The sequence below is a fragment of the Marmota monax genome, unplaced genomic scaffold (assembly GCF_021218885.2).
Source record: "Marmota monax isolate L192 unplaced genomic scaffold, Marmota_monax_Labrador192_F-V1.1 WCK01_AAM20220418_F8-fsc00139, whole genome shotgun sequence".
NCBI classification, from domain to species: domain Eukaryota; kingdom Metazoa; phylum Chordata; class Mammalia; order Rodentia; family Sciuridae; genus Marmota; species Marmota monax.
This window is the reverse complement of record NW_026695226.1, coordinates 5,246,190-5,318,278: the sequence shown is the minus strand read 5'-3', so window position 1 is coordinate 5,318,278 and position 72,089 is coordinate 5,246,190. Positions and strand designations below refer to the sequence as shown.

The following is a 72,089-nucleotide window of genomic DNA, read 5'->3' as shown; positions in this document are numbered from 1 at the left end:
TTAAAATATATGGTAAAACAATCCAATTAATCATTGCAGGAAGGAATGATCATTTAAGCTAAACCATATTGTTTTGCCTTTAATTTCATTTAAGAGAAATTAATATTTGAGTCATAAAACTTTACAGTTTCAACACACATACAGAATTCAAAGTTTTTATGCCTTCAAAAAAGAGCTTCATTTAATTCAATGTATCATGAACAATTTTTAGTTTGATGAAAACTGACAAAATTGCTTCCTTTAATAAAGCAGCCATCACCTTTAAATATTTTACAGATGGAACTGTGTTCAGTATTGATCCAAGGTGGCATCAAAGCCATTACCATAAACTAATCATAAAGGTTCTATATTCTGTAATGTTCCACCAATTATTCTAAATTTATAATACCCTGTCTTTAACTTGGTGTATACCTTCTTTTGGGAAAAAATTACTAGTTTTTTTGAGATGAGATATAATAAGAACAAACACATTCTCAAGGTTCTATCTTTGAAATAGAAAAACAGGACGATGTTGCACATAGCAGCTAGTTTGATATTCTTGAGGGCACATTCCCTATGTTTTCTCTATGTGCTTGTATCTATTCCCATTCAGGTGATTTTTTTAGGAGCATTTAGGGTTTGCCTTTGTGTTCATTGCAGTATAACTTATTAAGAAACCTAACATGACAATTCCTTCATTGTCCTTTTGTTCAATGTCCTCGGTGCCCAACATTTAAGCATAAGCACATTTCCACCCAAGTTTTCTTATTAAACTATACATTATCACTTGTTCCTGTTTTGTTGAACGAGAGTGTTCCTTTGGTGTTTGGGGATATTTTCCTTGTCATTGTTCCCAAACCACTCTTCCTTCTGGGTAGCTGTTTCTTCCATTGTACTACAAGAAGTTGCCCAGGCTATGAGAAGAATGTCAATTGTGAGGTCACTATTGTCCAGTTGCCTCACCAACATCTCTTTATATCTTTCCACATAACAAGAGACAAAAGAAAAGGAAGACAGCTGGGAGACAGACAGCTAATATTCAGAATTAGAAATGAAAAAAGAATTAGAAATGAAAGGGCCCAAGCCTTTAATTTCTCAGGTGGGCAAACTAGGGCCCAAAGAAATTTTTATTTGCTCAAATTTTATAGCCATCATGCAAAGTTAGGACTAGACTATAGCCTATGAATTCTTAGTGTTATTATCATTTTACTATAGTCAATAGCCTCACATATCCTAAGACAACTGTTCAAAGAACAAACTCTTTGCCCCAGTGATTTTTGAAGTTAGAAATATATTGCATAAAAAGTTATGATAAGAAGAGTGTAGTAGGAGGGATGCTCAGAGGGGTCACATCCCCTCTAATCACACCCACCAGAAATGTACCAGCAATAGCTGTTCCCGTCATGAGAGTTGTTAGGATGCCTGGGATGTTTTAACACTGACCTATAATGTGATTATGTCCATGTGGCTTCTAAAATTGCTAAAAATCACTTCTTAACAAAACTAATTCAGTGGAAGAAAAACTATTTCAGCCAGTTTGGGGCACTGTGTAAAACAATAGCAGTGTAAGAGGCAGCAACTTAAGAAGATAAAATAAATGGAATAAAATTTCATCAGAGTACTGTCAGGAAATCTCAGAAAGCCCTTGACATTTTCATCCATAGCAAGAACTCAGAGAAAATTTCTAGTTCAGTAAGAAAATGAGAGCCTGTACATTTGCCAAGCCAAATTATTTTTTGTGACTTGTAAAATTGGTTGTGTGATTTGAAAATGGTATGTATGATTTGATAACAGCACATAGACTTGAAAAATAAAACTATTGTCTTAAAAAAAAGACTACATGTAGCCAGCCAATACTTTAAATATGTTCAGTGGGAGTTAATTTGTGATTTCAAATACCAGGAGCTGTGATAAAGTTTCCAAGACTAAGGGTCAAAAAGGAGTCATGATGCAATCCAGGCAGGACAGTGAAGATCCAAAAAGATGGACAAAATGATTTATCTACTTCTTCATTTTGTTAAAATGATAAATTTTTTTAAATGAATATCATTTATATTTGGGAATGATGGTGCATGCCTATAATCCTAGCTACTCAGGAGCTGAGGCAGAAGAAACAAAGTTTGAAGCCAACCATAGTGATTTACAGAGACCCTGTCTCAAAAAATAAAAAGGGCTGGGAATGTAGCTCTACTTCTGAGCTACATTAATATCATAAAATATTTTTTAAATGATCATTTATTATTGAGCATAATATATGTACATTGGGTAAGCAGAAAGGGAAAAGGGCATAATAAGAGCAAACAGATAGAAATGAACATTTTGGGGGGATGGGTACCAGGGATTGAACTCAGGGGCACTCGACCACTGAGCCACATCCCCAGCCCTTTTTGTATTTTATTTACAGACAGGGTCTCACTGAGATGCTTAGTGTCTTGCTTTTTGCTGAGGCTAGTTTTGAATTCACAATCCTTCTGTTTCAGCCTCCTTAGCAGCTGGGATTGCAGGCATGTGCCACTGGGCCTGGCTAAGAAATGAATATTTTTAAGAGTCATTGTATTAGATCCCCAGTGATTCCTGAAACAGCTATACAACAGATAACAAGTGACTTTTGCCACACCCTATCAACAGCTCAATAAGAGTTGTTCCACAAATACAAATTTTAGGTTTGACCATGTTCTGCATGGTACCTGTGAATTTTAAGAAAAAGAATATACAGTACAAATGTTTTTGAGTGCAAAATGGGTAAACAAATTCAGCAACTTAAAATGACAGAGTTGCAATACAATTTTCAATTGACTTGTACATGTATCTAAACTAAATAAAAAGACCTATGCTTTTTAGATTCATTTATTTCACACCCTCTTTTATGTCAGATACCATGTACCTTATTTTGCTATAAGAAGACAGTTTCCAAATATTCCAAGTTTATAACTACCTACTGTAGTTTATCAAAGGCCACAAACTTATCAGATTTCCTCCAAATTAATGAGCAGGGGTACTGAAGGGCTTCTTTTTTCATGAGAAACAAAGTAAATGTATCTTACCTAATTCCATATAAACTACATCTCCCTAGTCCCCATGCTCTAGAGTAGCATGATTCACACATAGAAGGAACTCAGTAAACACCAGTTATTAATCAGGCTTTCTCTGTTGATTCCTGGCCCCACCATACACACATAACTCCTACCCATGTTTCCACCAGCAATCACTGACAGCAATCAGCTCTGAAGCCTGCCCATCACTGACCCTGGGGAAATAGTCAAAGCCTGATGACCTAAGCAGAAGAATGTCTTTTGCTGAAGAAAGCCATCACCTACTTCCCTTCTGCTCAGGTAATTGAATGAATCTCTCAGGCTTTCACAGGAATCTGCACAGGCATGTGGCGTCAAACTTTCATCGACAGTGAACCTATTCTACACCAAACTCCTCTAGTAAGATAAGTTGTATATACAAAGCCGAATTCCTGGTTTCTGTTGATTCTCCTGCATGCTAGCCAACCACCCTAACCACATTAAAGCTGGAGCACCCTACCAGAAAATAAGGCTGAGACCTAACCATCCCTTTCTAGCTGCTGTCCTAAAGCTTGCCTAGGAGTTGCTCGTATCCCTGGTTGGTTTTAATGATCAGATAATCCATTGCCCTTTCTCAGCCCTTGACCCAGTGCACCCCAGGAAAGTGAGGAGCTCCACGTGTTAGCTGATGCCCTTGGAAAATCATTTCTCTAATTCTTCTCCAAGTCCAGTTGGTCGAGTCGCTTTATGATCATGTTGTTGATTTTCTTTAGGTCATCTATGTCTCTTCCATCAGCTATTAGTCTTCTTGACACATCATCCATCTTGTTTCCAGTTTGAACTTGAAAAATGGAAAACAGACTGTGTTATACTGGTTTCCAGTATGTTCCACCAGAGCTCATCTGAGTGCTGAAAGGCACTCTTGGCAAACCCCCTGTTCCATTATCCATGGATTCCAGAAACCCAGGAGAGAAACTGGAGAAAAGTGAAGGTGCACGTTAAATGAATTATTTTTACAACCTCTTAGTGCCAATCTAGACCACCCCTGGCAGCTCCACCCAGGTTTTGGCTAAGAAAGATATGTCTATGAGAAATCAAATTAAACTGCCAATGTGCCTGATTATTTCTCCAGAAGCGATTGTTATATTGTTGTATTTCCAGGCCCATTCTCAGGAAAGGGCTTTTGCTCATCATTTGGAAAATGACATTCTCTGGGTTCCAACCTATTTTGACATGTCTGCTGATTCTAAATTACCAACTCATAATGAATGTTTAATCATTCCCCTCAGATCACTCCTGAGAATAGAGCACAATATTTTCCAAATAAACAGAACCCCTGCAGTATAGTAAGCTGGGAATGTAAACCTTTGAGGTCTGTTAATTGGAGCTAATATTTCTAAGAAATGCTGCACAGAATCAATGCTTTATCTTTGAACTCCTTAACATTTCCATTTCAGGCATTTTTTTTTCCTCAAAACTATCTCTGGGACCTAATAGTGTTGATAACATGCTGCTGGGCTTGGCTGATAAACTAAGCAGAGGAGGTAAACTAGCTGTTAGAGGTTCACCTCCCAGCCTTGGGGCAAATTGGCTGCCCTGTGCTTACTTCTTGCTCATGTCTGAAAAATTACATTGGATAAAACATGGTCCTACCTCTGTTCCACAGTGCACCAGTCCTGAAATAAATTCCATAAAAAGAGAAAGGGTTCCATGTATAAAAGAGTCAGAGCAAAAATATATGCCCACCTGCCCCTTGGAGATGCACAGGAAGCAAAGAAACACCCTGAACATTACCTAAGCCAACAGTTCCCAAACTCATTTGACCACGAAGACACCCCCCCCCCTTTTATTTTATTTTTTCCCAAAGGCAACACTTATCCCATGGAACTAGCATTGATTTCTGGATGATATGCAAATGAGAGAAATTGAGATGGGGTTTGAACCCTGAGTGTGACTACATGTTATAGATCTGATTTTAATGGTAGCCAACTGATCCTGCTGCCCGATGGAGTCACCTACAATTTGGCAGCTAGGTTTCCCAAGGGAGAAACTTAAATGTTATATTAATATTTAGCATACATGTCTGTGACCTTCAAGCACTGTGCCCTTGTGCAATAGGCTTGTGCCCCAGGGACCATATCCCTGAGCAAAGGGATTCACTCGAGGTGTTCATTCCCCTTGTGTTTTCCAGGGGAAACTTTGACTTCCAGAAAGCACTGACTCATCCCAAGGGCAAAGTTGAACAACTGGCTAGGAAAACCAGCTATGCATCATGTGCACTTAGTAATGAAAACCCTGCTGGTGGTACTTACTTATTAGAAATATCACGAAGAAAACCAGTGCCAAGCTGACGATCAGTGCAATTAGCAGCCCCATAAAGAACAGACTCCGCCTCCCATTTCCTGAGCGTGTGCCAAAGTCTGGGATTTTCTCTTCAAGAGCTAATAGGAAACAAACAAAAACAGTGCAGACAAAAACTCCTCAGCACACAACTTGTCAGCAGAAAGGAACAGCAACTCATTGTTAGAGACATGAGTAATGAATACACCCATTTTCCTTCTGACAGTCCTGGAAAGTGATTTATATGTTAGGAATGTCTTTGGATGGGTACATTTTTTGGAATTGTTTACCTTCCTCTCTTTTGGTATTCAAAGAATGAGCAAGGGTAAGCTACATGGTCAGGCCTCTTTGGAAAGTTTTTTTAAGACTGTGTTAGTAGCAGGACATGGATTGTTCTTTGGGGGAGGGAATAAAGAAGTGAAAGATTAAGAGTGACAGAGGCTCTATAGTCCTCCCACAGTAACCCAGGAGCAAAACAGAGCTGGGTGTGGGCCACCTGCCTTGGATGGAAATTGAATACTCTGGGCTGTCTCCCAGGAAATCCCTGTTATTATAGGAATAATCAAGCATGCCTACACCCATTTAAACAAAAGTGGTCCTGATATATTTTGGTTTCTTAAAACTGTTTTTAAGATGGATATCCTCTGAAATCAGGGTTCTTTCCAATATTTTGAGTTGAACTGAGAATCCAACCTGCTCATAAAATAGCTTGGTTCACCCAAACCTTGAATTGTCTGCATCCAGTAACCTTTTTAAGGCCTAGGTCCCTAATAGCTCTGAGATTAAACTGAGTAAGAAATATGAAAACTGGGGTAGTGGAGATCATTGAATTATTTCTTTGTATGCTCTCCTACTTTGAATTGGTCCAACACATTGTGGTCCTGGATTGTGGATAAATGGATGGCTTAAGTCCCATGCCCTATAAGTATATCCTATATCATCCCCCTTATTGACACACACACACACACCCGCTTTTATTGAGATTGACTGCAATAAAAATGATGAAGATCTGAACCCATTAAAATGATGAGAAAAGCAAAAACCGAGAAATGATTTAGAAGGGGAATGATAGATATAAAACTGGGATAGTAAGTTGGGAGTACACAAAAAACAAACGGCAAGTGAGCAATTCACATTAGGGTTCAAACATCAGCATTTAAGATAGAAAAGAAGGAGCTCAGAGGGTCTGGTAGAACTCATTTATAATATTTAGTGAGCAGCATACACATTTAGTATTCAGCAGATTTTGTCCACCCCGCATATTTTTCTAACTATTTAATTGGGCAATTTGTAATTCAGAAGGAGAAAATGAAGTTGATTCTTTTGCCCAAGAGAATTTTAATGATATTTTTATAACTGGTGAATGTGTTGAGCATTTTCTCAGCAATACGCTATGAAACAAAACCCCTGGGGGAAGGTGGGCAGTATCGAGGATCTAGCTGTGGTCCCTAAGAAGCATTACAACAGATAACAGAGGCATGAGCAAGCCTTGAGAGTCCAGCTCAGCAGCCTTCACCCTTCTTAGGGACAGAAACACCACAAGATTTTTCCAGGATTTTTAAAGAGTTCAAATCTTCCTTAGGAGCCAAGAAAGCTCATAATGGCATGGGTATTCAAAGAACAAAAGCAAAACCTGCCTAATGATAAATAGCATTTCCAATGCCAAGCTATACCTACCACCCCAACCCCTACCCAACACCCACAGGTCCACTTTTGCCTTTGCCATTTTTAGGCAGCCTGGATGCCAGGAAGGGCCACTAAGCCACCAGGGGCACACATACGGAACAGATGCTGTGATCCAGCAGGATAGAGGTTTAGTTTGTTTAAGTCATTAATGGAATCCACGACATAAAGCTTTCCATCTTCGTGAATGTCACGAGATCCAGTGTCCTGGAAAGAATGATTCATTGCCCCTGGAAAAAAAACGTGACATTAAAAACAAGGGGCTGGGCTGTGGAACTCCACAAGAATCAGAGGCATCAGGAAACTAGACAGGCAAAGACCCACCCACAAATGCTGTTTTCAAGTAAGGGTCTGGCTTTGCTTATCCAGAGGAAAATATACCTTTTGATGGACAACTTTCTAATTCTTTTTGCTTTCTTGCCAGGAAGCTCATGGTCAAATGTATGTACCAGTTTCTAAAATTATACAACTATTTATGCCCTGCTTATCTGCCTATACTCTTTTCTCTTCCTTAGATTGCTCAGTTCTACCTATTTCCCCCTAGATCTTGTTTTTTTATTTTGTAATTGATTCAAAATTTTTCCTCTTTTATGACACTGTTCATGCTCCAGTGAGATGCCTTAAATCCTTTGTGCAGGAAGACTAGCTAATAAATATAAAGAATGGCTGTGGCCAAAATCATTCTGAAAGAAGAAAACATTACTATGAGACCTTTCTAGTTGCAGGAGGCTTTAATACAACATTGTTACTTTATATTCTCCCTCAATATGGCATGAGTTCTGACCCTCAAATCTATCCTTTAGCCACTAGCTGACTGTGGGTTTCTAAGACACAATCTTAGTAAACTTAGATGATGTAGAGAAAACGCTGCTAGATTCTAGTTCAATGACTTGAAAAGCTTTCTCTTCTTTCATGGTAATATAGGTTTTTTGGTCTGGGAAGGATTTTGGACCTGCTTTAAGTCCAGCCCTTATCCTTTCCACAAATGAGGACATTGGAGCTCAGCCAGGTAAATGCCCCAAATCATGTATTTAGCTAATAGCAGAACTAGAATCAGACTGCTGTTCAAAATCACTGGGTCTTCCCTCCTGCTAACTTTCTATTCAACACCCTCCCTAATCCTTTTTCAAGCTGCCTTTGGTGATGCATACACGCCTACGATCCAAATGACTCAGGAGGCGGAAGCAGGAGAATTGCAAGTTTCAGGCCAGCCTCAGCAACTCAATGAGAACCTGTCTCAAAATAAAAAATGAAAAGGGCTGGGGATGTGGCTCAGTGGTAGAGCAACTGGGTTCAATCCCCAGTACTATAAAAAACAACAACAACAAAAGACTCAGCACAAACCATCTCCTATGAGAGAACTGAACTTTTTGTGTGCCCTGACTGGCTGCTGAGCATTCTTATGCTATCAGAACATCTACAACACCTCATTGCATTTGTTGGCTGACATCTTTGATTTCCCCAACAGACTGAAAATTCCTTAGGGTAGGGAACAATCCTATTCAGTGCCACATTTATAAGCCCTTGACTTCTGTTAGTTAAGCTGGAACACCTAAAATATTTATTTAGGGTGTAACCTATCTGAAAAGACTTTTGAGGCAGTTAGTAAGTAAGTACACTAACAGAATTAAGGCTAAGGGAAAAATGCTCATGTGATATCTATTTAGACTCCAGTAAGGTCAGTGCAATAAATATTGTGGCTGCCTATAGGTGGCAGCACACTGTTTACTTCCTGATAATATTTAATTTTTTTTCCTTTATTACCCAGCTACAGAATGAAAATTATAATTAGAGTTAGGAGAAAACCAAATCCAGTGGGAGGGGCAGTATAAATCTTTAGAATATCTGGAAAAAATTGTCAGCCATTTACTAAACACCTTAAATTACACTATAAAATATCAAAACCCAGCCATTCCCTAGTAATACCTACAACCTATCTGTACTTGTGGAAAATACGCTCTCAGGACCCTAGATAAGAAATCCAGTAAGCTGAAAAAGTCATGGACTAATCTTTAACATTTTTTCCTTAAGGTTTTTCAGAGTTAAAACTAAAAAGTGTTTTCATTCCTGAAAATTTAATTAACAAGAACACATAATTTCTTGGGGCTGGCCTGGAGCTCAATGGTGGGTTCTATCCTCAGCACCACATAAAAAATAAAAAATAAACATATTGTGGCCATCTACAACCAAAAAAATTTTTAAAAGAACACATAATTTCTTGAATATTTTAAACAAAATGCTACTGAACCACATTAGATACCGAATTCCAAATACATTTCTGTAACATTCCTAAGGGAAAGACATGACATGATAATCAAATGGAAAAAAAAAAAACACAAAAACAAAAACCCAACAGCAGCAGCAGCAGCAGCAAATAGAGTAAAAGGACGTTAGAGATAAATTTTAACTTTGCAGTAAAATCAAGGATCAAAAGTATTAACTGCAAGGTCACAGATTTTTCTAAACCCTCCTAAACGTGTTTAATATCTTATCATCTCTATTATTTATTATCCTAAATACTAATATTTGACCAGGAAAAATGTTTGTGTCATGTCATAGGATCATCACTCCAAACAAACATAGCTTCTATTTTAGGCTTGGTGACTGACGCATGCTTCTTTGGATCTCTGACTTAATATCCTTGAGCCTTAGCTTTCCCTTCAGGAACGTGACTGCTCTTGCTTAAATCGAATACAGAAGCATAATCCGTGTTGTACAAAGCAGAGGATTAGCTAGGAAATCAGAGCTAAAAAACTGACTCATGAGGAACAGTCCAGCTAATGAAATCTCCAAATTACTGACCTTGCCACCTAGTTAGAAGGTGATTCCAAAACATCTACAACAGCCTATGCTAAGTAGTGCTCTGAAAGAAAATTTCTTCAGAGTGAAGACACAATGCAAGTAGATGCTATTTCAATATATTTTTTAATGAAAAACAACAACACGCAAATAGAAACAAAGAACTGGCAGAGAACCCTGAGTTGGGTGTGGCCTGTGGCCACCAGGAGCCTGCAAAATGGCTTGCAAATGATTCAGTTAGTAAATGGATATGAGATCACATGGCTTGAAAAGCAGGAATCACAGCTGTTTGACACCCAGTGGTTTCTATCTTTGGCATCTCCAAATGAGGGCATCTGGGAACAACCAACGCTGGAGAACCAGTGTGGCCAGCAATTCTGATCATACTAACTCAATCCTCCTTCCGGACTCCAGGGTGCAAATTTGCTTATTCACCAAGATTGACCAAAGTGGCATCCTTTTAAAAGAACACTGATACCTTTGACTGAAACATGTAAGTAATTTGTTTCTTCTAGTTTAGATCATTGCTAACAGCCGAGTTTGGGGAAATGTAAGAATTTTTTCACTACCTACAAATAAATATCCTCACAAATAAAGATAGCTGTCTATGAAAAACTGCTTTGTGCTTTATTTTTTCCCTGCAGGTGCTTGGTATCATACCACAAAAATAACTCACACTGATATTGCTTGCCAGAAAATCAGAATTGTTACAACAGGACTTAAAGCTAATAAGCAGCTTTGAATCATGGTAATTTGTTCTTTAATTCCATTTCAGTCAATGCCTCTTCAGATTCAGGAAGTAATTTTTAAAATCCAGTTTAAATCATTTCTATTGAAAGTTAAAAGCACAGGGCACATGCAACAAAAATTTCCCAAACTCAAGAATCATAATTTAGTCTCAGAGTAATAGCATGCAAAATTACTTACAAAAATCTGAACTTTGCTTGGTTACCAGGAAAAAACAACTAATTACTCAGGAGCAACTACAACACAAAATGTTTTACAAATTCTGTAGGTCTTTCTTTGCCTTCCTGCGGAGCCCAACTGTTTCCGTGAGGCCCATAAACTCTAGCACAAAACTGGTGACCTGTTTAGTGTTTATTTATCCAAGCAATGTAAGATTCCAAATACTAACTTTCCCCCTAATATCTAAGGTTTTCAATTAATATATAACTGAAACTATGCTCTAAATCAACAACAAAACACCACTCCCCAATTGAGTTGGTGATTGGTGAGATTCTTGTTAGACTGAAATTAATGTCCTTATTTGGCTGATGCAACTGTAAGCTGATACCACATTTCCAGCACTTCTGTCATGGCTACTCCTGTATATAAATATCTTGCAGCAGGCAGGAGCTGCTACTGTGATGACTAACTTGCAACCATTCCTGACCAAACAGAGAACTGCAATAAGTAGGGAGAGAGTATTACTGTGTCATCCTAACTAGGATGATGGCAGGAATGTTAAGTCAGTTTTCTATTACTACAACAAAATACCTGAGATAAAGAAACTTTTAAAGAGGAAAGGTTTATTTTGGCTCGGTTTTAGAGATTTCAGTCCATGGTCACTTGGCCCCACTGCCTTCAGAACTGTGGCAAGGAAGAACATTGTGGTAAAGATCACATGGCAGAGGAAGCTGCTCGTCTATTGGAGGCCAGGAAGTTAAGAAGACAAGAAAGCGCCAGGATACCAATATCCCCTTCCAGTGCACACCCGAACAACCCAACTTCCTTCTACCACCTCCCAATCCTACCATAAGCTAGAGATCAAGCCTTTAACACATGGGCTGATGGGAGACACTCAAGATCCAAACTATAGCAGCAGATGACTCTAGGACTTCTAAGTAGCTACAAAATTGAGTGGAAAGACTACATTGCAATAGACCCACTGCAGGTGAAGGAAATGTCTCAACCTCATCTCCTTTTCAAAGGCTTTCTTCTGAGTTTTGTATATTCTCCTTTCTCAAGAATGTCAGTCTTTCACTTGTATGGTGACTTCACAAGCATGCCAAGGAGCTTTTGCCCTTTGGCATACATAAAAGATATTACAGTAAGGTTTGAGGGCACAGGTATGAACTATTCCAGTCTATTAAAGGTTTCACTGTAAACAGATCTGTAGTCCTTTATAGTCCTACTTGCCAACTAGACGGACATATCTTTGGAACTTTTTGCACATCATTTAGAAAATGTGTGCTCTCCAAAGCTCCCTTTACACCTAATTTCCATAGGGACCTCATTCTGCTGTCGGGGAAAGATCATTTTCTCAGGCCTCATCTCTACCCAAGAACAAACTTATTGACGAAGAGTATGGAATTAGTAACAGTTTTCTCCAAAATCCAATTACACATTTAAAAACTGATAAATTCCTCTAATAAAAATGCTATTATTTTGCCATGCCTAGATTTATAAAGCCTACCAACTACTAATGTCATAAGTCACCTATCTTTTGAAGAAACAGAAGTATCTGCCTTGTTTTTCCTCTCTCTTATAACCTTATAATCTCAAGTATTAGTCCCTGTCAGAAACAAGGAATATGGATATTAAAAACCTTTTTTTTTTTTTTTTGGTACTGGAGAATGAATTCAGACTTGCATATGCTAGGCAAGGCCTCTACCACTGAACCAAGCCTTTTTTAAAATTTTTGAGATAGGATTTTCAAACTAAGTTGCCCAGGCTGACCCCTCACACTTTAGATCCTCCTGCCTCAGCTTCCTGAGTAGCTGGGATTATAGGTGTGCACCACTGCACCCAATTCAAGACTAAGAAATTTAATAGTCAAATGATATATGCATTGTTAAATGGCAGAGATAAAATATGAATCCAAACATCACATTAATGTCTGAATTCAACTGTACATCAATGAGGGTGAGGAGACTGGCTTTAGACTAGATTACCAGAAACCAATTGAGGAACAAAGCAAGAGATGCTATATCTTAAGAATCTGTTATGTACCTGAATAATTCTCATATGTCATTTAATCTGGGGATATTTTCAAGTACTTCTTGCTTACTCTTTCAAATACTATTCTCAGAGTATCTAGATTAAATTCCCAGGAAATTAAGTAAATGCCATCAGACTTGAGTCATAGATGTTGATTCAAAATTAATTCTTGAGCCTCAAAATAGGGCAGGAACCATATCAAATTCCTTTCAAACCAGCAAGATTAACCAAATCTCAAGCAATGAATGACTGGCATATCACAACAGCATTTTATTACTTTCAAGAAATTTATGCATTCTATAAGAGTTCCCAGTAATCCTTGCCTTGCAAATTACCCATCAGATTCATTAAAAAGTCCACCCATCTATGTAAATTCAACATTTCAGGCTAACTCATCTTTCTTCCTCCCAAAGCCCCAGAAGTAAGGCAGAATATTAAGAAAAATAACACAACCACAAATGGAAAATAGGAGGCAACAATACTGAAGGGATTCAACAAATGTTCTGAACATAAAAAGAAGAGTGGAACCTGACTTAGAACTATCATTGATTAGTGAGCTGAATGACCCTCAGAATTCAGGCAGGCTTATAACCTGGAGGCAAGAATGCAGCATGGTGCAAAATTCCAGCAAGTAATGATAACCAAAATAAAATGTAAGAAGATTGGAAAATTGTGGTTAATGAAATGTTCCAAAAAAAAAAAAAATCAGAATAAGATTAAGAGTCATCTCAGGAGCTCATGGAACACAGAAAATAGGAAGGGAAGGGAGAGAGGAAAAATAATTATCTTCCAGATTGTCAAGCCCACCAAAGCACTTTTTAGAACCCCACAAAGCAATTTTAAAAGCAAAAGACAAAACAAAAATCACAGCAAATCTGAAAATTTTGCTAACTAGAAAACAATCCTTTTAAAATTCTTGAGTACAATTATTTGTCAATCAATCTTTTTTAAATTCTGAACTTGATTTTTGATGTATAATTTCATACACTGAGCATATTATTTCATAAACATTAAGCCACAAAATAATTAATCCCATATGTATTCCTTTCCAAGACACTCATTAAGGAAGTACTCTACTGTAACAAGTTAACTAAAATGAAGACATGAAGTCCAGAAAATATGGGATCCAACTTGAGAAAAACAAATCCCCAGGATAGTGAAGTTTCAGGAAAACAATTATGCATTAAGATGAAAGAAAATAAGTCTCCACTGAATGAAGTAAAAAATGAAGGACTTTAACAAATTTATTTAGATCTGGAAAGAACTGATGATGTACATAAAGTAAAATAACAGTATTAATCCAGGACAAAATGGTGTATTAGAATGAAAATGTAAGCACAGTAAATTAGTTCATATAATCACAGTAATGCAAACAGTGACATTTGAAGAGTAAGAAGACAAAAGAATTATCTTCCCTGTCACAATAGGAAGTTGACAAATGTCTAAAATAATAGTTATAGAAGCATGTTACTTAGAAACATGAAACCAAAGTGCTAAAAAATTAAAAAATAAAAAACACACAAAAAACCCTGAAAGCTAAACTGCTAAATCTCTTCTGGGATGAGAAAAGATGGAATGGGGGGTGGAGTGAGGCTGGGAGAGAGTGTCCTTATAAGCCTTTAGGTATTATCAAACCATGTGTGTAAATAAAAATCCAATAATATTTAAAAATATTATATAAACATGAAACAGAAAATGTAGGGAAAAACCCCTATTATTTGAAGTCTCTTCCATGATTCTAGCCTACTTGGAATATAAAGAAGTAACAATAAACAGACCTAAGTTTTAGATTCCAATCTGCTTCCTACTGTGCTGTATCAGAGGGATGGAATTCCATAAGTGACACCATAGCCAGCCAATGATTTTCAATTAGTAGGTACATCACACCTTCCAGGAGTTGTTGGGTGCCGCAGTCTGGCTGGGCACAATTCAGGAGCCACTTGTCAAAAGAAACGAACTTTATTTTTAGAACACACACACCACACCACATAGCTCCTCAGGAAAAACCCTGAGAGCCCAATGGCCACCACCAGCTTCCCACAAGCCACTCAACCTCCCCCACTCCTCCTGCTCTTGAGGCCAATTGGCTGGGTCGCGTGGGTGGAGCCAAAAAAGTCCCCCAATGAGCAGCTCCGTGGTCTGAAAGGGCAGGGAAACAGCCCAAAGAGCATCACCGAAGAGGAGCCAATCAGCTAGATGTTGCTGGGGCCGCTGTGAGCCAATCATCAGCTGGCAGCTGGAAGTTTGCTGGGGCCCCTTTGGCTGTGGCTCTCAACAGTTGGGGATGTGGGAGGGAAAAACACTATTTTGGAAAAAAAATCTGAAATGATTTTGACATTTCTTTCTACAATGTACACAATTCCCATCCCTCACTGTTTCTACAGCAAGAAAAATCAAAGGAACGGGTATATGGATTCTAAACTGCATCTGTTGCTTAAGCTATATGATTTTAACAATTAAATTTTAATGCATTGTCAATAGTATTCAAGTTTTCATAAAATAAAACATCTCATCATAACGACAACCTAATAATAATATTCTCAGTAGTTTTAATCCCAATTAACAATGCTGCAGGTTTTTTACATAGTAATATTTTCAAATACAGAAATAAAACTTTGTCTCACTCCCTTCCTACCTGGCTTGAGTAACTTGAACTCTGTGCCTCAAAGCTGTAAGTAATGTTTCTGTTAGTAAAAAAGAAGCGCTTTCAGTGAGCAAACATCTTTATTTATTTCAAAATAAAAATAACAAGGTTTCATACAGCAAAATAGTGTTACTGCTCTCAGAGGTTATTTCTGACATAGGCTAATTAATACACCATGAATCCCAAACAGCTGAAATGAATGGCCTGTAAGTGCAGCATTTGTAAAGTCTCATGGTATAATACCTTTAGTTGATCCCAGTGACAAAATGAAAATTAAAAAGCTACAATTCATTTAAAATTCAAACCACAGCAGCTTTTCCAGAGGAACTAGCTCCCAAAAATTGTATCAGAAACTTATATTTAAGAGATTAAGTTAAGAACTTGTAGGTACACACCATTATAATCAGTCAGTATTTTTGACAACAGTATGACATTAAATCTTGTCTAACTTTTTGTATCTTGAAATGAAGTGAAATACCATCCTTTTGCTCTTTTCATGAATAGAATGTGACCAAACATTATGAACACTTTATTCATGTTTACTGATGATATTTACAGAGAATATTCAATAACCAGAAATCATCATTTACAATACTATACATTAAATTATGAGGAATATAACCCACCCTTACTATAAAAACTTTCTAAGTTGACCCAAGATAAAAATGGTCTCTAAAGTTCATGTACATTAGAAATAGCTAAAAATTAAAAAAAAAAAAGAAAAAATTAGAAAATATTTGGCAAGCGCTAGAAATCTAGAAGAATTCTCCAACATCTGTTCTCTTATCTCGACATTTGCTTCGTGCTTTTGTTCGAGCTTTGAAAGCTGCAGAATTGTATAAATGCTGAAATGAAGAACAGGAAAATACATGTGAATCAATAAAACTTAATAAAATATTCTTAAAGATGGGGGGAAAGGGCAAATCATAAAGGAAAGAAATGAACTAATCTGACCCTATTAATATTTTAAATGTTTACAAACAAGAAGAGTAAATGAAAAAATTAACAATTCATGGCTACTCCATATTTAGAAAATTATTAACCAACTTTGTAAACTACCAAGTAAATTCCAATCAAAAAAGAAAACAATGGCATCAATTAGTCTGATCAAGAAAAAGATGAATCATGTCTAATGTGAAGAAGTCCTACCCACTTGTCAATTAATAAGGAAAGAAAGTGTCATTTTAATACCTATTAAATTAACAAATTTTTAAAATTATAAAACCCAAAGCTGTCAAATCTGTGTGGTATAGCTGCATGCCTTCATTCACTACTGAAGAAATTTAAAATGACAGGATATCTTTGGAAAATAATTTGGCAAAACACATCAAAAAGTCACAATCTGACCTTTTATTTCCATGTAGGAAATTTACTTGAAGAAATTAATTATTTATTTTAAAGTATGTGTAATGTTTAATATTTACTAGAAAGTTTTAAACTATCCAATAATCACATCTCAATTAAATATAAAAGTTCAATAAAATATTGAACGCTTCACGTACCCACTAAGATAAACAGATTAAATATAAAAGTTCAATAAAAATATCAAAGATGTACCCAACTAAGATGGCTATAATAAAAATTTTAAACAAACAATAACAAGTGTTGATGAGGAATGGAGAAAATGGAATATTTAAACTCTACTGGCACAAATGTAAAAATGATGCAGCAACTACAGAAAATAGTCTAGTGGTTTCTGAAACAATTCAATATACAATGACCATATGACCCAGCAATTCCACTCTTATTTATATAACCCTCCAACATCAAAAAGAAAACAAAAAGCTCTATGTGAATATTTATAACAGCTCTATTCACAAAGACTGAAAGGGGTTAAAAACCTAAATAAACTGATAAATGGAAAAGCAAACCAAGGCATATCCATATAATAGAATATTATTCAACCAAAAAAAGGGAGTGAAATTTTTTTTTTGGTACTAGCATTGAACCCAGGGGTGCTTAACTACTGAGCCACATCCCCAAGACTTTTTTTACATTTCATTTAGAGGCAGGGTCTTGCTAAGTGTCTTAGGGCCTCACTAAATTGCTGAGGGTGGCTTTGAACTGATGATCCTCCTGCCTCAGCCTCCCAAGCTATTGAGATTATAGGTGTGCCACCACCACGCCAGGCATAAAATTCTGATACATGCCACAATATGGATGAACTTTGACAACATTATGTCAAGTGAAAACAGTCAGACACAAAACATCATGTTGTATCCTTCCATGAATATGAAAAATCCAGATCAGGTAATTGCAGAGACAGGACAGATTAGAGCTTGCCAGTGTCTAAGGGAAAAGCCAGATATGGAATGGCTGGCTGCCTACAGGTAAAAGGTTTTCTTTTGAGGTCTTGGAAATGTTTAAATGTGACTGAATTGCACACTTAAAACAATCTACATTGATTTAAACAAACAAACAAACAACAACAAAAAGAACAAATACAATTAAAAGATTTTTGAAATGTTAAAAGTGAGTGAGTGGGAGGTGTGGTGGGGATGCCTATAAACCCGGCAACTCGGGAGGCTGAAGCAAGAGGATCCAAAGTTCCAGGACAGCATCAGCACCTTCGCAGGGCCTATGCAACTTAGTGAGACCCTGTCTCAAAATAAAAAATAAAAACGGCTGAGGATGTAGCTCAATGGTAAACTGTCCCTGTGTTTAAAAAAAAAAAAAAAAGTGAAAATAACACGAGTCACTATTTGATGGTACAAACTCCCAAGCAGTTTTCTTCTTTTGTAAAATGAATCTAGTACCAAGTAAGCTATTACTTTATACAAAGGAAATATGTGTAAATACTCATTTCTATGTTATGGTAGTAGGATTATGGGTAAAAAAATTTTATTCAAAACCCCCTACACTCTAAATGCAATAAAGCTTCCACACTTTTAGTACAGTTATTATGTGTAGAACATTATGAAAAACTAAAATTTCCATTTAGCAGTAGACACAGTTCTACTGTCATCAGGCAGAATCAAATCTTTAGATTCAGTTTTCTTTGGTGTATTTAATTCTATTAAAAACAAAAACAAAACATACCCTTTCAAAACGAGAAATCTTCATTGTTTTAAGTGTTGCAGCATCAAGCAGCACTGGGGGTCCAAGTTCAAATACATTGCGAAGGAATTCATTTGACTTGTATAAGAAAAAGAGATAAGGCTCAATATTAAATATCACAACTCTTTCACTACTAAACAAATCTGATTAATAGAAGTTATGTGGGACCTATACTTTTTTTGTTTCTCAATAAAAAGGTAAATTATTTTCCAATGCCTTGAATCCAAGAGATCTAAGTGAAGCTATTTGCTTTCATAAAAAGTTATCAATAACATTCTGGATTTATACAAAAATTGTTTCAGATGTATTCCATTTTACTTTCAAAAGTAAATTTACTTTTTTCTAACACGTGAAAGCTTTCTGGATACTCAATTAACTTCAAAGTGATCTACATTCAAAGCAGCTCCCTAATTTATAAGTAAATATGTAGAAAGGTATCACTCACCTGTAAGTGGTATTGCATTCCTGATCCAAGAACCTCCTTAAAGGTGTCATAGGTGTGTTTCTTGACCCAGCTATCAATATACATGCGTTCAGGACCAAATTTAACAGTTTCTGTTGGAAAATCCCGTTCCTAGCCAAAAGAAGAGGCAAATCATCACCAGCACTAAAAATGGCCCAAAGACATTATATAAACACAATTTCTAAACAGACAAGATACATGCTGAGATACTTGAGCAATATTTTAAACTGATACTTTCATATCTGAGATGTGGACAGACAAGAATTACTATCCTGGGTTAGGGTACAGAATTTGTCTAACTATGTAGATTTAAAGATACAACTGAGTTAGAATAAATATGAATGACAAAACTGTACTGTGGAGAACACTTAAAATAATTTTGAAAGAACTCAATAAACTAGGAAAAAAGCCCTAGACAACTCAGTAAGACCATGTCTCTAAATAAAATATAAAAAAGGGCTGGGGATGTGGCTAAGTGGTTAAGTGCCCTTGGGTTCAATTCCTGGTACTGAAAAAGAAAAAAGGAAAAAAAAAAAAAAAAAGAAAGAAACTAGAAAAGAGATCAAATGTTTGTAATGGGTCCAAGAGAAGGGAAGAAGGCTGTTGAGTAATCTGAAAGACAAAAATGGCACAAGGCAAGTGGTGAACTGATGAGCAGAAGGGATCTAGGGAAAGAAGAAAAGATTAGGGTGGAAAGACCAAGCAAAAGGAGATCGAACAACCAGGAGGCTCCAATAGGTCTCAAACTAAGTTTATTAAGAAAACCAAAGGTAGCACCTGAGTGAGGTTAAGATTTCAGAAATGGAACTATTTTGCCAGGAGACCATTTCTGAGAGCCATGATGATATGGACCAAGAGAAATGGAAACAAAGTCAATGGAACAAATATAAGATAGGGCTTTCCTGATGGATAATGTCACCCAGAAAGGCAACAGAACTTGGTAGAAGAAAACTGGCTACTTAATTTTTTAAAGAGCTGTGAATATTTAAGAATAACCAGAAATAGATCATCTGACTATCACAGGGAAAGGAAAGAGAAGGTGATGAAACCTGAGATCAACTACCCACCCTACAGCTACCCAGGCCCTCCCTCCTCTCTCAGTAGACACAGAATACAATGTAGTAGAAAATAATGTGACTACTACACATGGACATACCATTCACTACCTTGCAATTTCTGATTTAACCTCCTCGAGTCTGCTCCTTTGCCCGCAAAAAGAGGCTACCTATACCTATACCATGTGAGAGTTGCTAGAGGGACAAGAGAAAACATGTCTGTAAGGCACATACAAGACTCTGGTTTAGCAATAACTGAAAAAAAAAAAAAAAAAAAGTCACCTTCTATTTCAGAAAACACTGAGACACCAGCGAAGAACTCTTATTTCCCATCCACCCAACCTCTATAAATTCAGCTGCATCCTTATCTATTCCTCTCTCCATCCTAAATGTAACAGACCCCACACCTTTGCTCCTTAATTCAAGGTGAATCCCAATCTTTCTCTTATATTTTCAAATTTTCTCTATAACAAACTCTACAATCCAGCACTATAGCTATCAACTCTCTTCCTTTTTCTACTGCTTATGCATTTTAAAAGAACAGCTGGGATAGATATATTGTCTCCACTTATTCACTCCCCATTTACTTTTTTTTTTTAAATCCCCAGAACTGGGGATTAAACCCAGGAGTGCTTTACCACTGAGCTGCTACATCCCAGTCCTTTTCATTTAATTACTTATTAAATTTTAAGACAGGGCCTTGTTAACTTGCTGAGGCTGGCCTCAAACTTGCAATCCTCTCACCTCAGTCTCCCAAATTACTGCGATTACAGGCATGCACTACTGCACCCAGCTCTCCATTCACTTCTAATTCACTTCAATCTGGCTTTTCTTCCACCACTCTACTGAAGCTGCACTTATAAAAGGTCATCAATGGCCAATTGACAGATCTATTTGAAACATTCACTCTCTCACTTGACATTTGGCCCTGCTGAAAAAGCAAAGCACAGTGTGTTTAAATTTTGGCTTTGCTACTTATGGTTCTTAATTCCCTTTTCCCTAAAAAGGAGATAGCTGTATTGCTTAAGAGTGAAACTAATAATGAAACTAAAATAATAAAACCATATGACAAAGTACCTAATATGCTTACAGATTTAAGGAATACATGAGCTTCAAGAAAGGTTTTTGGATAAAAAGAAATGGTGTGGCGGCCACTATTGCAAGATGCTTAATTCTCCTCTATGGCAGTTCAGCAGCCTTTATTTGAAAGATCCATCAAGGAAGCAGGATCCTTTAGAAAAAACTAGATTCCAATGGAGGGGCAGGTGAGGATGGGGACGTAACACTTAGCAAGGAGGTTTGACAGGTAGATTGAAGGTACACTGAATGATAGCTACACTTGAAGCAGAAGCTAGAATAACAGGAAGCTCAATGCAAGAACAAAGGGGCTCAAATTCTTAGATGAAGAAGAAAGGTTAGGTAAGGCCTAGAAGGGTAGATAGACTAGAGGATGAGAATGGCTTCAAATTTTAGCAGAGCTGAGGAGTAGAGACAAGAGACTTGATAATGCTAGTGTATAAACTGAGATTTCAGAATAACAGGTGCTGAGTGCTATAGTGGCCTAAGCTGATCAATAAGATGCCTGGCTGTCAACCCCTTACAATTGATTACTTAGAGGGCATGCATCAAGACAGAAAATATGAAATCAAGTCTAATCCAGAAAATCTAGGACACATCTTCATCTTATCTTTGAAGGTTACAGTATCACACACCCAAAAAAATCTAAATATAGAAGTAGTTTATAGTTATTTCTAAAATGATTTGTATAATTTAAGGCCACTGCCACACTATAATAAAATCAATTTCAATTCTTAGCACTGATGTCTGCTCTATTTAGGATTTTATTTTTGTCTTTAGATTATAAAATCCAGAGTAAATATAACTACTAGGATGCAGTTACAGTCACCATAACAGAAGTATTTAGATCCCAGAGGATCTAATTTATATCCTAGGTTATACTTTATAAAAGGTGGATCAAAACGAAGTAGGATACATAGGAGAATCACAGTAACACATCAAAACTAGATCTGGTACATTTATTCTCCAAAAAAACCCTGCCCTAACCATATAACAATAATCTGAGAAATCTACTCTTTAAACACTAGAAACATTTCTTATCTGGCCAACCAAAAATATTATCAGACTTTTGTTCTCTATAGTGAGACTGCCCTTATCCTACAGCTTGTTTTAATCATGCACTCTAATCCCTACAAGTTTCTACATCTATTTATTGGCAACATACATAGAAGCAAATTAGGACTACAGAAGAAATTAAGCATCATATACTTTTAAGTGGTCTTGGTAAGATGCTGGGTTTTGTTATTTCAGGTTTTAGTACCTACCCTTGCTACAGAGATCAAAAGATCTTTGCTTTCAATTTTGGTGGTCCTAGGAGATAAACCCTGGGTCTTCCATATCCTAGGCAAGTGCTCTAACCACTGAGCTACACCTCCAGCCCTATTTTTTTTTAAATCTAAAAATACCTTTATATAGCAGCATTAAATTTGCCTCTATAAGGGAAAAAAAAAAAAATTCTTCACCTACTTATTAAAAACCTGCCTGGTCTTATATGCGGAAATTTTGAATGAATAACAAATTCAATCAACAAAATGATTCAATTGTAGAGTTTAGCCTGAAACAATTTAATTTCAAAGTAAATACCTATTACAAAGCATTTAAGAGGCCTACCTCTACTGCCCTCAGGACATCTCTGAAAACAGACCGCTGCTTTCTCTTGTCCACTTTGGCCCGGTGTTTATTTCCATCTGTAGCCAAAGCTCTAAGCATCTGTGTCAAAGACTCCATGTCTTCATAAAAAAAGTCCTGAAAAAGCAAAGCAATTTCATTTTACTTGTTTCTGTTTTTTAATTTTTACAAAGTTTCTTCTAGAGTTAACAAAAAATAGCCTACCTTTGAAAAACATCTAGTTATACAGAACACAAAAATGTAAGGGGTTTAAAGATTTTGGTGCCCAGACACATTTATATTATCATGCAAAATTTTAATCCAAAAATGCTAATTACCACAAAAGAGTTAATGGTCCCCTTCCAAATGTATCCAGATGCATTCATAAACACTAACTGTGCTCCCACTAATATAAGACATTACTGAGACTTTAAAATGTTCAGTGAAACACTTTTACACTAGTAGAGCTTCTCCTCTTTGGCAACCCAACCCCAAATCACTCATTTCAGGGAAATACAATTATTCTTATTCCAAAGGTACAAGCTACTGGTACTGGTAATGCTTCCCCCCTCCCCCCAATATCTTTTTAGTTGTAGATGGACACAATACCTTTATTTTATTTGTTTACTCTTATGTGGTGCCAGGGAACAAACCCAGTACCTCACGCATGCTAGGTAAGCACTCTACCGCTGAGCCACAATCCTGGCCCAATAGTAATGCTTTTTAAACTTCTTAATTTCTAAGCAATGAAGCATTCATATCAGGTACACAATTCAAGTGATTAAATTATTTAAGGCAAGAAGATACTTTGATCTCAGGGGAAACTACTAAGTACATTATTTGCTATTACCTAAAACTGATTAAGAATTTCCTGGTAAACCTGCTAATATATTCTAAGAAGTCTCTTTATTTGGTGCTTTTTTCTCAATTCCCTAACTCCATTTATGTGAGTGGGGGTGGGGGTGTACAAAGGATCAAACTCAAGGGCTCACACATACTAGGCAAGCCCTCTACTCGAGTTGTATCCTCTGCCCTCCCAACTCCATTTTACAACCACATTAAAAACTAAGACACAATCACGGTGCACACACCTCTAATCCCAGCAACTGAGAATGTTGAGGCAGGAGGATCACAAGTTGGAGGCTAGTCTCAACTACTTAGTGAGCAGAAGTATGAAAGATTTGAAAAATCTATAAAGATGAATAAAAATCTAAGCAAATTCTATACATCATCTTAATTAATTCTAAGAACTAAGAACCACTGCCAGTGACTCTCAACTAGATATGCTTTTGACTCCCAAAGGACATTTGGCTATTTGGAGACATTTTTAGTTGTCACAACTGGGGGAAAAGAGTGCTACTGGCATCTAGAGTACAGAGGCCAGGGATGTTGCTAAATATCTTACAATGCACAAGTCAGCCCCAAACACAAAAGTATCCAACACACACACCAAACAACAAAAACCTATTTTAGATGATGAATCACTGAGTTCAATAAAATACCAAAAGATGGAAAAGAAATGTGTACAATTTTAGGAAAAAAAAAGTCTTCATAAAGTGCTTGGAAATCTGTGTATGTATGTATATATGTAGGTAATGTTACATTTTCCCTTCCTTTGTGTGTGTGTATATATACATATACATGTAACTATATACGTATACATATATGTACCTCACACAGTAATTATTACACAGCAAGGTCAAAAGTCCTGGACTAGAATTTCAAATATACTACCCACTACACTAAGTTTTAAGAATTATAAATCTCTTTTATCATCTATCTGTCAAAAGAGATTATCCACACTCCCACACATTGGTTATGGATTAAATAAGATAATAAAAATAAATTGTCAGTAAATTCTGAAGCATTAACTATTATATCAGAATTCTACATTTAGAGGAATGTACATGGAACTTGTATTTTTCTAAAAACCTGTGAAACATCTGGATGAGGCAGTTTAATCATATGTAAAGCATGTATTTTGCATTAAGTTTGAATCACAAGCATGCACCACTTACAACCTTGGGCATATTCATACTAGCCATCTGTGCTTCAAGTTCCTCTTACGTAAAATGCAAGGAATTAATACTATCCACATTTCATAGGTATTTAATAAAGATTAAATAAAATATTAAAAGTATATAAAACAGCACATAAACATACATTAATCCCTAATGGCTTTCAACATTATAAGATATAGCCTATTCAATCTAACATAATATAAATACAACAAAGTAGGTGGCTGAAGATTATTATTTGTTACCTAAATAACAGCACAGCAAAATTAAATGATTTCAAAAGTTAAGTAGAATAAGGACAAGCTCTTTACCACAGAGTTACATTCCCTTGGATTAATTCATTTTCAATCATCCTGTAACTACCACCTCTACATATAAAAATAATGGCAGACTGGTTCTGTTTGTAACAGCTCATTTTTGCCCTTGGACAAGGATTTAAGTCATATAAACACATTTGGATGAGTTCTCCTGGCTATCTATTATTAAGTCAAAGATTAAGATATACAGTGGTAATATTACATTTACACAAATTTAAACAAATTGAACATGTATAATTTAAATTCCATTACAACTTTCCTTTTAAGATGCATTTACAAGGTGAACATAAAAAATTAACATTTCTAGCCAGCAAAGGAATGTAAGATTAAAAATTGGGACATCTGGGTGTCTGTGCTTTGAGGTTAAGAAACCATTAACTAGCTCAATAAAATTAAATTGATGACTAAATTTGAGGCCAAGTTTTTACATAAGGAGAATCATTAACATTAACTTACTTCTCCTTCCTATCTCCTACCCTTCAAAGAAAAGTGGGACTACAGAAAAATTATGAGTAGACATTTTTAACATACAGGCCTAGAATGGAATGCAAAGGACTAAATAAACATGGCATAGAATCCAGAACAATATATCAATTGTATTTGAAATAGTCACTGTTACAAAATTGCAGGAAAAAAAATGCAGTTTGGAAATGACCGATTTACTCCTCAGATTTTAAAAAGCATCTAGTAAAAGTAACTGAAAGTTAGAAATAGTATCTTCTATTTAGTTACCAATTTCCCATAAATATATGCATTTCCTTACTGGAGCCTTATGTTTACTATCCTTATGAGGATAAATAAATATCTATGGACTTGATGTACAGGCAGTAAAAGCTGGTCCTCTACCTTACTTTGTTATTTATTTTTCTTTAATGTGGTACTAGGGACTGAACTCAGGGGCATGAATCATCCCCAGTTTCTTTTTTTAATTTTAAGACATGGTCTTGCCAAGGCTGACCTCAAACCTGTGATCCTCCTGCTTCAGTCTCCTGGCCACTGCACCCAGCTGGCATACAACAGCACGTTATCTGAACCACGTATCTAAGAAAAAATTCCCCTTCCTGTAGTTAAGATCTGATGCATTCCTTTCTTCAGCAATCCTTAGACTAGAGATTACAAACTAGAGTCCAGTTTGCCTGAGACAATGGGTTTCCTGGAACACAGGGCTTTCAATGCTAAACCCAAAAAGATTCCAAGCAAACTGGGATAGCTTATCAAACTAAAACAAACTCAATTACCTCTGAGAGCCAAGCCATGGTAACTAATATCCATGAGTAGAAAATGGATAGTGAAGGCACATGTACCACTCTAAAAAGGCAATGTTAAATGACAATGATTAAAGTCATCTCATCCCAAACCTCTGTTAATCTAATACTTCACTCATTTGATATTTATTATAAAGCATCACATGATTAAGTTACCTTAATATGTTAGGTATTGGAGAAATCCAAACATCTCCATTAAAATTACACAAGTTTCTTAGTGAATACATCATCTCCCTATACTTCAATTTAATAGATATTAAAATTCAAGTGTAATGAACTATACTCAAATATTGCTCTACCAAACTCCTATTGGTTTATGCTCTCAGAAATATCATCAGTGCTAAGAAGCAGCATAATCACAAGGTTCTCACTAAGAGATCCTGTAAATTTATCATCCAGTTCTTAATTGTGATGGTAATGTTGGAATAACAATCCTTGTGGCACAAGCTTTTTCCTCTGCCAATTAGGTACTTACACTCTCCATTCCTCTGGCCAATTCAAAAAGAAGTGCCAAAGATTCGCCAGCAGCTATTCTCATGTTTACATCATCACAAGAAAGGAGGCTTGGAAGTTTATGGAAATGCCTAAAAAATAGTTAGTCATTACAATGTGAATGCGACAGTTATGTCGACTAAATGTTTTTACAAAATATGAAACTAAAAACACATACATCTCCAGCTTTTTCTTTACTTCATTGATTGGGCATATGGTCAGTAATAATGTCCATGCCAGAAGTGAGCTGATATGAAGCACTGTGTTTGGGGTGCTGCAAATAACATTACTGTCTTTCTCCTTGAGATAGGACTTGGTGAAGATATTTTCCAAACATTCCAGAGTTGAATACAGCTCCTAATGAATAAGAATATGACATAAAGTAACCATCATAAATTAGAAATAATCATATATAACTGAAGTCAAAGTTTTCTACTTACAGTAATATCATCTGTGGCAATAAAACTGCAAACACCAAAGCAAGATGCACACTGAAATAAAAAAAAAAAAAGAAAACATAGAGATCAATGCTTAGCTTTCTTATTAATTCTACATGCACTTTTGTAATTCAGTATGAAAATTTTCTCAACTACCTGACTACGACATCCTAAGGACAATATATGCACGAAGCAGGGAAGAAGAAAAGAATATTAGACCAAGAGTCAAAGGAAGTGCACTTTAGTTCATGCTCCGCTACGAAACTCCATACAACTTTAGGAAAGTGATTGTTTCTCTTGGTTCTTTTATTAATTCATAAAATTGAAGGGTGACGAATGTATTAATTAAAAAAAAAATTAGATGTTGATGAACCTTTATTTTATTCATTTATTTATATGCGATACTGAGAATCAAACCCAGTGCCTCACACATGCTAAGCAAGCACTCTACCACTGAGCCACAACCCCAGGCCCTAATTTCTAAATCCACTCTAGCCTCACAGTCTATGATTTAACTTATGCGAGTGAAGCATTTGAAGGGGTGAACTAACTATTCCCATTGTTTCCTTACTGTATGCAATATAGGTGTCTAGCAGATCATTTCAACCTTTAACTTTAACTTAAAGACGGAGCTGAAACTTGGACATTTGCAATCAACAAGGACCTTTTGTATTAAGACTGTTACTGGTTTTTTACATTTTTAAAACCACCTAGATTCACTTGTTTTGTTTTTTTTTGGTAGTTGTAGATGGACAGATGCCATTTATTTATTTATTTTTATGTAGTTCTAAGGCTCGAACCCAGTGCCTCATACTTGCCAAGCAAGTGCTCTGCCTCCGAGCACTTCATTGGTTTTTATAAAGACTCCACTATGAAAACTTGTAGAACAAACCTACTTCCAAGAAATAAGCACTCAGGAGTAGAAATCTCATAAAACTTAAATAATTTCCAAATTATTAAAAAGTATCAAACAATTAAGCTGGGTGTGGTGGCACATGTCTATAATTCCAGCGGCTCAGGAAGCTGAGATAGGAGGATCACAAGTTCAAAGCTAACCTCAGCAAAAGTAAGGCACACTAAGCAACTCAATGAGACCCTGTCTCCAAATTAAAAAAATACAAAAATTGGGCTGGAGATGTGACTCAGTGGTCTAGTGCCCCTGAGTTCAATCCCCGGTTCCACCCTCCCCAAGAAAGTATCCAAACAATTAGAAAATCAAAGCTTTCTCAAACTTCAAAACAGATAAATATTTCACAGGCCAGAGATTGCTATGCCTACCCATATTCATCTTTATCAAAAGAACTTACTTAGGACATAGCAATCAGAAAGAAAAAAAATAACATTATTAGTAATAAAAAATAACTACCCAATTAAAGAGTCCAGATCATTTCTTTAAGTGCCAATCAAAATTATTCTATAATAACCCTAAATAACGCAATATAATATTTATCTGTATTATGATCTTCAATTTCAAAGATGTAGGAATTTGTTTTATATCGAATGCTCTTCAAAGTGTCAGAAAATTAAAGAAAACAACCATCATACCGAGTTTGTGTTCACTAAAATGGACAAATGAGAATAAAACATTAACAAAAATCTACTGTTTATGTCTGGGCATCAAGCCTAGATAGATCTGTAAACTTATTAAAAATCTTATACTTACAGCTTGCCTAGCCTGGATACTAGCTGTCCTGTCACAAATTATTTTCTTTAGGACTGGTCCAAGAGTTTTTAAAATCTCTTCACTTTCAATTCCAGGGCCTAACTGAATACAAAGAACAGAAGCAAGCGCTGCAGCTGCCCGCTGCTCGTCGCTCTTCCCTACAAAAGAAGCCAAAATACAACCATAACTAATTATTTTCAACAGACTAACTTATTAAGATAGTAAGTCCCAAATTTTTTCAAATACAAAATGGCATCTACCATTTATGAAACCCTTCCTATACTTCGGGCTTTGACATAAGGCATAAACTCAGTGAGGCCACAGTGGTGAATCTTAAGAAACAGACCTCACTCAAATCCTAGACCAGCCAGTAACTATTCAAATGATCTTTACTTAGTTATAGATGATTTTCCTCATCTGTAAAATGAAGATAAGTAACGCCGTTAAGGGAGTACTACATTGGTTCAACAAAATAACATGTTTCATGTCAATTTCTGCCTTCTAACTCCATAAGATATTCATAATGAACCTTGTTCAAGCAACCCTTGAATTAATCTCCTAAGCATTTCACATATACAGCCCAAGAGGTAATCCTTCAAGATTTCCCTTCAAAATTTTTTTTGAATGAATAAGGGATTAAAAATAGAAACCACATTCATATATAAACGATTTTTTTTTTTTTGGAGAATCATATGCACAAAAAGGTGTAAGGCAATAGAAATCTATTACGTTGCAAATTAAAAATCTATATGTGCAGGCCTCAATGGAATTTTTAAACTCACCTAGTCCAACTACCATTACGAGACAGTTTTAATGCAAAGTATATTTTTAAAAGTCACTACGTACACTGGATGCTGTGGCACATATGCTCAGTTCAATCCTTAGGGCCATACATGCAAAAAAAAAAAGCTACTGTGTTATCTCAAATACAGTTGGCTCTGCTATCAGCTACACCACTAAAAGTTTATGGGCTTAAGAGCTGTCTGGCTTTCCCAATGCCTTTCCTTAATCTGTATAATGAGAGGGTGAAATCAATCAAGGGTTTCATTCATGACAAAGCTTCCATCCTGAAGCAAAATGAGAAAAATAAGAACATAAAGTTCATTCACTTTAAAGAAATATGTGCTTTCTACATTTTTGGTGCTATAAGTATTTTGTTAAAAAATAATGATAGAAGGTAATTATCTTCATAATGTGCTTGGCAAGATATGTGAATTGGCAGATAGTAATCTAATTTTGTGGTTTCTAAAACTGAAAAGTCTGGTAATAATAAGCTGACTCTTTAAGGTCTCTCTTTATCCTTACAAGCTCTATCATTGAAACAATATAAATTCCAGAATTCTAGAACTACGAAGTTCTAGAAGGCAAACATTCCAAGGGATATCTTAAAAAGTGATATCTTCTACAAGTACAATAGATATTCTAAGTAAGTGCAAGGGAAAATGAGCTAGATGACATAATATTTGTGCAAATTAGAAAATGAAGTAGGAGGTCTTTTGAAATAATACTTCATCTTTACATCTGATACACACTTTCAAGACTTCTATATCTAACCAGAGAATAGCAATCACCTCTTAGGATAGAACCAAAGATGACAATCCAACCCAATCCTTCCATGTTTGTTACATAAATAAAAACAAAAGTTTCTAACAAATCTCATTCTCAGTTATAACAAGCATGCAATATTCCTTGACTATCATGAAGACTAAACTAGAATTGTTAATGTCATTAACAAATGTTATTGCAAAGAAGACAGCAAATTCATCATTAATTCTGCGCCACTTACTCAAAAATAAGGGTGATTACCTTTTTTTAGACAGCGTTCAATGCTATCAGTTAAAGTCATTCTTCTTTCCAGAATAAATTCATAAAACATTTTTGAAGCCAGTACATTTTTAATACCTTCAAGAGCTGCCTGCCTTGTCTTCACACTATTTAAAAAAAGAAAGATCTAGTTGAGAATGTTGCCACTAGACAATGTTTAAATCTAAATTATCTTCAAGTCCTAAACATTTTTCAGTAATTTTCATTTATAACTTACCTTAATACATAAAAGATTTTTAAGCTGCTTATATCAGAACATCTTTCTGATTTTTAGTTTGATAGGCAGAACTCTGAGTGAATAATATTTCACAGTCTCAATGTATGATTTCTCCAGTATTATAGTAAGTTTACATTTTTAACTTACAATGTTTGCATCATTTGGGCTTTACAATTCCATCCCTTAGTAAGTTCTACAACTACTATAAAGAAAACAACACAGCTTTGATATTTTTCATGTCCATACTAAAATCAGTGGACAGACAGCTTAAAGCAAAGTTTAATTATCATCTCTAATTGAAGATTAACTTTAATTCAATAAATCTATTTCCATTGTAACAAAATACAGTCACATATATGCTAGAATAATGATCAATTCAAATTGATCTAAATCCTAGTGTCAAGGTACTACCCACATTAATAGGCTAAAGGAACAAAAAACATTAATTCCTCCAAAGTAAACAAAAAAGCATCAGAAAAGCTGTATCACAGAACTGCCCAAATTATAAGGTGCTAATCAGAATCACCCAGAATGGAGAGTTTTTAGTATTTCCTACCTCTTATCCAGGGTCAGGTCAATTAATCCCTTTAACTTATACTCTAAGTCTTCCTGAGTTCCTTCCTCATCAAGGACTTCTGGCCCTAAGGAATAATTATAAACCATCAATGTAACTTTAAGAAAGGAAAAAGCAGATAGTGGAACAAGTATAATATACTTTAGCTATAAGAATTCCTTCACCTAAAACAACTTTTTATCTCAAATTGGAAGATTATATTTAAAATTCATACCATCTTCAGCAAAACTGGAAGGATCACTGTAACCACTGCAATGGCTCATTGTTTCAATTGATGCATCCTCATCACTAAAAGGTTGAACATTTCGATGCTGGCCACCTATTAGATAAAAAGAAAAAAGATGATTTTGTTGCTATATATGCAAACATTTAGGCTACATTTTATGTTAAATTAGAGGTAAGGTAAGGTAGTTTTAAAGATAATTTGAATTAAAAGGAGGGAGAGAAAAGGCTTCAAATAGAAACTTTACTATTTCATATGTCATAAAAGCCTGTTAAATTAAGGATCCAATATACTCAAGTTTAAAAATATCCATGCTATTAATACAAAAAAAAAAAACTTTTTAAAAACTAGAATATTTCTTTCAATATCATCAACTTATGGAACAAATTCATGATAACTTAGGAATTTCATATTAATAAAAAAAGTAGCTACTGGCCAAATTATATTATTATATTGTGTGCGCATATGAATAAGTAATAACAAATTCCATCGTTATATGTAACAATGCACCATTAAAAATATTTGATGGAATAAAGGTTACTCAGTTATAAATTATACTGAACACTGACTGAGCTAGAATGAGTTACAAATTCTACCCCGAGTGCCTTCAAATCACCTGATTTACCTAAGCCCTATTTCTCTTAGTTGGGAAATCAAAGACTATACCAAATATCACAAAGACCCTACATTCAAAAAGTTCATATTACTTACTACCTTTATTTTTTAAATCCCTGTAAGGTAACTGAGTTATTTTTCTTTTAAATAGGGTATGTCATTATTTCTTTTAAATCAAAACAGAGAACTTAGCAGATTTTTAAATTAACATAGCAAGTAGCCTTCCAATTTTCTTGCTTATTGCATAAAGAATAATGAAACCAAGATCCTAAAATTTCACAATCACCGTGCTTAAAATAGAAGTAAACAAAGATCTATGATGCTGTACTCTATTTCTGGATCCATCTTCATTGTCTTCATGACAAGAAATCATGGCAACAGTTGAGCGTCATCTGATTAATTTTACAACTCACAAGTCAATTTACAATTTTAATTTTTCATATTCAGCCATTTTTAAGAATAGTTCAATAACTTCTCTTGACTATAGTCAGTTTCCATTTCCCTTTTTTCCCCAAAAGTCAAGGGAAAGAGGGATTAGGAGAAGAAAACAAAAAAGAAAAAAAAAAAAAGGGGGAAAAACCCTGCATATTGCCTGATATCTGGGTCAAACTTTGTGAGTTTGACAAACTCACCTATTAATGAGGTGGCACTTTAGATACATAAAGTCCTTATTTCCACAGGATTTATTATGATTTTTTTTTTCCTTTCTGAAAATTGCTCCCTTCAGAGCTTGTCCAGTATGCACAAGGCCCTGGGTTCAATATCTAGTACCACAACAAAATGCTCTCTTTAAATCACCACAAGTTGGGCCTGGGATGTGGCTCAGCGGTAGAACGCTAGCCTAGCACGTGAGGGGCCCTGGGTTCAATCCTCAGCACCACATAAAAATAAATGAATGGAATGAAGGTATTGTGTCTAACTACAACTAAGAAAAATTATATATATATATATATTTTTTTAATTTTTATTTTATTTTTTTTAATCACCATAAGTGGGCATACTTGTATTAGATTTTCTTAGCTTTCTGGAAATTTCCAGTCTCAATGGAAAGTCCATTAAAGTGATAAAGAGAAGTTGGTCATCTATTTGGCTATATAGTGGAAACCTCATTTAAATCTCATTCCTCTACATATTATTTTAAAAATTAGTAAGTGGTTTTCAAGTTTGTGAAATTTCCACCTCTTCTACTCAACTATTACTTGCTGATTATTTATCAAATAGGCAAAACATTCCATGAGATCAAGTTAAAAAAGCCAATCTCATACCCACCCCTCCCCCAGTCCTACTCACAAGAGGAAACCAGAGTTAATAAGTTCTAATGTAAACATCCAAAAAACTTGGGAAGCATGTAATTTTATAGACTATTCAAAGAATTACTTTCTATTTGCCAGTATGTGCTAAAAATTAAGAGTTTTAAATGTTTGTATTGTATATACTAAAATACAGTGTTTAAATGAACCTTTTCTGCTAAAAAGGCGGGCTGTGATAAGGCTGACAGGTCACAAGTCATCCTTGAGGCAAAATATTAAAGACAATTCCCCTACAGCCATCAGACGCCTCTACAGTTAAGTACTGAACAAGGAAGGAAACAGGTATGCCAGGAAGCTTCAAAAGGAAATGTTTGTGATTCATAAAGACCACTATTACTAATTTCCAAACAACTTCAGTTTGCTTGCTGCTTTTCTCATTACTTCCATTTCATCAACACACACAAAAAATAAAATCATGGTCTTCTAGGCAGAATTGAAATGTGTATTTCAAATAAGGAACACTGAAACAGAGGATAAGAGGTCTCCTCAGCTGGCCCAAAGCAATGAAATGTCACAAACTATATATTCTGCAGCTTGGTAAAGAATAAATTTCACCAAAATGGAGAGTTTTCAATCAGGATAGCAACATAAAGAAGGATTGCATTTGTAATCATCCATTTCCAATGTCAATTATTAAGTGTATAATACGTGATCATAGGTGTTCAGGCTGCCATACAGTTTCCAATAATCTGTAACAAGATAACTGGTATATTTACTATTTCTGAGGATCAGAAAGAGTGGCAACTGTGTCAACAAATACCCAAAGGCTAATATTAGCTGGATGATCTCCGAGGACATCCCAATATTCAACTCCATAATTTCAACAATTACTAAATGAGATGACTGTGTTCAGTTTTAGAATACTTTAATTGAGATTAGTGTGGTGTCTTGTAGGACTGACTTTCCGGTTGGAATTTTTTCTTAACCGTATTATAAGTAAATACAGTTAACACCTACCCATTAGGAAAAGCTTCTACTTTGCAGTAAGGGCCCCAAAACCCTAAACTTTTCCCCAACTGCAAACTGAGTTCCTTGCCACCTGATTCACTGCAGAGAACCCACAGAATGCAGCACTAAAGGTGAACGCGGTTTCTGCCTGGGGGAATAGGAGGTCGCCTCGACTAGCCGCAGTGGGGCAGGGGCGCGTGGCTTCTGCAGGTGCCAGTACTGAGCAAGGTCCCAGCCAAAGGTGGGGCGGTGGCCGCATCCTCCGAGGTCTCCGCCCCGCCAGGTGAAACAAGCAGGATGTGCTGGAAGGCAGCAGAATGGAAGCCACTCGCGCGCCTCTGCGTCATCCCGGCCGCATAGCGTAAGGTCCAAGCCGCGTGACGCAAGAGAGGGTCCAAACCCGCCAGACGTTTGGCACTCCATGTTAAGCTGGGATTCACAAGCGGCCGGTGACAGCACGGGAGCAACTCCACCTCTACCCCGCTCTTGGTCAGCTAGGGCTAACTAGCAGTAGTCTCTGGGGGCAGCTCCTTTCCCACGCAACTCCAAAGCACCTTCATCCCGACACACACTCAAGCCCAAGGGCCCTTTCCTCCCTGCCCTAGCGGCCGGTGCCCGAAGTGTGATTCGCACGCCGGAACCAAATCGCGCGAGGCACGGCGCCGAGGGCACGCTGGGAACTGTAGTTTGCCAGCCACACCACGCGCCTGGGAGACGCAAACGTCCGAAGGCAAGACGGAACTACAACTCCCACTGCCCCAGGCTGGGAGCCTCGCCAACCCGGCCGGCACCAGGACGCCGTGGCGGGGATACCCCTTACCTGCCGTTGCTGCAGCTGCCCCTGAGCCGCCGCCACCACCGCGGTGGGGAGTGTTCCGCTTCTTATTCTTCGGCATCGTGGGACGCCCGGTGCCGTCTAAACTCGGAGTTTAGCGAGGATCAGCCGATGGAGCTGCACTTTCTACTCGTACGTCTGTGAGGCGGGCGGCTGAGAGGCGAGTCTTCGGCTAACAACAGAGGCGAGAAGCGGCGGGGGTAAAAATGGGCGGTGGCGGCAGCAGAAATCCCCGTGAAGAGCTGTGATCGGAAACGATACATGTTTCTCTCTAGCGCGGGAGCTAAGGCGGGGCGGGCGAGACCACGACGCCTTAAGTAGCCAGACGACCGCCTGTCGTCACCATATGTGGGCGGGACTCGAACTCTCACTAGCCAATCCCTTCAGATCTCCCCACTAGCGTCCACTTGGGCGGCGCATGTAACCTGACTCCCAATCCCATGCGGCAAGTCTTAGCTCCGGCCCGGGGAGTGAGTCTTCGCGGCCGCGCGGAATTTAGGGAAATGTAGTAGGCCCGGAGGTGGGGCCTCCGGCTCCGCCCAGCTCCCCCCAAGGGGCTTTCTTGCATCGCTGGGTGTGACCCCGCCCCTGCTTGGCGCACGCCTGCGTTGGTATTAACTGATGTGGTCGTGCTGGTGATCCATCCCGCAAGTATGCTTGGTAATGAGAGCCGCCTTCCGACTGGGAGCTACGCAATCACTTGTGCTACTCTTTCTTGGCCACTCTAGTTCTTTTCTTTAACCTTACCCCTGCTTCGCAGGGATCTCTGCCCAAGCACAACCATATGTCTCTTTGAGAACTTTTCTGTGATAGTGTTTGAATTAGTTTTAACAATCATCAATACATACATTTGAACTGTGGTTCAGGAATATGTCTCCTCCCACACATACGCCCCCCCCCCCCAGTATGCTTTTGTCCACTTTAGTTGTGTCATTTCGGGTATATGTCATATTCTAGACTTAAAATACCTGGCAATTTGGTGTCAAATCTCCATATAAGAATTTGCCCTTGACAGTTCTTCCTGCCAGTTACAAGGTCAGTTTGGGATAAGAGCTTCTGAGAATTTAACAGCGGTAAAACAAACATGAGCTATAAATATCAATAATCGTGGTGGGGTTTGTTTTGTTTTCTCGAGGTGCTTCTAAGATCTCTGTCTTCCTTGTTAAACATTTGCCCTGTATTTAGGGCCTGTTATTAGGTTCCTATACTATGTTTATGACAGACCAAACTTTGAATCACTTCAGTGTAGGTGACTCATTCTCTACTCCACCTCTCACCTGCGCTCCATTCTCTTATTTTTTAACCACCTGTAGGACATTTTCACCTGGCTGTCCAATACTGTGTTTCCCTCTTCCTGCCTTCACTGTATTATTATCCTCCCATATGCTCAAATTCCGAAAAATTCATACATGGTTCCTCTCTCTTTAGTGTTCCTGCAAAACAATTGGTTTTAAAATAAAGCATTCAAATTCCTATCTTATTCTCTAATCACATGTGGCCTCAGTTCATGTCTGGGCTCCCAGACTTCATGTGCGTGTTTCATACCCAATGATTCTGTAAAAGTTACTCACATATCCCCTATTTTATTTATCCTCCCACTTTAATAGTTGTTACAATATTTCATGGTTCCCATTACTGACATATTAAATGCCAATCCTCTTAGCCTGACCCTTATTCCCTTTCCAGTTTCCCCATACACATCTTATTCTTCAGCTAAAATGGACTGCTCTTCCTTTCCAATACACAGCTCTGCTCTCTCACTTCGATTTTGTCATTTATATTGTTTCATGTTCTTGCAGTGCCCTTCCTCTGATTTTCATATTAAGTCTTGTCATCTCTGAAGATCTAGCTCAAATGCTACCACCTTCATGAAGGCTTCACGCAGAATCTGTTCTTCTTCTTCACAGTTCTTTAACTTGCTTTTTAGTGTTCTAATGGCACGAATTACATCCCCACAGGCCACACAGCCTACTCCAAGGTAGTGTTCAAAGGGCATCATTTTAGGGTTGCTTTTACTTTGTTTAATCCTGAAGGAGCTAGTAAACTGCACACAGCATGTAAACCAGACAAGGATGCCAGTTGGTGGCAAAGCTTCCATCAATTCCTTTGTATCTGGTACAAGGAACATCTGAAATCCAGGAGCTTTGGTCCCCATGGATGCTGTGAGATGTCTCTAGGATGAATGATCATAGAACTATAGACTCAATACCTGCTTAACCCCAGGCTCTTCATCTAGAAACAACATACATAAGACAAAAATTTAGCTACTCTGTAAATCCCATCACCCAGGCCTAATAATTGGTCTGGCTTCTAGGCCTTGAAAATTGTGCTTTGCCTGTGTTTGAGGCAACCCCTTTTTTTCTATATTCCTTCATTCCCACTTGGAGACTCTTCTTGGACAGCCTATTCAGAGTACATCATATACATACTTGTTTTACATTTATTTGTGAACACATCTGTCATCTCATGAAATTGTTGGCTTCCTCAAAACAAAAACCTTGTTTACATCATCCCTGCATATTCCCTGTGGCACATAAAGAAGTATTATTCATAATTATAGATTGTAAATAATTCTGTAAATATTCATTTAATGTATACTAACTGTTTTCTAGGCCTTGAATACAGAAAACAGTCTTCAATACAGAAAACAGTCAAACTGGGTACAAATTGTTTTCTATACCTATTGTTACATACATGTTGTTACATTATTATGTAATTATTATGTAAATATCTAGTTTAGCTCCGGATAAATACAAGTATCAAAAAGATTTAGCATATTCATGTGATAATCGTTTTTTTTTCAATTCAACATGGCCTATTTTGTATTATGTTTAAAGAAATTAATTACAAGACTCCAAACAGCAGGTCAACAAATAATTACAAATGCCAACAAGAAAGGGGAAGCACAATAGGGAATAGAATAAAGGAGTTTTCTCCTAGTCAGTCTTTGCCTTTTGATTCAGGAAAGAATATTCCCCAAGGATTTCTGCCTACATCTCATCTCATTGGCCAAAGCTGTGTCATATGATGATCCCTAGCTGCAAGTGAAATTAGAAGACAAGTTTTTCATTGTGTTGTTTTATTTGGTACTTAGGATTTTTTAATAGTGTACAGGAGTTCTTTACCACTGAGCTACATTCCCCGGCCCTTTTTATTTTTATTTTTTATTTTTTATTTTTATTTTTATTTTTTGAGATAGGGTCTTGCTAAATTGCGGAGGCTGGCTTCAAACTTGTGATTCTCTTGATTCAGCCTCCCAAGTGGCAGAAATTACAGACATATGCCACCATACCTGGCAAGATAGTTTTAGTTGATCTCTTTGGTATTCAAATTGGAGGTTCTGCTGATAATAGTGAAGGGGAAATCATGTATTTAAGGCAGACAAATAGTAATGTCTGCCTTGTATATAAGGCAAAGTTCTGCCATGTTCTAACAAATAAATAACATATTTGTTACCAAGTTGACATTATGTGCTCTTACCACTTAATCATAATAAAAAGTATTTTCCTCCTATAAAACATGATTTACTTTAGCATTCCATCTAACAAGTATTACCATTTGTGGTAAGTATACTCAAATATTGCAAAAACAAATGTTCTATTAAACAAAATTTAGGTTGAGAAGAATTACAAACTGTAATGTAGAGGACTTTGATTCAAGAACAAGTAGCATATATATTCAAACCTTTCTGAAAGGTATAACCATGAAAGGTTTTCTTTGAATACTCTAGTTATAGCCTCCTTCTGATTCTTTGCATAGCATTTAGCAAAATTAAATGTGTCCCAGATCTTTCATGTAGTTTGTCAGAATCTGGTTCTTTTCTATATCTCCTGAATCACCTTTCATCACCTGACATATCCCTTCCCTTCTGCCATATGGAACTCCTAGCAGTTCTCCAAGATCACCAGGCTCAAGTTTCCAGGTCTCACAAAGGTTTAATTTGCTAATCTTCTCATTTCACCTCCTGCCCCTCCTCACACCCAGTGAACTTCAGCCACACTGGTCTTCTTTGCCAGCTCAAAAACTCAAAGTTCATTCCCTGCTTAAGACTTTTGCAACAGCTCCTCTCTCTGCCTGATATGATCCTTTTGAGCTTCCCACGGTTGCCATTCAGATCTCGTCTTGAATGACACCTCCCTAAAGAGGCCTACCCACTCTCCACTCTAAAGTAGCATCTTCATCCCCACCACCACCCTGCCTGTGGTATTCTCCTAAAGTGCCCTAGTACTTTTCTAGTTCAGTAATTAATGTCTTGCTCCACTTTTATAATGTTAGAATTGAGAAAAAAGACCTTGTGTGTTGTATTCTCTACTTTATTTTCAGTACTGGAACAGTACATGGCACTTAGTAGATATTCAGTTCCCTAAAATATCCCTCATCCTGTGGTCGTGGATCCTGAACTCCCCAATATGTCTGATCTAAATATCTTCTCTAATAAAAGCACTTATTGTTTTTGTAATTCTTTTGTGGAGGTGGGAACTGGGGATTGAACCCAGGGGCACCTTACCACTGAGCTACATCCCCAGTCCTTTTTATCTTGAGATGGGCTCACAAAGTTGCTGAAGCTGACCTGGAACTTGTGATCCTCCTTCTTCGGCTTCCTGAGTTGCTGGGATTACAAGCATACGCCATCACTTCTTGGCGTATTTTAATTCTTGATTATCTGTTTCCCCATAACACACGAAATATATATGGGCAGAGTTTGTTTCTAAAACACACCAGTTCTTGACAGAGGCATGTAGTTGTTAAGAGACACAGTTTAGTTGGAATGACGCCTGGCATTTTGCTAGAGGGAATGGTTGAAAGGTGACCCTGCTCCGGGATTAGGGCGGATCCTGGGGCGGGGAATAGGGCGGCTCTGGGATTTGGGCGGATCCTGCTGCCTCGGGCACCCACAACTTTGGAGTGTCCAAGACCTTAAAGATGGAAAGATCTACCTTGCTCTTGGATAAGCAGAATTAATATTATCAAAATGACCATACTTCCAAAAGCACTACACATATTTAATGCAATTCTGATAAAAATTCCAATGACATTCCTCATAGAAATAGAAAAAGCAATCATGAAATTCATCTGGAAAAATAAGAGACCCAGAATAGCTAAAGCAATCCTTAGCAGGAAGAGTGAAACAGGTAGCATCGCTATACGAGACCTTAAACTATACTACAGAGCAATAGTAACAAAAATATCATGGTATTGGCACCAAAACAGACTGGTAGACCAATGGTACAGAATAGAGGTCACAGACTAACCAAAAAAATTACAATTATCTTATATTAGACAAAGGTGCCAAGAATTCATTGGAGAAACGATAGCATCTTCAACAAATGGTGCTGGGAAAACTGGAAATCCATATGCAATAAAATGAAATTAAACCCCTATCTCTTACCATGCACAAAACTCAACTCAACATAGATCAAGGATTTAGGAATACAGCCAGAGACCCTAGGTATTGAAAGGGTAAAAGAAACTGAAGTTAAAATGTAAAGGACCAGGTATTGTAAAGTTTCTAAGCTACACTCAAGGCCTGAAATTCCTCTGGCAGTTAAGACAATTCCCAGAACTGCCCATTAGATATGTGTCGAAATCCCCCCACCACCACCACCACTTAGTTGCTTAACAACCTGGACCCTGTGCTGCTCAGCACGTAGGCACCTCAGGGCCTAAACCAATCAGTTTGAATGTATACCCCGCCTTAGGACTGACCTATAACCCCGCCCGACCTGTTCCCTCCAATGAATGTACTAATCATGTTTGAGAGCTGTTGTTTGATTTTCCCGCGGTGTATGGTGATTTGTTAAAGGGGACTGTGATGTATGTAAAGTCCCTGCCCTCCCTAAAAAATGTATATAAACCCTGCTCAAGTTGTTCTCGGGGCTCTTGGCCGCGCTCCCTTCTTGAGTGAGCCCAGAGCCCCAGTGCGCTGGATCTTCAATAAACCTCCTTTTGCTGTTGCATGAGTCGGTCTCTTGGTGGTCTCTTCCTCCGTCGTTCGCCAGTCCCTTACAGTATAATAGAAGAAAAAGTAGGCCCTAATCTCCATCATATGGGATTAGGCCCCAACTTCCTTAATAAGACTCCTGTGGCACAAGAATTAAAATCAAGAATCAATAAATGGGATAGACTCAAACTAAAAAGTTTCTTCTCAGCAAAAGAAGCAATCTGTGAGGTGAATAGAGAGCCTACATCTAGGGATCAAATCTTTACCCCTCACACATCAGATAGAGCACTAATCACTAGGGTATATAAAGAACTCAAAAAGCTAAACACCAAAAAAACAAATAACCCAATCAATAAATGGGCCAAGGACCTGAAGAGAGACTTCTCAGAAGATGATGTACAACCAATCAACAAATACATGAAAAAATGTTCATCATCACTAGCGATTAGAGAAATGAAAATCAAAACTGCTTATAATATTTAAGGCAGTTTTAATTTTGTCTTCCGCGATTTCTGAGACTTGGGGCTGAAAGTATGCCAGCCAATACTGTTGTATCTAACAATTTCTAGAATGATGGTACCATTTGGCCATTTTTAACATTCTTATATGTCTACAGAAATGAGATCAGTAAAAGTAATTACCCAACTATTCCCTTACCACCCTTAAAAGTTCCATATGTTCCAAGAAAGAAAATGTCTTTGAAATCCTCACTTCTGTCATCTGCTGTTTTGTATGTACAATGCACCAACATAGGGCCACTACCTACTTTATGCCACCTCCACAAAATTCTGTCCAAGGACACCCTGTTAAAACTATTTGGAGAATTTCCTTCCCTCTACGCCCACTATTATCGTGTATGACTGTTTTGTGGGCTTTTTTCACTCTCTTATTCTTTCTCCATCTTTGGCATTCCTAATTAGAGTTTTCCTATCCCTTAGTGGTCCTTAATAGGTCTATTTGTCATTGTTATTGCTATCAATTGGCAACAGAATTTATTTTTTTAACCAAAACATCTTTCAGTGGGAAGAATCTATTTTTCTGCCAGTGGTATTCCAGGTGGATAATTATCATTTTGCTAAGGTCAGTGATTCATGGAATGGTTAGTTTCCTTCTAAACAAGAGCTGTCATGATGGGTCAGCAATGATGCCTTATCTATACTCCAAAGACTGAGAGAATGAAATGTACTTCACCCACATGATAATAGAGTTAATCTGATATACATCACGACTGTTATTTCTTTGAAGGTTGTTTAGTGGCTTGGTTTCCACAGCCTAGTCTTTTATGTGTACATGAAGGAGGTATCTTTTAGTCCCATATTATTTCCATGCATGTATCTATTTACACAAATTTGTCTTTGTCTCCTGTTTCTGTTTCTTACAATGCATTTTAAGAAGCCCTAGACTGATCAGGAAACTGTAAAAAAATAGGAAGTGAACCTATAACTTTAATACTTTTATGCTCCTTTTATATGTTTAAGACAAAATTCAAGCATGTTCTTTCCCTACTTGTTCTCCCTGCTACCTCTTTACTTAATTCACTTTCATCCCACAGTATGTTTCTCCTCAAAGGAATTCATGGTGCTTCAATACTGTTTTCACACCATATAAGCTAGGATACCCACCCACATGTTTGGTTTTAAATAAAGAAGTAACTTTGCAAGATTCACTCTTTTCTTTCTTGTGATATTATTCATTTTTATATTTGGTTCTATTTTTTAAGGATAGACTCAATAGTTATCTTATCACTTAGAGAGATACAAGCAATTGATTGATGTTTTAGAAACTCTTTAAAGATGATACACAATGCAATCTATAGCTTTGGTATTAATCTTAAACTGCAGAATCATCTATTCAATCACTTCCCTCACTTACAGTCACACAGACTCCCCCAGTTCAATAAATTCTAAATGCATCCACTCTACCCCTACCCTACCCACCTGGTTCTCCTTTGGCATTATGAATTATGGCTAATCACTAGCATTCACCTCACATCAAACCAGAGCCTAACCTCATCCACATACTGCCATTTCACATCTAAAATCTCTACACTCTCTCCTTTTCTTTCATTCCCATTGATATTATCAAGTAAAACTTAGCTTCAGAGCTTATTTTGCCACCTCTTACCCAGCCTCAGGCTAATTAGAATGATCTTCCTGAAGGCAAATCCCATCACCCTCTCCATACAGATTTCTAACTCCCACCTCTGTCTCTATAGAATGGATTGTTCTCTCTGGTATGGTCCCTAGTACCCTGGAGAAATTTCTGTCATGGGGAAACAGTATACCTTTAGTGGTAAAAAGGTACATTTTCTGGAGTCAGGAATCAGAATTTGACCCCTAATTCCACCATTCACCAGGGCCAAGTTACCAAATCTCCATGCTTCTGTCTGTCCTCCTATAAAGTGGCACTAACCAATAAATAGTACTTCGTATAGTCAGTGGGAGACTTCAGTTAGATAATACACATTCATACTTAGCAAATGCCTAGCAAAAAAACAATCTCAATAAACGTACATGATTACTATTACAGAAAATCTATGACTTACACTAATTTGTTTATGTTTTTATTTACTAGGTTTTATGTTCTTTGCATTTAATCCATCTCTATAACCCATCCCCTAGCAGTGGCCTGGAAAATTAACATGACCTTCAGAGCAGTAAATGTTTTTAAAAATCAAATACTGCTTGGCTTATAACCTTCCATTGGATTTTTGGTACCAGTAGAATAAAATTCTTACTCTTTAGTATGATTTACAAAACCTCTATAATATGGCTTCCTTGCATCTATTCAGCTTCATCTTCTCCTATACTCCAGCTAAGCATGATCACTTACAGTTCCACAAACAGACATTTCCTTCAATCAGGTATGTTTTTCCAGGCCTTTTCTCTAAACCTGTTGAACATCTTTTGATATTTAAAACCCAAATCAAATATGTTTTCCTTTAAAATCCTTTCTGACCATTTTCTTGGTGGCCACCAAGTCTGGAAGTGCAGATAAATACAGGTTTGCCATCCATTTAGTCAGCCATAGTGAATATTCCTAACATACCAGCCTGCCCCCTACCAGCTCTCCTATCTTTATTGCTCTGGATAGAGAAGCAAAATGCTGTGCCTTGGTGAAGACATGTGCCTTGGTGGACACATACGGCAGTTGTTGCATTCAGCTTTCATTCATGATTAAAACATGTCTTCTTTGAACAAATATTGCTATTTTTAAAAGAGAAAAAATTTAAGGAAAATGATCTGCTATAATTAACATTTGATAGCTTCAAGAAGAAAACTATTGACGGAATAAAATGCTTAAAACATTTCAATATTAATGAGAACACTGAAGTATACATGCTCGTATTAATAGCCAATTAAAACTTTATAAAAAGCTATTTTTTGAACTGACCAGATAAAATTTATTGCTCTGAAGGTCATGTTAATTTATACTTGCCAGTGGAATTCACATCAGTGGTTGCAGTCAGAGCACGTGCCATTTTCTGTAAATGTGCCTGCACACACACACACATCTGCAGCAAATATCCTTTCTGGTTCAGCTTTGGATTATTCAATTCCAACTTAGTCTGCTCTCAGCAAACTGTCCAGTGAGATAATACTCCTTAAAAATGACAATCAGCCAGAAAAATAAATGCTTAAACATGACAGTGTCATGACAGAGCCTGTAAAATTGAAGACAGCCTCTGGCTAGTGATGATAACCACATTGTCAGAACACTGGCTCATTTAATGAGGGAACAGTTTCAAGGCTCTTTCTGCTTTCATAATGACTCGTTGTCCTGGGAAACTTCACTTTCTATGAGAATAAATCCTGTAGTAGCTCTAATTTAATGGTCACTATGACAACTCTGAAACTTTCAGGGACACTCTGTATTCACTGGAGGTTATATGTTGGATATGATTTTGAGGGAGCATTGTGGTGGAGGGGCAATCACTCCTTGAAATCTAAAGTGAAATTATTATCATTCAATTAAGAATGACTACTCACCAATAATCGAACCTATAAAAGGCATCTTGCCATGTGAACCATAATAAATATTTATTTATAGCACAATAGCATCCAAAACTAGGAGTGCTGATATAGTATTTGAAAGATCTCCCCAAAAAGTTGTTAAATGATAAGGGATGATTCAAAAAGAATTGAACACTTCCAATATGTGTTATAGGTTGAATATCCTTTGTCTAAAATGCTTGGGACCATAAGTGTTTCATGAAAATATGAAATCTGAAGTGCTCCAAAATCCAAGGATTTGGGATTTTCAGATTAGGGTTACTCAGCCTTTTTTCAGCCAGGTATCATATAACCCTGCAAGAGCCAATCTGCAAATAGCCTTTTCACTGTCTAACCATATGGAAAAATGTTAGGTTTTAGCCACATGTTTACATTGTTAAATGTTCAATTATTTTTGAATTGTTCTGTACAGTAGTTTAGGCATGTAATTTGAGTTCTAAAAACCTCCCCAAATGAAATTTACACAGTATGTGAAATCCCTGAAGTTCTATGCAAAACTATTGTTTAGTTGATGTCAGGCACAGTGGCACATGCCTGTAATCCCAGCATTTTGGGAGGCTGAGGCAGGAAGATTGCAAGTTCAAAGCCAGCCTCAGCAACTTAGTGATGTCCTAAGCAACTGAGTGAGACCCTGTCTCAAAAATAAAAATTCAAAAGAGCTGGGATGTGGCTCAGTGGGTAAGCACCCCTGGGTTCAATCCATAGTACCAAAACAAAGACGAGAAAATATTCTTTAGCTGAGAGTTGTAGTTAATTATTTTATTCTATATTAAATAACGTAACACGGGATCAATAAATTTTTCACCTAAAGAATTTACATTGATGACCTAATTACTTACTATTGAGTTAATCTTAAAGTAATTTAGAATTTAATAAACTCCTACAGTTTCTAAAGGCCTGTAGAAGGCACATAAAAAGCATGTTATCATATAAAGTATACTACAATCCTGGGTATAGCAGCACCATAATCATCTTTCTTGCCCAGGAAGCCAAGGCCACTGCTAATTCATAGAAAGTCTCTTTCTAATTTATAAAAAATTTAAATAGAATCTTTGATGCCCTTCCTTTTAGTAGGAGTGAGGCAGTCCTGCAATGGGGAGCACTGTTTGGTACAGGGAATGCAGGCTAGATTTCAACTCCTCACCAGCTCAGCTGGGTACCTTTGTACCTTTAGAAGTAACTACAAGTTACTTCCCTAAACTTTAACTCCCAAGTACCATGTACACAAAATATGCAGTGTACACAGCAGCCCCACAGGGACCCCAATGAAAGTGAGACTACACTGTGGCTCTTCAATACTTTCACTAATTTAAATACCATGAACAGAGAGCAAGACATGCTCTTATGTTATAAAAATAGAAATCATGTTTAGCTGATCCTAAGATCTACAACATGTTTGGTCAGGGGATGTAGCTCTGTTGTAGGGGGCTTGCCTAGCACACTCAAGGCCCTGGGTTCAATCCCCAGTGGTGGCAGAGGGTGGAGGGCACGGGGGTGAGAGCCAAAAGATCCACATGATCCACACATTTTAACAATTTATCATCCCAGAAATTGAAGTATCTTATGGTGCTACATCAATTCTGCCATCCAACATATTTTATATAATGAATATAATTGTTGAATATAACCAAAAAAAGATCAAGGAAGTGAAAGAATGCTAACTTCTATTTATTGTCTTTCCACTGAGAATAATATATCATTTTCTACTTCAAAGATGAGATTCTATAGACCTATTAAACAGAGCACTTTCCCTTGTCCTCTGTTTTCAAGGACTCCTTAGACTAAAATAATCCCTCCTTAATCCCCAAGCAGTTTGTTTATGCTCTCTTTGTGGCCTTGTGATGTTCTGCTTTGTATTATAATTTGCTTTTCTCCCCTGCTACTTTGTAAGCCCCCAAAGTACAGGACCTATGGACCTTTATCCTCTCTGCTACCCCAGGCAGCAGAGCGATCAGCTGGAAGCAGCCTGGGCTCTAGAGCCAAGATGATGAGCATCCAGAACTTGGCCCTGCTGTCTACTAGCTCTGTGGTCTTGGGAAAGTTATCTAACCTCTCTGAGTCCAATTTTCTTATTTATAAAATGGGGATAATAATTGGTATGAAAATTTTTAAATATGCCAAGTTTTAAAGGATTGGCACTGAGTAGATTCCTTATGATATACTGTCACCATTTTTCAGAAGCAGCATGAGTTTTGGAATCGGATGGATTCAAATCCTGCCTGGTCACTTAGTATATCCCCTAACTACAAGTTACTTCCCTAAGCCTTAACTCCCAAGTACCATGAAGACAGAATTTGGTCTGTCTTGTAAACTGTTGTGTCCTTAGCATCTAATACAGAGCCTGATGCATAGCTGTTGAAGGAACCAATGAATAAATGTAACATGAAGATCATTCCTTATAGCACTGTTGAATTACCAAAAGAAAAAAGAAGAAAAAAACCCTACAAAGTACCACTAGCACACAATAATTGATTTTTGATGGTCAAAAATTGAATGCAAAGAAGTGGAATGCAAAAAGTGTCATGGGCATTCCTGTTGTAATTACAGGAGAGGCCATAAGTGAACATGGCTAAGTGGTTGGCCTGATGACTAATATCTTCTATATGAAATTGTGCTCATACCTCTAACACAATATTACTATGGGCAGCAAGAATCATTTATTCACATAATAAGTATTTATTGAGCACTTAGGATGGATAAACTATTTATGAACAAGTACAACTATGTCAGGGACAGAACTTGGAAACGCTTGCTTTCTAGGAATCGAGGACTCAGATAACTGGAGTTTTCACATATAGGGATCCCAGAAAGATATAATGAGTAAGCAGGATGTTTGGTAGTCCTTTTCCTTATTTCAAATACTATTTTCATAACTGTGATCTTTCTGTTTCCACTCACCAAGGAAGGAGTAATCCCTATGACTTTTGGTTTTAAATGCAAATGGCATAGAAATAGATTATGTGAGGAGATAAATATGCTTACACCGATTCAAACATTACACAGATTTACATGTACTGAAATGTTATATGGTACGCCATAAATATGGTACGCCATAAATGTACAACTTTTATGTTTTTGTACATTAATTCACTCTATAAATGAATTAATAAAAAGAAATAGGTTGTGGAGGGCAAGACAGGCATTTCCTACTGCCGTGGATTCTTCCCTCCCATTATTACAACATGATAGAAAGGAGGAGGATAGGAAGGAGGACTTCACAGAGGTGGGGATGGGTGGGTGGTAGGAGGTAAACTGTTTGGGGAGTCTAAAAATAAATGATGGCATCATATTTGTAACCTAGATTCTATATGACCTCACCTAAAACATTCCAAACTGATGTGTGTCCTTCTTGCTCCAACATAGGCAGGGGAATAGTACTGGAGCCACATTTATAAAGGGGGAGGTGTTCAGGGCTGTTTTGCCAAATTCTCAATTTGAATTTTATTGGCATACATTTATATAGTGACATCAATCAATCTTAATTCAAAATATAATATGACATATAGTTATCTGTCTTCATTTAATAATTTCTGGGGCTGGGGCTGTAGTTCATTGGTAGAGCGCCTGCCTCACACGTGTGAGGTACTGGTTTGATCCTCAGCACCACATAAAAATAAATAAAGATATTGTGTCCAACTACAACTAAAACAATATTTTATTTTATTTTTTTAGAGAGAGTGAGAGGAAGGGAGAGAGAGAGAGAGATAATTTTTTTAATATTTATTTTTTAGTTATCGGCAGACACAACATCTTTGTTTGTATGTGGTGCTGAGGATCGAACCCGGGCCGCATGCATGCCAGGTGAGCGTGCTACCGCTTGAGCCACATCCCCAGCCCTAAAACAATATTTTAAAAAATAATAATTTCTAGTCCAAAAGTAGCCTCCTGTCCAGACTTAAGCTTACTCAGCTCCCTTTGCAACCTGTAAGCCATTAATGATGGAAACAGGTTTCTGGCCACAACAGGGAACATAAGACACTGGTTACATCAGCAACACAGCTGGAAAAATAATAAGCAGAAAATACCCTAAGATCAAGGATACAACAAGGGAAGAAAGGTGGGAGGCCAGAGAAGGGGGTACAGTGAAGAGAGAGGGAGAAAGGAAAGAATTAGCAAATTAACAAGTTCCATCTACCTTAAGGATTAATTATGTTAAACATTGAACCGAAGGGGCTCTGAGGAATGCTCCTTCCTTATTCACTGGCCTTTGGGGAGGTCTGTGTGGATTAGCTGGGGTACATGATGCTGACCTGTATGAAACAGGAGGCTGGGAGAATCCTTTGTTTCAGGCACTGGATAACATGAGTGGTCAGGGTATCTGGGGACCTCTGTTCTACAAACAGGTGAAGTGGATCTTTGACATTCTTCTGGCTCCTTCTATTTAAAATACCTCCTACTCTACCCCCTCCCACATAGCCAACCCCAAGTGGAAGAGAGACAGGGAAAGGATGAAAGGCAGCTAGGAGTGAATGTGTGTATAAAATAAGGAATTAGCCTCCTTACTAGACTCTTAGTGTTTATGGACTCTTTAGTGTTTATTCTGAATAGAACAAATGTTAAACACATCTCTATTCTCTGGTCTTCCAAGGGAAGCAAGGATCAGAGCTCATGCCATAGGTGTCTGAAAGTTTAGTCTTTTACCCAGTTCCTTCCTACCTCCTGATGAAAATCCTCAAGGAATGCATACCTGCTCCACACATCTGCCCTGGCTGCTGCTTGTCCTCTTTGGGTAGCAGCATGGAGCCAGGCTGTGGCTCAGGTCTTCAACAGGCCATCCCTTGCCATCTCATAATCACCTCCCCAGGTTGCTGCCAGGCTCCCCTTTCTACTTTACTCTATCCACCAACTCATACCTATCCCTGATTTCTCCAAAGCACCACAAACATCACAAGGTTGGGGATAACATAAGGGAATTAAGATAGAGAAAACAGTATTTTCTCAAAAAAGAACAGAATTCCAAGCCTCTCCACCTGCCCCAGGCCACACCTGCTCAATGTTTCTTAGGACTAATTATTTTTTTTTTTTTTTGCTTTCCTTGTAGAAATGATTTTTGCTTTTATGTAGAATGATGATAGTAGCCCCAAGTGCTTTATGCAAGAGAAGTCCTTAGAGCTTGGCAGGTGTAGCCAGCCTCACTGCACCTTTGTATCTTTCAACATGTTACAAGATGTGGAGACTGAAGTGCAAAGAAGGGACCTGAGAAGGATCTGGTATGAAACGTTAGCCCCAGGTGCCCCTAGCTCAGAAGTGTCCTCTAAAAGTAACATTCCAACTTTGTTTTATCTCAGTAATAACTTCTCTTACAATGGGTTATCCTCTTATTAGAAAAATAGAAGGACTGTCAGTAGAAAATTTACCTAGGCTACAATTGTTTTAATATGAGGTTGCACAGCATGTTCTTTTTTAGAAAGATGCTAGGCCTCCCTTATGCTTAAAAAAAGAACATGGCGAGGCTGCCTTCTGTATTGAGATTGTTAAGATAATAAATTGATATTATGTGTCTGAGTGAGACTCTTTTGATGCAGACAGAATATTATGGGAGGAAAAAAGCTTAAAAATGAAATTAGATTTTTCATACATGGGGTAGTCAGCTGCTAAGATAACAGAAAAATCTTCAGAGTAATTTATCAGCTGACAATGCAGCAAACAATGAAGACAACACTTCTTTCAGATTAGAGAATGGCCCTGGACAACTCTGTGACCACAAGATGACAGCATGTTATATCCCACACACTGGAACTATTGAATAACTAGTGTTCAAAGGTTCATATTCTAAAATACAAATTGCCTTTGACTTTAACTATGAAAAACAGAATTTTAAAGTGTGACCACATGCTAAATGTATCCCATGGCCACCATAAAGAGTGATGTTCACATGTGCCAACTGGTTTCCATAGGTCTGAACATCCCAAACAGCAGTCGCCACTCAATTCCAAGTTTGAGATTTGACAAGTCTTTAAAGGTAGAAGAGCCACGGTTGGTATAAAACACAGCAAGAAAATGAGTGACAGACAAGAAATCTCAACAGACTAACCTCGATGAGAGCAGTTCTGTCTGGTCTTAAAGGACTAAAGACTAAGTTATAAATGACTTTCCTGCTCATTGATAAGACAGGTCAATGTTATTTTTCTGAAAACATAAACATTTGTTGGGAAATTAATTTTAGAGAGCATAGGTAAAGGGCAAACCCAACATAAAGTTGTCAAGTTGAAAAAGATCACTGACATGATGACAGTAGCTTCTGAGGAGAGGATTGACATGATGTCAGCTGTTTCGTCCCTGAAGACTGATCTAGTGGTAACCAGAAGGATGAACTGAAAGGGGATGGATGGGAGTGGATTTGGGTTTTGTGTATCTAAGTTGATACCAGCTTAAAGAGGGTGTGGGCCCTTTGTAAGAAAAAGAATAGATTTAAGAAGACAGCACTGCTAGGGCCCCTCCCAGAGCTTTGAATGGGTGGATACAAGCAAGAGACCCGAAGGTGAAGCTTTCTCACCTTCATCACAATAAGCCACCTCATGGGCAGGTGGCAGGAAAAGCCACCAACACTGTTTCCCTTGCCTGGTTGGAGGGAGCTGGAGCCCCAAGAGTTGTCTTTGATGCTTCCTCTTATCTCCTCTTCATTTGCCAAGCCTTGCCTGTTCTGTTCCTTAAATATTTCTCAGATTCATTTCTCTCTTCATTCCTAAGGCCAATACCTTAGATCTAGCCATCCCCACCTCTTTAACTATTCCATTGCAGATAGCCTACAAACTGGTTCCCTGTTGCCACTCTTGGTGACCTCGCAGAGTTCTGTCCTTCACCCAAGCAATCCGGAAACTGTATCAGCAGGTAGATCTGACAACTTCATGCTTCTGGTCATTAAAGCCTCATCAGGAGAAAGTATAAGTATTCTTAGCATAACAAGCAAAGCCTTCGCGCAGCTTCACCCTCTGCCCTCACCTCACCTCCTTCAGCTCTTGACATCTAGCATTGCCCTTTCTACAATCGAAATTACTTGCAAATATCCTTGATGTTCTCACATCTAGGTTCTTGATTCCTGGCTAATCTCTTGGGTGTGGAGCCACCTTCCTTTACCCCTAGCCCTTCTCCATTCTCCTTCACCTAGGGTCCTTCAGTGACACCACCTCTCCACCCCCATGGAGACAGGTACCTTCCTCTGTAGTCTCGCCTGCAATACTCCATTGAGGCACTCAGCACACTATATTACACGTGCTTGTTTGCATCTCTCTTACCCTCTCCTCTCCAGACAATGAGCCCATTGGGAGTGGGAACCACATCTAATGATTCATTTTTGTATCCCCAATACATGGCAGAATGTAGGTTTTCATGAGGTATCCTTGAATCAATGAACAAATTAATGATTAAATCAGATGCTACATGAGTCTTTCTCTGTGACAAAGCATAGAAAGACAAGAGAACAGAGAACTTAATCCTGGGGTATGTCCAAGCTTGCAGATAGGAGGAAGACAAGAAGGCAGTTAAATATAGGCTACTGAGAATAATTCATGAGCAAAGCAGGAGGATCAACAGGAATTGTTTGTGTTGTCATCATTCTTCTTACCAGCAAGTTAAGTTTCTTATTGAATGCATATTACTTTTTAAACAAGAAATAAAGGAGTTTAACAGGGTACTCACTAAGCTGCTATAACAAAGGGCCTCCAAAATGGAATGATGAAAATAAAATGTAAGTTTATTTATTTCTCATGTAAAGATCTAGAGGTGATAAGCCCAGGGCCCAAGGAGAAGCACTATTGTCCTCAACATACCAGCCCTGCCATCTTGACACCAATTTCTAAGACTGCTTCCAAACAGCAGAAAGAACAAAAGGGCAAGGACAAGACAAACTCTTAGCTTTAGGGAAGCCAGAAGTTGCCCCCAGCTCTTGGCCACATGCCCATACCTGGCTGCAAGGGAAACTGGGAAATGCAGTCTCTAGTTGATCCCATATGCCCAGTTGAAACTTGGAAGAGTTTTACCCATAAAAGGAAGAAGGCTGAGGACTATCAGACAACTAGTGGTCTGGTGTAAAGTGTTTTATCTCGACAAACAAGAGAGAACATTTTAGTAAAATAGTGGCAAAAGCAGAAGATAGATTTCATGGAACTGAAAGTTAGTGGGCAACAAATATATGAAAATAAAAAGTATGAGACATTTATTCAAGTTTAGTAGTAAATTAAAGAAAATAAATAGAATGTTAAAAGAACTACAGAGTTACCCAATATTTTATTTTGTTTTGTTTTTTCCTGAAGGAAGAATACCCAAGCTCATTTGAGGATGTCGGTGGAGAGAAAGACAAAAATGTCAGCAGCCTAAACCTGGGGATTTAGCCTTATTAAGTCAAAAGGATGCCTCTCCTCATGCAATTGGAAGGGTGGATAGGAGAACAGTATAGAGACAATGGTCAAGTAGACATGAAGTTAGATTGGGAAGTTCATAGTGCCCACCAGCTCTCCAAATTCCCCTGCTATGGAACTCTAAGTTCCAAACTTCCCCACCTCTAATCTTATCCAACCACATCCCCTCAGAACATTACCCTATGACCCATTTCTCCCTATCCTCTGACTTGCAAAGACAGTGACTCAGACCAAAAAATATCAAAAAAGTCTTCAAGTCATTTATTTGTTGAATAAATAAATGAATTTAAAAGTCTCCTTAGTTTATTTATTTACATAGTCTTAATTCAGTACATAACTAAAGATCATCTTCCTTGTTCCTCCAGCTAAGGATATAGAAGCAAATAAAACAAAGTCCTTAATTTTGTGGAGTCTGATGTTGAGGATAATGTGTACATATCAATGATAACCTTTGGAAGACAAAGCCCCTGCCTCTGCTGCCCTACCAATCACTGTAAATGTGAAAATTTCAGGGAAAGTGGGAGTTGGGGCACTCAGTATGAGAGAAGCTTCTCCAACAACACTGAATATACACCTGTCCCCCAGTAGCTATAAGAATCCACTACTAGATAATAAATCCATGTTGATAATAAATCAACAAATTTCTGCAGACAGATGATGTACACGAACTGAATCTGGAGGATATACACAATTTAGACAGATCAGTTTCAAGCAATAAAATAGAAGATGCCATCAAGAATCTAACAAGAACTTCGAAGAAGAATTAATACCAATACTCCTCAAATTTTTCCATGAAAGAAAAGAGGGAACTCTTCCAAACTCATTCTATGAGGCTAGTATCACCCTGATACCAAAACCAGATAAAGACACATCAAGGAAAGAACACTTCAAACTAATATCCCATATGAACACAGATGCAAAAATTCTCTATAAAATTCTGGCAAATTGATTACAAAAGCATATCAAAAAGATCGTGCACCACTATCAAGTGGGATTCATCCCAGAGATGTAAGTTTGTTCAACATATCGAAATCAATAAATGTAATTCATCACATCAATAGACTTAAAGAATCATATGATCATCTCAATAGACGCAGAAAAAGCATTTGAAAAAATACAGCACCCATTCTTGTTCAAAACACTAGAAAAAAATTAGGGATAACATGAACATATCCCAAAAATCATAAAGGCTATCTATGCTAAGCCCCAGGCCAACATCATTCTAAATGGAGAAAAATTGAAGGCATTCCCTCTAAAAACTGGAACAAGACAGGGATGCCCTCTTTCACCACTTCTATTTAACATAGTTCTTGAAACACTGTACAGAGCAATTAGACAGACAAAGAAATTAAAGGGATAAGAATAGAAAAGAACTCAAACTATCACTATTTGCTGATGACATGATTCTAAATTTAGAAGATCCAAAAAATTCTAACAAAATTTCTAGAACTAATAAAGGAATTCAGCAAAGTAACAGGATATAAAATCAATGCCCATAAATCAAACATGTTTCTATATGTCAGTGATGAATCCACTGAAAAAGAAATTAGGAAAACTACCCTATTCACAGTCGCTTCAAAAAAAAAAAAAGTACTTGGGAATCAATTAACAAAAGCGATGAAAGACCTCTACAATGAAAACTATAGAACTGGAAAGAAATGGAAGAAGACCTTAGAAGACAGAAAGAGCTCCCGTGCTCTTGGATAGGCAGAATTAATATTGTCAAAATGGCCATACTACTAAAAGCACTATACAGATTTAATGCAATTCCAATCAAAATCCCAATGACATTACTCAAAGAAATAGAAAAAGCAATCATGAAATTGATTTGGAAAAATAAGAGACCCAAAATAGCCACAGAAATCCTTAGCATGAAGCAGGAGGCATCACAATACCAGACCTTAAATTATATTACAGAGCCATAGTAACAAAAACAGCCTGGTATTGGCACCAAAACAGATATGTAAACCAATGGTACACAAAGACAAACCCACATAAATAAAGTTATCTCATACTAGACAAAGGCACCAAAAACATTCATTGGAGAAAAGATAGCCTCTTCAACAAGTGGTGCTGGGAAAACTGGAAATCCATATGTAGCATAGTGAAATTAAACCCCTATCTCTCACCCTGCATGAAACTCAAAGTAAATCAAAGACTTTGGCACTAGAACAGAGACCATGTGCCTAATAGAATAAAAAGCAGGCCCAATTCTCCATCATGCCAGATTAGGCCCCAACTTCCTTAAGAAGACTCCTAAAGTGCAAGAATTAAAATCAAGAATCAATAAATGGGATGGATTCAAACTAAAAAGCTTCTTCTCAGCAAAAGAAATAATCAGTGAGGTGAAGAGAGAGCCTACAGAATGGGAGCAAATTTTTACCACCTGCATATCAGACAGAGCAATAATCTCCAGGATATATAAAGAACACAAAAAACTCAACACCAAAAAAAAAAAAAACAAATAATCTAGTCAATAAATGGGCTAAGAAACTGAACAGACAGTTCTCAGAAGAAAAAATACAATAGATCAACAAATATATTAAAAAATGTTCAACATCTCTAGCAATTAGACAAATAAAAATCAAAGCTACTCTGAGATTTCACCTCACTCCAGTCAGAATGGCAATCATCAAGAATACAAGTAACAATAAATGTTGGTGAGGATGAGGGGAAAAGGTACACTCAAACATTGCTGGTAGAACTGCAAATTGGTACAAACATTATGGAAAGCAGTATGGAGATTCCTTAGAAAACCTGGAAAGAAACCCCCATTTTACCCAGCTATCCCACTCCTCCGTTTATACCCAAAAGGCTTAAAATCAGCATACTACAGTGACAAAGCCACATAAATGTTAACAGCAGCTCAATTCACAATAATTAAACTATGCAACCAACCTAGATGCCATTCAACTAAGGAATGGATAAAGACAATCTGATATATATACACAATGGAATATTACTTGGCCTTAAAGAATAATAAAATTATAGCATTTGCAGGTAAAGGATGGATCTGAGAATATCATGTTAAGTGAAATGAGCCAATCCCCAAAAAACCAAAGACTGGATGTTTCCTCTAATATGAGGATGCTAACTCACAATAAGAGGGTGGGGGCTAGTGAAGAATAGAGGTACTTTGGATTAGGCAGAGGGGAGTGAAGAGAGGTGAGGGGATATGAGGCTAGGAATGATAGAAGAATGAATCAGATATTACTGTGTGCACATATGATTACAAGACCAGTGTGATTCTATATCATGTGCAACCAGAAGAATGAGATGTTATACTCCATTTATGTATGATGTATCAAAATGCATTCTACTATCATGTATAACTAATTAGAACAAATTAAAAAATCCAAAACTAGATAATAAATCCATGAATTGTATACATGAAAAATGGAGCTAATAAAGCATATCCTTCTTGCCAGGCTCAGTGGCACATGCCTGTAAACTCAGCAGCTCAGGAGGCTAAGACAAGAGGATCATGATGAGTTCAAAGTCAGCCTCAGCAATTTAGAGAGTCACTAAGCAACTCAGTGAGACCCTGTCTTTAAATAAAAAACAAAAAAAGGGCTATGGATGGGGTTCAGGGGTTGAGTGCCCCTTAGTTCAATCCCTGGTACCCCACCCCACCCGCCAGGAAAATAAAAAGAAATACATCCATCTTGAAGAGATGTTAGGAAGACAAATGTGGAGAGAAGGCTGTACTCTGCTCTGAGTTACTTGATGATGTATAGAACAGCAGTTTTCAGGTTGTTCCTAGCCCTAAGTTACTCCACTTTATAAAGTAGCAGTTTGCACTGAGCTACTCCATTTTAAGTACAAGTTCTAAGGCAGAATGACTTGTTAACATGTCTGGAAAAATAGATAACTACCAGATATTGGACATACAGAGTCATTGAAAAGAATAACCCCCAGCTGCATAGCACAATCATAAGGCACAAATTGGAAAATATATTAGTCATGCTAATAAAAAATGACCACCTGTGAACTTATTGAATTGAATCAGAAGCTCATGGATTGCATGGACATATCTGACTCACATCAGAGAAACCAGGCTCATGAGCCTATTAGACACACCAGGCCACCACATGATGCACCCCCTTCACCTAAAATACACAAAAGGAAGGAAGCTGAGACGATGTTACAGAGGTGGTCTTATCAGACCCTCCCTCCAGAGAACACGTTGGGAGGTTGAGTTAACAGGTGACAAGAAACTCCTAACTTCTTTCCCAGAGGCTTCAGCTCAGCTCTGTGTCCCTGCTTGACATGGCCTCTTTGGAAACCACTTGCTGTTGTAGACTCTCACCTTGAACAAATTCAACAAGAGTTCCCTACCTTCAACAAGTTCCTAAACTGTTGGGTTATCTCATCTGACCATCTGCAGTGACTCTTTTGCAGCCATCTGTATCAGCCCTCCTCCTTTGTTCTGCCTCTTTAACTCTGTGGCCACTGGTAACCCTTTCTTAGATTGGGTAATTTCTAAATCATTGTGTAAAGAGTGATATGCAACTTAATATTCTAGATATTAATAATTAAGACTGGAGTGGAATAAAAAGAATTTGTAACTGCCCTGCTCATGCCTACCAAGTAAACCAAAATACTCTGAGGTATCTTATGAATGTATTGTTATTCAGTAAATTCTGATACTGCAGAAAGATACACTTTCCACAGGTCTATAGCTGGCTCAGTGAACAGTGTCCTAGTTAGCGCTTACATTTCATACAGGACCAATGACCTTAGTTACCTGGATTTTCTACCAATGGCATATTGCTTTCCTCCCTTTATCCTTCTCTCCTCGTAACCCTTTGGCCTAATGTTTGCTTTTCATTTTCTTCACTTTTTCCTGCATATGATCACCTTCTGGTTTTGTTTAATCTCAACAAACCATTTCTAATCTCTGCCAGGCAATATTGACTACAGGTTAAGTACCTGTCCGTCCAAAGTCTTGAGTGAGAGTCTCAGTCCTTGAGCAGTTTAACATCTACAAGCCTCTGTCTTCTCTTCTGCAAATGGAGATTTGGTCAGCTTGTGGTCAGCTTCTGAGAATTAGTGCGGTGTCCATGTAAAGTTCTTCACACAAAGTTGGCACCTAGAAATTGCCAATAAACCTTAATAATTATGAGACAATGCTACCAGATAAAGCAGCTGGCATCTGCCCAAAGCCTGACCAGTGCCAATTGCTGGCTCAAGTAAAAAAACAAAAGTGATAAAGGAACATTGAATACTGGGATGTGTTACACACAGCCCTTCTAGAACAACCTTTTACTACACAGACCTAGAATGAACCAGGAGCTAGAAGGAGAGCAGTCCAGTTTTAACAGCAGTCAGCCTTGCCTGGGCCTCTTGGGGTTGGCCTTCATAATAATAGGAAGTGATAAGTCACCTGCCCCTGGGTGGGGACAGGACTGAAATCCTCCGTGGCAGGCCTCACTGCAGAGCATTCCAGGGCTTACTCGGTCCACTCTGGTCTCCTGACCCACTTACAGCTGACCTTCTCTTTGTCTCCAGTCCCTTTTATGCTTCAATATCCCGCCCATTGATCTAGCTGGTTATTTTCCTTCTCTGGGCAGCCTCCTGATCTCAAATGAGCAGGTGCCCTTACAGATACCTGGGAGTTTCCACCATCAAATCAAGGGATGCTCTGAGCAGGAACAAGCACAACCTCTTTCCTAGGACACTGCTCTTGTTCTTTTTTTAGAAGAGTTGAGTGAGGGGAAGGAGGAAGCAAATAAAAGAACTGCACAATGTAGAAATAGAAGAAAGGGAAGCTATGGGAGGGGGTTAGATGTGTTTTCTAGAAGATGGAGTGTAGCTCCTTTCTTAATCTGATCTTATCTGTGCCATCTAAGGCTGCTGCCAGAGTTATAGGATGGCTTGCCATCTATTCTCTGATAAAGATTCGCCCTATAATAAATAAAACTTTTGGTAACTTATTGACCCTTGGTCTACTGTTGGACTATGAGATGAGTGTCTTGTTCTAATGTATAGGCTGCACAGCTCTGTGGCAGACAGCAGGTGTCATTAGTTACAGAGATATTTAACACTGGAAGAAAAGAAGCAACACAGGAAGTTCCTTTGAGCATCCTCACTAACTAAGGAACCTGGATTGGCAAAAATACTTCAATCCTCATGTTTTAGTCAGCTTTTTCACTGCTGTGACTAAAATCCCTGACCAGAGCAATTGTAGAGAAGGAAAAGTTTATTTGAAGGCTCACAGTTTCAGAGGTCTCAGTCCATAGACAGCTGGCTCCATTCCTTAGGGCTCGAGGTGAGGCAGGACATCATGGCAGAAGACTGTGGCAGAGGGAAGCAGCTCATATGATGATCAGAAAGCACAGAAAGGCCAAGCTCAGCTCACCAAATATATATATGCCACAAAGCCACGCCCTCAGTGCCCCACCTCCTCCAGCCACATCCCACCTGCCTTCAGTTACCACTCAATTAATCCCATCTGGCGATTAATTCACTGGTTGGGTTAAGGCTCTAATAGCCCAATCATTTCTTCTCTGAACCCTCTTGCATTGGCTCAAACATGAGCATTTGGGGGGAAACCTTACATCCAAATCATAATACCTGAAGTCTTGAGTATACTACTTTCAGCACCATGTTCCTGTGTTCCTTTTTAAGTCTCACTTCCTATTTTCTCACTTGTGAAATGTGGAGTGGTTAGAAGCCTTAGGCATGAAGACTGAGTGCTCACAAATGCTTCCTCTATCCCTCTTCTCCCCTTGCAACCCTGACCACAGCCTTTGCAAGCGACAGGATGTGGGAGGGTCTGGGTGGTTCAGAGAGCAACAGCCATCATGTTGGCCACTTCTTTCCTTCTTGGGTACCAATCTCTGAGATTCCACTCTCCCAGCCAATGGGAATTTCCTATCCTGCAAGTGATGCAAATAATAGCCATCCCATTGTGGGGGCTCACACCACTTGGCTGTGACACCATTCCCCAGGCTAATCACAGGAGTGGATGTGGCTTGGTTGAATGTTACCTGCATCCTTGCTCCAGCAGAAATTGGGGCTGCTCTCTGGCTCACAGTGGACACTGTTGGCCCACCCCCTGATCTCAAGAGTGTTCTTCTTGGCCAACACTAAAAGGTTTGTTATCTGCCCACCAGATCCTAAAAGTGTTGATCAAGTCCTCAGTGTCAATTTTTTGTTACATTTGTTTCAGGCTGACTTGTTGTTGTTAGGCCCTGGGTCTATGTGCTCATGTTAATTCTTTGATTTATTTTGCTTTTTGTTATGAGTTTTTATTGAGAAACAGGACAGAATCATGGAAGGAAAACTGAAAATTTGTAACTATTAAAGATTATATAAATTGACTTATTAACATTTCTGACTATAAAACTACTATAGAGTCATTTTACATGATCTAATAAGTCTGGGAAAGTTTAATCACCAAGTCTGGGAAAGCACAATAATCTTACCACCCAAGAAGAGCACTTTTATATATTTCCTTCTGATTATTTCCCTACAGTTTTTAGTAAGAAGAGTGAGCTTATTTTTATTAATTCTCCCATTGGTGAAGCACTGGCATTGTGCTGGGGGTGTAATATATATATATATATATTTGCTAATATTTCCAACAACATAGAAAGCTAATTTTTGCTAACATTGTGGAAAATGAGTCCCAGGAAGGTGAGTTAGCAATTTCCCTACAGTTTTTAGTAAGAAGAGTGAGCTTATTTTTATTAATTCTCCCATTGGTGAAGCACTGGCATTGTGCTGGGGGTGTAATATATATATATATATATATATTTGCTAATATTTCCAACAACATAGAAAGCTAATTTTTGCTAACATTGTGGAAAATGAGTCCCAGGAAGGTGAGTTAGCAATTTTTATTCGGAATCTTAGGTGTTCATTTTTTTTACTTTTTTGGGTGCTAAGGATCAATCTTAGGGCCTCTATCACTAAGTCACATCCCCTAATTCTCTTCCTCTTCCTCCTCTTCCTCCTCCTCCTTCTTCTTCTTTTTAACTAAGTGGTACTGAGAATTGAACTCAGGGAAACCTCTACCACTAAGCTACTTCTGCAGACTCTGTTATTTTATGTTGATCAGGATCTCACTAAATTGTCCAGGTTGACCTCAGACGTGTGATTCTTCTACATCAGTCTCCTGATTAACTGTGATCACAGGCTTCCCACAGCTGGGGCCGGGTGGGAGGAGGGGTTCTTTTTTACATTTATATCCATTCTCTACTTTTTTTGTATTTGTTAAGAGTTGCTTTGTGGCATAATATGTGGTCTATTTTAGAGAAGGATCCATGTGCTGCTGAGAAGGAAGGGTATTTGCTTGTTGAAGGATGAAATATTCTATACATGTCAGTTAAGTCAAAGTTATTGATTGCAGTATTGATTTCTATAGTTTCTTTGTTCAGCTACAATTAATCCATTCTCTATTTTGTGAATACAATGTGGTTTATTTAACAAGTCCTCTACTGATGGATATTTAGATTATGTATAATCTTTTGCCATTATAAATACTTTCAGAATAAGTAATTCCCTGTTCATATTGTCTTTAGTTCGTAAAGATTCTTAAAAGTTAAAGTGCTAAATCAATAGGTAAGTGCAAATTCAAATATGGTTTTCTTTTGTTGTGATGGTATGGTGCTGCTGGGGATGGAACCCACGGCACTGTGCATGCTAGATGTTTTAGACAGCTTTTTATCTCTGTGACTAAAATACATGACAAGAACAACTTACAGGAGGAAGAGTTTATTTTCTCCAAGATGAGGGCAGAAAGGTGTGGTAGAAGAATGCTGCTTACTTCATAGGAGCTAGGAAGCAGAGAGAGAACGAGAAAGGAGACAGGGTCAAGATATCATCCAAGCCCAACCCCCAGTGGCCCACTTGCCTACAGTTACCACCAATCCATCAAATTAGTTACCACTAATCCATCAAATGGATTAATCCACAGATGAGTTTACAGTTTTCATAATCTAATCTTTTCACCTCTGAACTTCTCTTCCTTGCCTAACACAGGAACTTTTTAGGGGACATAAACATCCAAACCATAACACTGGGCGAGCACTCAGTCACTGAGCTACAGCCTCAGCCTGCAGATGTGATTTTATTATTTAATCCAAATGATCCCCAAATGTGCCACTTTGCACTCCTACTGGCAGTGACAACAGCACATTTTCCACAACCTCACCAACAGGCTTTCTTAGCAATTTTATTTTATTATTTTAGTTTTGCCAATCAGATGGGTAAGCTTTTAGATGTTTTTAAAATTAAATGCTTTTAATTTATTTTTATCTTAATAGAAGCAAGATTAGGTAGCTTTTTAGATATTCAAGGGCCATTAAAATTTGTTTTTCTTTTCTGAACAAACAATTCGTGGCATTCACACATTATGCCTTTTTTGTGTGTGGGGTGGCTAGATCCAAAATAAGCTTGTACGTTCTTTTACTTTTTACATAGTTTAGAAACAATTTTTCTCAGTGTAGAAAAAAAAATAACTTCTTTTAGTGATCACAAAACATGTATATATTGGGGAGAACCAGCATCTCTGATGCCGCACATCTGATCCAGGAACATGGCAGCCTTCCTATTCCTGGGCTTCACAGGGCAGCTTTAACATTTTCCTGCTATCGAATTTTGCACATTTCTCTGTCCTCATTTAGCAAAACCACAACAGGATGCAGCTGAACATGGCTGGAGAAAAAGCCCACAATCATGCTGATTGGTTTTCAAGTTCATTACCACAAACCTTGAATGGTGCCTTAGTGCCACCAGACAGTCACACTGACTGGTCCTTCCATCTCCAGTTGCCTGGACAACTTTCATGCCTTCTCCTCTCTCTTTTTCCTTTCTTCCCGCTCAGCCAATTGTCTTGTTTTCCTTGAGAGAACAAACAAAACAACAACAAAAAAAGTCAAAAAAATTCCTGCTGTTTTCCCATAGGATAATACTGCCAGCCAGCCACCCAAATTGAAATCTGTCCACACACTCTCCCTCTGGAAGAAAGTAGATTGACAATGAGGTGGGGTGGGAAGTAAAAATAAAAAATACCATGTAGCTTTAGCATACCTAGGAGACAGTCAGTCATTGGTCAGTGTATGTCGGGGACTGGTTCCAGGACCCTGGAGAATACCAAAATCTTCAAATGCTCAAGTCTCTTCTATAAAACGATGTAGTATTTGCACACATCCCCCCATAATCACTAGATTACTTATAATACTTAATATAATGTAAACACTATGTCATTTAGGGAATAATGGCATGAGAAAAGAAGTCTGTACATGTTTAGTACAGACACAATTTTTCTTTGGAATATTTTCCACCTGCAGTTGTTTGAACCTGTAACTGCAGAACCTGTGGATATGAAAGACTGTACCGAGTTCAATTGAGATGTCAGAGAAGTAGAAATCCAAGAGAAGCACTTGCCCCAGAGCGTACCCCAGAACACCAGGCTGTGAGGATTTCATGGGCAAGAGGAAGGAGTAGTGGGGTTTCAGTGGCAGCAGAGCTTCCAAACATCACTGGGGGTCACAGCAGCAGGACAGGAGGTGCACAGGCAGGCATCAGGCTCTGCTCTGTTCTACTGTCCTTCATGGGCCCTGCCAGGGAAAGTTGGGTTGGATGTAAAGATGTGTATTCTGTTTTGACCACTGCAGATGGACTGGAGGACACCTGAGGATGCCTGGGAAACAGCAAGCACAAGGGTCCCCTTCTTACCCATGAAGGCTGAGGGGAAATGCGGGGCCTAGTTTCCATGGCTGAGGCCTTTTTCTGTATCCAGTTGATGAGGTTGAATGTAAATAAGCCTAAAGAGATGACAGTCACACTGGGAAAACAAGACAAACACCAAGCAATTAATAACCGCGGCAGAATGATGTACCTGGTGTTTACTCCTGATGGTGATAACTTACCTAATTATGTAGCAGAGACAATTCAGAAATATTATAGTATATAATGAGCCGCTGATCACAGGATTCAGTGGGTAAATTCAAAAGATGTTGCAGAACAGACAGATATTATGAACTGGAGCCATTGGGTCATGGATATCTTGATAAAAAGTCAGGGTGTGTAAAGCTAGATTTTTATCTCTGGCATAAAAGCTGTTGAGGAGGCATTTGCCAAACCCACCTAAAAATGAGCAGGATGCGGGTGTACACCTTTGACCCATAAGAGTGTCTGACATGTTTCAGAAAGGTCTCAATTTAGCCAGCAGAGGGCAAGAGAACACAAAAACCATTCCAAGATTTATAATCTTAGAAATGAATCAAATAAAACTACAAATGTGGAAATCTTTGTGGCGGGTGAGGGAGAAGCCATAAAAACAATTATGAATGTGCTCTTTTGAAAGAGTTTGTTTTAAAACTACATGTCTAAAGCAGAGACTGATTTTCATTGGCATTACAACAAATTCTTGTCTTTCTATTAAAAAGATCATAATTTCTTTAAATAGTGCACACATTTCTCTAGATCCTTAAATGCTTAACAAAAATATGAGAATGTCAGAGTGATTCAATATAGCATTTTAAGAAACATTCATATTTGAAGATCCCACAGAAATAAGGATAAAGTCCTGAAACTGTAATAAACATGTAGCAGTGAAATAGAAATAGACTTCTTTAAAGAATGTGAATCTAGCTGGGTGTGGTGGCACACACCTGTAATTCCAGCCGATCCGGAGGCTGAGGCAGGAGAACTGAGAGTTCAAAGCCAGACTCAGCAACGGTGAGGCACTAAGCAACTCAGTGAGACTCTCTAAATGAAATACAAAATAGGACTGGGGATGTCACCTATTGGTTGAGTGCCCCTGAGTTCAATCCCTGGCACCCCCACCCCCAAAAGTGAATCAACTGTAAATATAGTATATAATGACATTCATTAAGTGGGCTAATGATTCAATCAAGTAAGAAGGAAAGGAGGTAGGAAGAGTAAGAGAAAGAATTGCCCTTTCCAATAGGTAGAGGACAGGAACAATGTCAGACCTAAGCAAAACGCTGAGGCCAGTGGCCATGCGTTGGCTCCCTCATCTGTCATCACTTGCTCCTTTCACGTCATGTCTTCCCCCACCCTCACCCTTGCTAAAAGTGTGCTCACTAGTCAAATAATGCTTTGAACCCACAGATCCAGATAGAGAAACTGCAACAAGACTTCTCCAAGCATTTATAATGTGCTGTGTGGATGGGGGTGTGGCTCAGTGGTAGAACACTTGCCTGGCACACGTGAAGCCCTGGGTCCCATTCCCAGCACCACGAAAAGAAAAAGAAAAAAAAGTGCTGTCCACACTTAATTTGAAAATCTGCTGGACTGGAGGTATGGGAACAGGGATTCTGGCTTTAACACCGCATTATGTGGGTAAAACCTCTCTGGTCCACAGTTGTCTCAACTAAAAATAAAGGTTGGTTTTTGTTTGTTTGTTTGGGGGATACTGGGTATTGAACCCAAGGCCTGGAACATTCTAAGTAAGCACTCCTCTACCACTGAGCTACTCCAATTCCTTTTAAAATTTTATTTTGAGACAGGGTCTTGCTAAATTGCCCAGGCTGGATTGTTCTTGAAATCCTCCTGTCTCAGGCTCCCAAGTAGCAAAATAAAGGTTTAAGCCTAGATGATCTCAAAGAATCCTACCTACTCAAAATTCCTAAGATACTCTTCTTTTTGTCCCAGGCTCAATAGTTTCCATCTCAGTTAATATGTGAGCTGATAAAGGAATAGGATGCTAGCCTCACTGAAGAACTCAGTGACTTAAGATAGGACTCTTGAAGCAGGATGTACACCTATCATCCCAGCAGCTGAGGAGGCTGAGGCAGGAGGATTTCAAGGTCAAAGCCAGCCTCAGCAACTTAGTAAGGTCCTGTCTCCAAATTAAAAAAAAAAAATGCTGGGAATATGGCTTAGTGGTTAAGCCCCCTGAGTTCAATCCCCAGTACCAAAAAAAAAAAAAAAAAGAACTCTTAAAGATCACTGTAAGAAATTAATCTCTATAATTAGCATTTCAGACCTAAAAGCAGGTAATGAGGAAGTCCATTTTATTTCATTTCACATGCTAGATGGAGGATTTTATGTCCTTCAAAATACACCTTTAGAGGCCTGCTTTTACACAACCTTAGGTTTTAATGAACTGTATTCCTAGGGGGCTATGCAATCACAGTAACAACTAAGAATTAATGGAAGAAAGGAAGGCCACATTTTAATACTCCTCCAGGCAGTGGGGTGAAGCAGCATTACCTACTTACTACCAGATTATTGGACATCTGTATCAGCTGGAACATGTCAGCTCTAACAGAATGTTCAACCACAGAAGCTTCAGCCTGCAGAACAAAAGCTTAGAACTAGACTCTTCCAGGTGTGGTCAGCTCTGGTTGGTATTGTCCACAGAATTAACATCACATGGTTTCAAAATGACTGCTGGATCCAAGCAGCCCAGCATCCCATAAAGTGGGTCCTGTGAGTGAGAAACACAGCTTTCTTCTCATGCAGCTCTTGTTCTTATTAGGAAGGGAAGTTTTTTCCCCAACACACTTGCTCTTATATTTTATGGGCCATAACTAGGTCATGTGCCTTCTCCAAGACCCCTTCTCCTGGGTTAAATCAGCCTTGGTTCATGCCCTGGGGCTGCAGGGGTATACTCACAATTGCTTATTAATACCACTGGGCACATTGCTGCCAAAAAAGTGAAAGGGAAGCTTATTTGGTGGCAAATCAATCTTTTCTTTCAATAAGACTAGGGACAGTGTTTCTCTGCTAGATCAAAATAATAGCTGGATTTAAACCCAACCATGGCATGGAGAGGTAGAAAATAAGAAACAGCTGTTGATAGAGATGATGACTCTTTTTTCCTTTCGTTTTTGTCTCATTGAATTGAAGTCACTTAACCTGAGGTAGTCTGATTTCTCTGCACACCAGGTTTTATAGATTTCCCTGGTGACAGTAATTTGTGAAGTGGTAATTGATTCACTACCAACTCACTGCTATTAATACAGGAGGAGAGTGTCTAATGCATTTTGGTGAATGAGAACCATAGAATAAGACTCAATGTGAAAATAGCTGGGTTTGCAGGAAGACATAGATTATGATCTAGGACACATGGTTTTCATTACAAATATTAGGAGACAAAAAAAGCATATTTCTAAGACCCTTTATTCAGCACCATTCTATATTCCTGGGAAATAGTCTAGAAATAGTCTCAGGCAAAATGAGACTGAAGCATGAATTTGATAACAACAGGACAATAATAACCTTTGAAAATGGGACTCTGGAAGCTGTTTTGCACTGGTCTGGTCTGTGGTGATCTGAAGAAGGAGGACTGGAAGTGAGTGGGGGAGTTGCTAGAGGCTACCTGAAAGAATTGGCTGGAGGAAAGTATTCTAGACCCCTGCCCCAACCTTCTCCAGCACAGTCATCACTGCAGACTGTTCTTTCCTTGCTAAGGATGTTGGCCCAGGCCCAGGATTCAGGTTGCTGAATTTCTTGGGGCTGAGTCTTTGTTCAGGTAAAGAGTTGATGAGATGTGTGGGAAGACCAGTCACATTTGGCATCTACTTCTCCACCCTGTTCTGTCTCAAACCCAGGGCTTGATGGATTTCAATGGAGGGTCATGCTTCCTCCCAGTGTTTTTCTTCCGAAGAGGTCAGGGAGTGAAATTCTGACCAGTGAGGTTATCAAGCCTAGTGGCAGCGAAGAAAAGGGACCCAAAGAGATTCTTTCTATGGTGCCCAGAATTCATTCTCTGCCCTTTCCTTGGATTCACCTGCAAGGTCTGTCCTTCCTCAAATACTATATTGGCTGAATAAATAGTATCTGCAAGAGAACTTAAGTTCAAAGGACAAAATAGAGGATATATGAAAAGCACTGCTACCTCAAAAAAAGGCAGCAGGGCTGGGGATGTGGCTCAAGCGGTAGCGCGCTCACCTGGCATGCATGCGGCCTGGGTTCGATCCTCAGCACCACGTACAAACAAAGATGTTGTGTCCGCTGAAAACTAAAATATTAAAAAATTCTCTCTTTCAAAAAAAAAAAAAAAAGCATCCTTGCTAAGGCTTATTCATTGTGGGGTAGGCAGGGGTAGCATGGGAGGAATAGACGGACTCTAGATAGGCAGAAGGGTAGGAGGGGAAGGAAGGGGGCATGGGGTTAGAAATGATGGTGGAATATGATGGACATCATTATCCAAAGTACATGTATGAAGACATGAATTGGTGTGAATATACTCTGTATACAACCAAAGATGTAAAAAATTGTGTTCTATATGTGTAATATGAATTGTAATGCATTCTGCTGTCAATATAAATGTTTTTAAAAATAATAAAATTTTAAAAAAGCAAAAAAAGAGAATAATTTGTAATGGCTTGAATAGAGATTATGGTAATAAGGCCAAGGTCAAGGACATGACCTTGTTTAGATTAGATTTTGTCACTGTTCCAAAGCCAAGAATATGCTACAGTCTCATCCAACCAGCATTGGCATCAATCATTCCCTTGATTACATGGAATCTGGGGAAAAGAGTAAGACTACATTAGCAAAACATCCCAAATGGAGGGGGGGAAATCCAATTCAAATGTATACACCCAATGATAATATCTTTTTTTAAAATATCTTTTTAGTTATAGATGGACACAACATCTTTATTTTATTTATTTACTTTTATGTGGTGCTGAGGATCGAACCCAATGCCTTACACATGTGAGGCAAGTGCTCTACCACTGAGCCACAACCCCAGACCCACCAATGATAATATCTGTAGATCATATCGTCTGTACACATTTCAAATAAATTTAAATGAACTAAAGAAGGTATTTTGAAGTGTATATGTTTTCTTTCCTGTTTTTCACATCTCCCCAATTCAATGAAGTTCTAAAAGATTAAATGCACATTAATACCAGGTTCCAAAAGGAAGTCTGACATCTGAGCCTCAAACAAAACCATTGTTTGTTTCATTTTCAATGTGTCATAAGGAAGAGCAGACTCTGGCTTCTAAAACTCCTTTCTATTTGTGGGAAACCAGATATCCAGTGAACCGATGGGGGAAACACACACATGTGTTTTCCTTCTTTTGTCCCTGCTACTGCAGAATCATAGACAAAAGTCCGAATCAGGAGTTTAGGAGTTTTGTCTATGATTGCCTGGATTTTTCTACTTAAGCAATCTAGGTTCATTTTTAAATATGCAAGCAGCACCCAGCTTATTTTTCCTATCTTCCCCCACCCCTGCCTTTTCTCACTTGATTTAACTCCATTATGTTCATCAGTTGAAGCTATTATAATAAGATCCAATAGACTCGACATTTATTTCTCACAGTTCTGGAGGCTGTGAGGTACAATAGCAAGGTACTGGCCAGTTATGTTCTGACTAGTATTTTATGGATTTGCCAATGGCTGCACTTTTGCCGCATTCTCACATGGCAAAGAGACAGAAGGGCACCAATCCTGTTCATGAGGCTCTGACCCCAAGACCTAATCACCTCCCAAAGGGCCCACCTCCAAATAGGGGTAAAGCCTCTACATATAACTGTGGGAAAGACAAAACATTCAGCCTATGGTACCCACCATGTGAGTTTTAACAAACTTAATTTCCACCTTTTCTCCTCTGTTGCTTAGCTCATTGTGTTTCTCTTGCCCTTCTGTGAAAAGGAGAGTCTGTGTTGAACAGGCGGCCGGATTATTCCCAGGGCAGTGGTTGGAGATATGTCCTTGGGAAGACTTTCTTGGCAGACAAACAAGATGTATCTGTCCATTTCTGCAGCAGCCCAATAGAGTGCAGCACCGCACTGCTCACTTCCTCCTGGGACGGAACTCTCTGCGAGTTGTCCAATTAATTTCTTCTTTTGATTCTTTTGAAATGCATAACACGGTTCATTCTCGGCTTCTATCTGTTCAAGAATTTACAGCCAGAACTTTAGACAAAAGGATTTTAATTGCATGCTGATAAAATGTCAAAACTATTGTGCATAAAGTAACTGTGATTTTTTTATTTAACTATGTGTCCAGGATTATGGGATAGATTTGGCCCGTGAGTGAAATTCATTTTGTAACCCATCAGAAAATATTCAGCCTATGAGCCAATTCTTATAATCTCCTTTAGAAGTCATTAGACCATGCCTTTCTACCTTTGGGATTGCAAAATAATACAATATGCTAAAATGAGTGGTGTGCAAATTCAGTTAACCCATTTTTAAGTAGAAGTAGTGATTTTTACCTCCCTGTGAAAATCTCAATGATGAGTACGGGTTCTTGTTTGGGAAAGTTGCTTGTTTCACAGAGCACTGCTGTGCATGCCTTCTGTTAAACCACAAAGAGCTGCTCTAGAAGGTCACCTTCTCTCACAAGCATTTCCACATTAAAAGCGAACATCCAGGGAAGACAACAAGATGTGACTTGACTTTTAAGATCATCCAATGAAATAAAAAAAGGTTTGCTCCAAGTTAAGGCAGGGGTATTCAACCAAGTCATGGGCTATTCTCATTGGTACCCAGAATAATCAAGGTGGGCTACGGAGTTTCTAGAACAATTGTTAAGACACAAGCAGGATACCTAAAAACACAAAATCATCTTTGAAAAAGGAAATTGTCATTTCTTCTGAGGTGAGACAAGTTCTCTGGGGGAGCAGAAAGATACAAAAAGTTCAAGGCATTTGTCACCAACCTAAGCATAAGAGATATTTAAGAATATTTCCATTTGAGGTGGAACAAGTCCTCTTCAGTCACTTGCTTCCTCTTCTGACTCTTCTCTAGTTTGTGTTTGCCTCCAATTCCAAAGACCTGCTCAACAAGTCTAAAGTTACAAAACAGAAGCAAATACCCAACTTTTCTCATTACCAAACCAGAAGACTCCTACTGTTGGGTTCTTTCACAGGGAGCCTGGACCCCTTGAGGAACTCTCTTTCCTCCTAGACTCTCCACAGGTTGCTGAAGCTGCTTCCTTATTCTGGTTAATGGGATCTCAGATGAGCCTCCACATCACATAACTGCACTCCCTGGCTTTACAGGCACTGGGTGTTATGTCCTCCCACAGGCAGGGGCTGTTCCTCCCTGCCTGTGTGTACTCCTCAAGTTGTCAAAGCAACTAAAAGCGAAAAGAAGGTATAGCTGTCCATGCAAGATCAAGTTAAATGTTTAAATAAGCTTCTTTATTGAAGTTTAGCATACATACAAAAAGTTTAAAAAATATTAAGAGTGAAGAAATACTGTCAAGGAGACTGGTCAAAGAAAACTTTACTGAAAGGAGCTGTCAGCCTACAGTGAAATGTCTCAGAGGAAGAGATGCCAGGGAGGGGTCTGACATAGGACTCCTAGAGTTTGAAGTGTCAAAAGATAAAATCACAACAAATTTAGTTTGTTTTTAAGTAGCTTTTTTTTAATGAGATGGAGTCTGTCTGTTTTGTTCAAGCTGGTGGGCTAGACAAACTTGGGGCTTAAGTGATCCT

At 38.1% G+C, this 72,089-nt stretch overlaps 3 protein-coding genes across 4 annotated transcripts; all 3 read right to left on the bottom strand.

The window, feature by feature from the left end:
- Positions 1-2,436: 2,436 nt before the first annotated feature.
- Lsmem1 (leucine rich single-pass membrane protein 1) lies at positions 2,437-7,508 on the bottom strand. Its single transcript, XM_046435372.2, has 3 exons — positions 7,112-7,508; positions 5,303-5,431; positions 2,437-3,831 (listed from the first exon to the last, which is right to left on the bottom strand). The coding sequence occupies exons 1-3, from the start codon at positions 7,236-7,238 to the stop codon at positions 3,701-3,703; spliced, it is 387 nt and encodes a 128-aa protein (XP_046291328.1). The 5' UTR covers positions 7,239-7,508; the 3' UTR covers positions 2,437-3,700.
- Positions 7,509-15,457: 7,949 nt separating this feature from the next.
- On the bottom strand, positions 15,458-60,019 carry Ifrd1 (interferon related developmental regulator 1). 2 transcript variants are annotated; one of them, XM_058576071.1, is made up of 13 exons: positions 59,924-60,019; positions 58,638-58,797; positions 31,678-31,782; positions 31,446-31,530; positions 30,655-30,779; positions 28,849-29,006; positions 27,189-27,239; positions 26,927-27,105; positions 26,732-26,840; positions 22,660-22,794; positions 18,899-19,027; positions 18,436-18,531; positions 15,458-16,241 (listed from the first exon to the last, which is right to left on the bottom strand). In XM_058576071.1, the coding sequence occupies exons 2-13, from the start codon at positions 58,687-58,689 to the stop codon at positions 16,152-16,154; spliced, it is 1,314 nt and encodes a 437-aa protein (XP_058432054.1). In that variant the 5' UTR covers positions 58,690-58,797; positions 59,924-60,019; the 3' UTR covers positions 15,458-16,151. The 2 variants fall into 2 exon arrangements, with proteins under 2 accessions (XP_058432054.1, XP_046291327.1); XM_046435371.2 differs by lacking the exons at positions 58,638-58,797; positions 59,924-60,019 and adding an exon at positions 35,380-35,517.
- On the bottom strand, positions 35,499-35,695 carry LOC131423847 (uncharacterized). The gene has a single exon (XM_058576072.1). It carries the CDS (start codon positions 35,655-35,657, stop codon positions 35,499-35,501), a length of 159 nt encoding a protein of 52 aa, XP_058432055.1. The 5' UTR covers positions 35,658-35,695.
- Positions 60,020-72,089: the final 12,070 nt, after the last annotated feature.

Coding starts and splice junctions, on each gene's coding strand:
- Lsmem1 (XM_046435372.2), bottom strand. CDS start 7,238: ATGAATCATTCTTTCCAGGACACTGGATCTCGTGACATTCACGAAGAT. Junction 5,432..7,111: donor TGGATCACAGCATCTGTTCC/GTATGTGTGCCC, acceptor GTTTCCTATTAG/CTCTTGAAGAGAAAATCCCA. Junction 3,832..5,302: donor CTTCGTGATATTTCTAATAA/GTAAGTACCACC, acceptor CCATTTTTCAAG/TTCAAACTGGAAACAAGATG.
- Ifrd1 (XM_046435371.2), bottom strand. CDS start 35,455: ATGCCGAAGAATAAGAAGCGGAACACTCCCCACCGCGGTGGTGGCGGC. Junction 30,780..31,445: donor GACCTGACCCTGGATAAGAG/GTAGGAAATACT, acceptor TTTTTTAAATAG/TGTGAAGACAAGGCAGGCAG. Junction 18,532..18,898: donor GAATGCAATACCACTTACAG/GTGAGTGATACC, acceptor TTCTTATACAAG/TCAAATGAATTCCTTCGCAA.
- LOC131423847 (XM_058576072.1), bottom strand. CDS start 35,657: ATGTATCGTTTCCGATCACAGCTCTTCACGGGGATTTCTGCTGCCGCC.